The sequence below is a fragment of the Dermacentor variabilis genome, chromosome 2 (assembly GCF_050947875.1).
Source record: "Dermacentor variabilis isolate Ectoservices chromosome 2, ASM5094787v1, whole genome shotgun sequence".
Lineage (NCBI taxonomy): Eukaryota > Metazoa > Arthropoda > Arachnida > Ixodida > Ixodidae > Dermacentor > Dermacentor variabilis.
The window spans coordinates 204300413-204372501 of NC_134569.1; the positions used below are offsets into that span (position 1 = coordinate 204300413).

The window sequence follows — 72089 nt, forward strand, 5'->3', positions numbered from 1 at the left end:
ACACCCAGACACATTCACAGGCAGTCCCCTCAGTGCCTCGAAAGGGGTGCAGTGATCACTTATAAGGCCTTATGTCGTGGACACAAGCCTGCAGATGGAAAGGTCATTGAGTGAATACATCAATCGCATACGCAAAGAAGCGCACACACATCAGGACAAGGCAAGCCAGTGATGATGCACCTCTGCTGCAGAATTACTAGGATGCAGCTGAATATTGACGTAAGCACTCAATGTGACACACTGTCTTTTCAAACATCTCTGTGCAGTAGCTACAATACAAGATGCAGGCACAGGGGATAAAAAATGAGATGAAACTACACAGTCTTGTCAGATGACACTGTAAACTGCGTCATGTGTGCAGTAATCAATGAGAATAACCTTGTATAGCCGTCGGCTTCACAAATTGGGCCTCACAATTTACATCTTGTAAATAAGGGGGCTTACTGCGCTATAAACACACAGACAACAGAAGTAGAAGTGGACATGAATGATGATGAGAGGCTAACAATCTCCCTGTGAAATTGTGTGATTCTAAATGCAGCACTGTACTTGACTCAGTTGGATGTCGTGAGAGTCTAAATCCAACTTTTGAAGCATCGTTCAGTAAAGTGACCAGACGTGCCCATTTAGGCGAGACAGTCCCACTTTTGCAGCCATGGTCCCGTTGTCCCACCAAGGTGCTTGTGGGATGGCATTTTGTCCCGCTTTTCTTTCCCAAATGAAGCTTTAGTTGATAAATAGCTCTCAGGATCATCTCCTTTGAAACATGGGTGGTACGAGCAACACGAGCAAGTCTATTTTTCTCCTTTGTCTGTTTTCAAAATCGTACGTGTTCGAAACATCCTACGAAGAAATTTTGTGTCCATCACTAAAGCCAATGGCTTTATCCATCATAGCGTGGCAGCACCAGCTGTCCGTGGCCTACCCAAACTTGCGTCTGCTTGCACGACTGGCTGGATAGGCATGGATATGCTGGACAAGGATTGCTTCCGTGCTGCTTACGGCTCGAAGGCTTGCGTTGTTCAGTGAGCCGCAGCCACAATCAGAGTCAAACTTTTCGACTGCCTTTGTTAACGGCGCTTCAGGATGGCTTTGTTTTTGAATTTTAGGCTTGAAGTTTCGTCGTGTTGCCGGCCACAATGCCGAAACGCAAGTGCAAATTTACTGAACATCTGGGAAGAGAGTATGCGATCATCATGAAGAGTAAGTCAGAGAGGAATGTGCACTGTGATGAGTGTGGGGCAGGCTTTTCCATCGCTCACGACGGATGTTCGGACATAGCAAAGCACATTAGCTCTGTCAAGCACAAGCAGAGCGTGTCGGCTGCTACTAATTCCAGCGCAGTAACCTGGTTCTTCAGACAGGAATGTGCTGAGGAAAAGGAGATCACATGATCGCTCACAACTAGAGCTTCCGATCTATGGGCTGTACTTTAAAGCTTGCGCAGAAATTATTCAACGAAGAATTTTGCGCACAAAGACAGAAGCAATTGATTTGAACGTGCTTGCCCCATCTGCAGAGGAAGAATTGAAGACTGACCTGCAGGAGGCTAAACTTGCCTCAGTTTTCTGTGATGCGTCCAACCACAAGGATTTGAAGGTGCTGCCGGTAATGGAGCGCTACTTCACCGCTGCTGCAGGAGTGCAGACGAAGCTCTTTGGGATTGACACCTTGCCAGGTGAGACTTCAGCCATGATGAGCCACTATATCATGGATGCATTTGAAGCCAACCAAGTCACATTAAAGCTGGTTGCTTTCAGTGCTGACAATGCCAAATGCAGTTTTGGGGGTACTGTGCGAAACGTGAAGAACAACGTTTTCTTGAAGTTGAAAGATTCTATAGATCACAAGATCTTTGGAATTGGCTGTGCTGTACACATTGTACACAACACCATTCAGACTGCTGGCGACTGCCTACCATTGAATATTGAGGCTATGATTGTGAAAATCTACTCGTAGTTTTACATTTACACGGTCGAAGTGGAGTCTTTCAAAGAGCTTTGTGGTTTTGCATCAGTGGAACACCAGCTGCTTCTGGGCTACAAGACCGGGTGGTTGGAATTGATGCCAGGTGTTGAGAGGGTCCTAAAGCTCTTTCCTAAGGACACTGCTGGAGTATTGCATGTGCCTGCGAGGTACAAATGCACCGGTAGAGAGGGTGTTTTCTCTCATGAACAAGAAATGGACTGCAGAGAAGGCACAGCTTAAAGTAGCCACACTAAAAGCCATGCTTGTGCTGAAGGCGAATGTATGCATGATGTGCAAGCAATACTTTGGGCATCTTTGCAAAAAGGAAGATTTGCTGAAGAAGAAACATTCCAATTTGAAGTACCAGAAGTATTAAAGAAGGAGAATGTTTTGCATGGTTTTGTTCGACAAAACGAAAATAGCACTTGCATGTTTGAAATAAAAATGTACGACATTTAAATGGTCTCATTCCTGCCTACCTAACCCCCTCCCCCCCCGTCCCTGTCCCGCTTCGGTGTCTATAAAATATGGTCACATTATCTTTCAGTAACATACATTTATGTAAATTATTCAAAAAAGTAAATGCGTGCCGTAAAATGTGTGGACAGGATTTGCAGTATTGAGGTCAATGCTTATAAATATAGATAACCGATGGTGATAAAGCAAGCCATGAAAATGAATATATATATGTATACATATCTTTTTCTTTTCTTCTTTCAACAAGCATTTTTTACCCTGACAACAATGCCATCTGCTGAGGACATTGCTGATGGCTAGAACAAAAACAGGCCTTCTTTTTTTAGGGGGGGGGGGAGGCAAGTTTGCTGGGAGTTGTGCCTGTCCAGCTCACAGAGAAAGGGGCAAGATGTGGTAAATGCAACAATTGTGCACAAGCTCAAGCATGTGTCACATGGCGGCTTCAAAAAACACCTCTACAAAATGGAAAACAAAGAATGTGCGCAACAAAGAATAGAACAACAATCTCAGTCAATTAGTAGACAGCTGAGGAAGACTAGCTCACTAAAACACACATGCATCAATAGACTAAACCTAGCAAATACATAATTGGTGTAACAGTACACTATAGGCACACTGCAAGTAATCAACAAGGTTTTCAAAATTGAAAGGCGTGCAGTGGAGAAAATGTTGTACTTACACTAAACCTATCAGGAACTGGATTCACACATTTAAAATGTGGACAAATGCCCAGGTGGCTTTCTTAGTAAACAAAACAATAAAATTCTTTACTCAACACACAGCAATTGTAAAAACAAGGACATTAAAACCTTGCTACAGAACACAGTGCCTTTAGATATGAGTGAACAGTGGTAATGTGACGCGGATTAAATGCACGATCACAGTCACGTCATTCTGCAAAGAAGCTATAACGGAGATTGAAGACATCAACAATAGCAGGACTTCCACGAGGTCTTGGTAGTTTAACCTGTAGAATTATATTTACATTCCAAGGTCCGCGGCAGTGTTTTCATGTTCTCATTTGTAATCAATCTTGCACCTCTCCAACACTTCATCACCTTATGTATCTCGAATTATATATGTACACTACAATCCACTATTGAAGGGAGCACAAAATTAGTATTTTAGTACCGAGTGCAACTCAAGTGTTGACACGAAAGCCTTGGCACAGATCAAGCATGCTTTATTTAGGTCTACCTGGTGAAATCGTTTTAATACTAATCAGGTATTCCCTTTTACACTGCCACTGTACAAATGCCATGACATCACCAACATTGTTGCTGTTCACAGTATTGTCAAAAGAAGGAATGCATTCAGACGCGTCAACTGTATTGTGACTTGAACAAAGATGTGTTAATTGCACACAGCAACTGTAAGACAAATCTGTCAACTGCCCTGGAATTTATTTGAAAAAAGAACAATAAAAGGAATTCGAAATACCAACTAAATTTAGCTTTTCTGTCAGGAGTGGGCAAGTACTACAAGCGTATAATGAACTGCGACTTTTCAGGCAGTTGCGCAACTTGCCTGAAAATTCTTAACCTTGATGAATTCCATAATGCAGTAATACAAGCCTAGAAAGTAACCTACACAAGCACAGCTTCAAATGAAATAAAAAACACTGAGAAGTAAAGACAGCCAAATGCAAGTTTCTCCCCAAAGTGCACCTTTTCTTTCCGAAGCTGAAAGTTCACACCTGGGCTTGAATTGCCCTAACTGTCTGTCAGCGCACAACATATGAGGTCGCAGAATGCAACCAAGGCTGGCAAAAAAGGGACAGGAAAACGACCTTGTCTTTGTTTTCCTCCTTTGATTACCTTAATATGTCTCCAATTCCCTTAACGACGCTTCGCTAACTGCAGCTATGAGCCACACACCTGGAAAGCACTGAAACAACTTGAAACACCTGGATAATGCCTACCCCCTATGTGAACAAATTGTTTTCTTCAGTCAGCTGCACTATCGCACCAGCAATGTCAAGAGCCTGTGCTGTTTACCAATGCTTCTAAAGCACACAGCTGCTGATGCCAGTTCAAGGATGGTATTCTCACTTTCAGGCGTACTCTCACCTTCACAGGACTTCACACGACTAGCATTCCTGCCACTGTGCCAAGAATGCTGTCACTCATACACATTGATGTCTCTCACACTTGTATAACCTTGTGATAAGGTATCTCCAAAAATGAACATCCGAGAATAAAGCACAAGGTTTTGCCTGCCCTATAGCTTGCACGAAGCAGCAGATGCCTACTGTCTGTAGGACCACTACAGACAGCATGCAACATACAGGACATGCAAGACATGATCAGTTAGCGAGCATGAATATGTGCTCCAGAATATTAACTTTGGATACCATTAATTTCAGCACAAAATTAACCTTAGCGATTCTGGACATTTTCCAACATGGGAGAACTTAACAATAATATTATCTGTTCACAAGCACAATGTTCTCATGGAGTAAATATCTGAATGCTTGGCTCCAAGCTGCATGAGCACTCTTCTTAACCGAAGCACTATACGAATATGTAGTTTTTTAAATGCTATGCCCTGCCACACCTAAAAAGCCTGAAGACTGAAAAACAATGATCGGCTCAATTTCTAGCTCATAACTACTGTTTGGAAAAATTAAAATCTCATGTCCAAGGTTCTAAACCATGTACAGAAACGAAATGAGGTCTATGGATCCCTTCACAAACCACATACGTAGTCCAAAAGGCCTGCCTTAACTACTTCGGTTCTGGGCATCATTTTGAAAGTTCAAAAGCTTTAAATTTGTTATTTTTTCTGCTGCAAAAAAAAAAAGAAATTAATTTTACTGAGACCTGAAAGTTCTAGATAGGTGCTATTTACAGCACTGTAAAGCTTACGCATTAACAGTAGTTGCAATGGTTACACATGTGGCATGCATGAGCATTTAACGAGATGGCCGTTACAGCACTTCTGCTGCATGAAAATATATGCACCGGCTATAAAAGCTAACACAAAGCCTGCAACTTCTGAAAACAATGTGCGAGGAATTCCAAGCAGGACAAGTACATGAATGCTCTACTTAGTCCTCAGCAAGGCATCAAATTAAGGCATCAAAACATTGGCGCATGCATGTATGCATGTTAACCGACGGTGAATTAAATCGGCAGCAGTTGCAAAGAAAACAGACTGTTCAGTGACCCCAATGTAACCCTATAGTATATCTATAGGATTCTTCCGCCAGCTCAATGCAAATTGCTAGGTGCATGCTAGCTGAAACGTTCAGCCAAAACTTGTGAGTCAGGGCTGAATTTTTGTCAGCACACTGTCATTTATTATAGCTGACCAGTAACAATACAGAACGGTGGTTTGACTAAAATTTTCTTAATCTTCATGCTTTGGAGTACAGCACGAAGTGCAACACGATCTGTTTGTAAGGATTTCCACTAGGAAAATTGTGCATCCTCAAGCAATATCACTGCATTCATTTACCCCTTTAAAGGGGTTGAGACACCAAATTTTGAGGCTATAAAAAGCATGTTGTAGGCTGCTTCCGTATGCAAGGACACCCAGAACGAGGTATTGGACGCTGCAAACATTTCAAAATAATTTTAATTGAGCTCCAAAGAGTCATTAAAAACTCCTTCTCGTAGTCGAGACCCATCGCTAGCGCGGCAGTTACTACGTCACAGAGGAGGAACGAAAATATTGACGTCATAGCACACCAGCACAAAAACGTGACGTATGATGAGTAGCGATGAAATGCCGATTACGGAGCCTGCTGAGCCGAGCAACCGAGCATAGCCTCCACTACGACCGAGCTACAGGCATATAGAAATCCTTTCTTAATGCAAAGAAGGGGTAAGGCGTGCAGACACGGACACAAGAGGAGAGAAGTGGACAACACGAACGCAGCACGCCGGCCCGCGAACGGCAAACAGGGTATGCGGCGTTCGTGTTGTCTGCTTCTCTCCTCGCATAGTCGCGTAGTTCGGCAGCTCGGAGCGGACTCTCCTTCGCCTAGCCTTTCCACGTTACCGGCCCGTCCACGTTACCGGCACGGAAACTCGCCGCACGCCGTTTGCCGTTCGCGGGCCCCCGTGCGACGGCGGTTTTGCTCGCGAACGGCGAGATTTCCTTGCCGTAGAGAGGACGCGCCCGGGACCCATTTGTGCGGCAGCCGTACGACGAAGCGGCCAATCAGCGACCGAGGAGTGGTCGCTCTGGCATCGACGGCAGCTTCACCACCTCTGATCGTTTGGCGCCGCCGATATCGTCGCTAGGCCTTTTCCGGTTCACTTCAAAGCTAAAGCTTACGGCGCTTCGGAATGAATCACCGACTCTCACAAGCCGCAATATTTTCTTACCGTTGTTGTCGCTCTTCGCAATAATTATAATAATCGCCACATGCACTTCGAATCGCCAGTGGTTGACCTCTGCTGACAGAGCACGCGTATGCGCGAGCAGACGACGCAGCATAGTTTTACGTCACTATTTTTTGTGGGCCACGTGACCAAGCCATGTTGCGTTTCCTCCTCTGTGACGTCATAGCATCCCCCGGAGCCCAGAAACCGAAACCGAAATCGCTCGGTATAATAATGCTATTATTAAATTATTTATCGGATCTATATGAATCCCGCTGTGTGTATCGTGCTCCCTGAAGCATGACGCAACGTTTGAATCAACAAACGCATGAACGAAAATTTTGATGTCTCCACCCCTTTAAGGGCTCACATTAGAAAATTAAAAAAGAGAAAGAGAAATCTACTATAATGGCACACTTCTCTGATGTGAGGTACTTCAAAAAACATGGCTAAAACCCAGAAATATGTACGCAAATAGTGTCAGAAGTCTCGTTCAATAAAAGATGATGATAGAATATCGACCACTAGAGGATGGGCCTGTCATAAGCCAGAAAGGGACAATCACTTCCTGACAAGCCGAGGTTGTCAAGAATTCTGAAGAGGTTAAAAGGAAGAACATTTATAGGAGCAACAACTCGACTTGGGTGAGTTGGTTCATCTCGCGTAAAACTTGAAGCAGCGCAAAGACGATGAAGACAACAAACGGAAACACACAGCAGCTAAAATTAGTCAGATGATTTACAACAGCACTCGTCCTGTTGTGTGTTTTTGTTTGTTGTCTTCGTCTTCTTCGCGCTGCTTCACGTTTTAGTCAAGTATTTATAATGTCATAGAGGCACTCTACGATGAGTGCCTCTACAACAAAATAACCTTGATAACGAAGGATTCCACACATTCTCGCTGAATTCCTATCGATTGTATGCATTGTGAATGCCTCTACAGTCAATACCACTACAATGAAACACCACTACACCCCACTCTGGATTGCTGACAGATATGTCACAGATGAAAACGTCGTGTTGATCTGTTTGATACTGATATGAGTGACATGTCATGAACAGAAAACAGAGGAACAGAGGTGAAGGCAGCAGTGAAACAGTGTTAAGTTCAGCAATCTTCGCTTGCTCTTTGTAAAAATGTTTCCATGAGCTAGCAGTCCGGGAAGAAAAGGCCCAGCAGTGGTTTGAACCAAATATTATCTTCAATTTCAAGCCTGCAGAAAAACCATGAATTATGATGACAAGGGAGCCAATATAGCACCATCAAACTCTTTGTAGTTGTACCTTGCCTTTCTCCCTGATTTTGCCACAGGGCATGTCGTGAATCGAGATATCCTAAGGTGAACTGCCATCGAAGATACGGTTATACAAAGTGCACAAAAGAAAATTAGCGACTTGTTTCACTAAGTACCTCTTGAATTCGTATTAAAGTTTTCTTTCTCTGAATGTGCCTAGGATGCTTTACTGCAATTGGTATGGTGCGTGATCTTAATACCAAAGTGACTTGTACAACAAAAGATTTTTGAGACCCCCAAGTACTTTGTTGTAAACCATCTGGCTGTATTTCCAGCTGCTTTTCATTGTGACCTGATAAGCAAAGTGGTATGAGGAAAGCCTACATGGAGCAGATAGGCAGTGATGGAAACATAAAATTACATAGTTCGAGGAAATGCATCTTATGGTGCGTGCTGCTTTTCACTGATTCAAATCTCAAAAGAGTCTGAGCAAAATGAGTGAGTGTTGTGCGTGCAAAGCAAATTCCGGGGCAAGTGTCTTTACAGTGTCGAAAAACAAGACATCTAACAACAACAGTTAGTACATAAACAAGTACATGAGACACAAGAGCGCCAACTTCTAAGTACACTTCCTGTAACGCCCTTTTCTCTCAGGGCCCCTCAATTTCTTTTCAGGTATGAAAACCTAACGAAGTTTAAGCATATATAAAAAATTTTAGCAAAGGCATTCTGAAATTAAGAACAGTGTAGGTTAGAGTAAAAGGACTGAATGGCACTGTTAAAGTTGAATCTATGCTAAAAAGTCCATGAAGTGAACAGTCATCTCTGTCACGCTACAAGATCAGAGTAAAAAAAAGTAGAGAGAACTACAAGATTTAGTAGCCACGAATGTGTGTAGCGTGGCAAAATATACACAAGTTGTAAGCATCTAGTGCTTTATTTTAGTTCCATTTGCATGAATCTTAAAGAAGCACATACATGAAAATTTTCTAATTTCCTTTAAAATGGATAGCTGTTTTCCCAGCAATTGTGGCATGAAGCCAGAATTCAGCAAGTCTGCAGTTAGTAATTAATTGCCTCGCTTATCTTTTTGCAACCAGTTCAAAATCGTGCCAAAGGCAGTGTGGCTTTTGACACGATGCAGAAGCCAGGTTAAATCATACAAATAGGAGTCAGTAGTACAACACATCACAGACCAGTGCACCTACGTGGTTGTGCGGCTGGTATCAGAGTGCATGATGCAATAAGAGAGGAGACAAAGCGTGACAATATTCTAAAAATTAAGCTAATTGGTAGCTAGGACTCCGACTTAATTTGAACGCAAGTTTGCAAGGATATCTAGCAGAACAGCTGTGTACCAAAGAAAATGTCCCATGAACTACCAAATAGATGAGGCCACCACTTTGTCCATTATCGTTACAACATTTACTGGAAAGGCATCTACTACAGCTGTAGTTGGTACGTGCTAGCACTACAGCCACTTCTGTTTGACTAAACTGATCTACTTCCCGATCACCTGTACACTTGCTCCCTATACTTCCCTTGACATGGCCACTTTTTTCAGCAACAATTAAAATGAACATGTCTGTGTCATCAATCAGGTAACTGAGAAATCTGCAGAGCACAATCAACCTCTCTGTATGGCTTTTATAGATAATGAAAAGGCATTTGATTCAGTAGAGACACCAGCAGTCATGGACACACGGCGTAATCAAGGAGTAGAGGAGGCATATGTGAATAACTTCGGAAACATCTACAAAGATTTGCAAGCCACCTTGTTTCCTAACAAGAAAAGTAGAAAATTACCTATTAGGAAAGAAGTCAGGCAAGGAGACAATTTCTGGAATGCTATTCACTCTATGCTGATAAGTATTCAAGTTAATAAAATGGGAAGGCTTAGGAGTGAGGAGCAACAGCAAATATGTCAACAACCTACAGTTTGTAGGTGACACTGTCCTGTTCAGCAACACTGGGGATGAATTGCAACAAATGATTGAGGACATTACCAGAGAAAGTGTAAGATTGGGGTTGAAGATTAATATGCAGAAGACAAAATTAATGTTCAATAGCCTGGCAAGGGAACAGAAATTCATGAACTCCAGTCAGCCTCTAGAATCTGTGCAGGAGTACTTTTCTCTAGGTCAATTACTTACAAGGGACCCTAATCATGAGAAGGAAATTAACAGAAGAATAAAAATTGGTTGGAGTGCATATGGCAGGCATTATCAAATCCTTACTGGGAGTCTACCACTCCCATTGAAAAGAAAACTGCAAAGTCATTGCATTCTACTGGTGCTAACATATGGGGCAGAAACTTGGAAGTCAACAAGGACCCTAGAGACAAAGTTAAAGAACACGAAAAGAGCGATGTAACGAAAGATATTAGGTCTTAGGTGTAATTTTAAGTCAGAGGTAGGAAAGAGCGGTGTGGATCATAGGGCAAATGGAGATAGTTGATATTCGACATGTCAAGAGAAAAAAAATGGAGCAGAGCAGGCTATGTAGTGTGTAGGGCCGGCACATAACTGGTGGACCATTAAAGTTACAGAATGGGTAGCAAGGCAAAGAAAGCGCAGTCGATGATGGCACAAAGATTAGGTGGTATGATGAAATTGGGAAATGTGCAGGCGCAAGTTGAAATCAGCTAGTGCAAGACAGGTGTAATTGGAGATTGCTGGGAGAGGCCTTCATCCTGCAGTGGACATAAAAAGAGGCTGATAAAGAAGAATAGCGCTTCCGAAACTAAAGCAAAATAAATGACTAAACTGACTACAAGCAACGGGACTGGCCACTACTCCATCTTGTGTTGTAAGCCTTGTGTTTGGCTGCTCTACATCAATTTATACCTTCTGCCCACAACAGCTTTCACTACCAACACATTAATGTAGAGATCCTACTCGAAGTAAGGGAGGTACGATAAAGCTTGATGTAAGTTTGCTGGTCCTTTGAAAAGCAAGACTAATGGCATGTTTTTGACATTTGTAGGCATGTAATTCAAGTTAGTAACTATGTCATCCCTCTGAAGCTGTCTACCTATGCCTCATGTAGCCACAGTAGTCTACAAGCATACATCATCATGGAACAGTTTGACAAGCAGTAATAATATTGCTGACCCTTTGTGTTTGATAAGGCTGTTTCAAGAGACGGTAACTACAAGACAAGCATTTTAACCAAACACTGCGTAAATTACAGAGATGCTAGTGATGCTTGAATGCACAGGGCATGGCAGGAGGCAAAATATAATTTGTTTCTTACTGGCAGCACTTTCAGGCCTGATGCAGTCCTTCCATTGAGAAAAAAAGAAAATAGTGAACTAAGCCGAGCAGCCAAGAAAATAAAACCATGGTGTTGGCAATACCAAACAGAGCACGGCTGCTTGCGAGCCCCCAGCGCTTGGCTTCTACTCATATGCTAAAGCCACAAGCAAAGTAATTTACAACAGACAGCATTACCAACTACTACATTTCACAACAAATACCTATGTAACATATAACTCTTACACAATGGAAAACGAGGACCAGGAACACACGCCGTGCCGTAACATATATCAATGTGGACACAAAATAGTGCAAGAAAATGCAGGTTAAATATCTGCGGGTAACACAGTCCTAATGACAGTGACGCTAAACACGCATTAAATATAGTGAACCATGAGAGTACCAGGCATGAGTGAACATACTGTCACACGAACAAAACCAGTACAAACCGGGAACAGGGTAAAAAACCTAATCAACACCCGACCAACGTTATCCGCATTTACCGACTGGGGATAAGCTGCTTTCGCTTTAACTATCACATGTGAGGGGCACGCACTGATGCGTCGCTACCCACGTTGGTCAATCACTTACTAAACCGCGCGTAGTCTTGCGGTCAGTTTAGCATCGCCAGCGGCCTGCAGCCACCTGGTACGCGACTGCTACAAGGCCCCACACGAAAGCACACGGTTTGCGCGTAGCTGGCGAACCACCCGAACTCTGCACGCGGTCTTCCGAGGGCCCCGCATGCTGGCTTACCACGCAACTCGTGCCTGCCAAGGGCACTTGGACCACGCCTCGCTTGCCAGGCGTCCAGTATCCCGGGAGGAGCTCCGTGTCGGTCGCGCAGCGTTCCATGGTACGCGCGTAATACACGAGCGCGACGACGTGCGAGCACATCACGCTAGAACGGCACGACGGCTGCCGCTCCCCTCCGTTAACGTACACGTCGAGATCGGCCAGCCTCTCGACGATGCCGTAACCGCAGCGCTCGGCACTGCTCGTGTGGACGGCCTCAGACACGGCGGCCCTGCCGGGGCCGCTGAGGTGCGCCAGACCCAGCTTGGCGACGAACAGCGGCGCCGTCGGATCGAGCAGCGTGAGCCGGCCCAGCTTGTCAGAGTCGTCGAAGTAGCGCAACTCGTCCGCGACGAATCCGACGACGTGCGCGCCCACGCCGAATCCGAGCAGGTGGATCCGCGCGAGCTCGAATCCGTGGTCGTTGACCAGCCCGCTGAGAGTTCGCGCCACGGCACGCGCGACCAGGCGACTGTCACCGGCGGCTTGCTGGTACTGGACGCTGTCGGCCGGCGCGGCATGCGCCGGGCAGTAGTAGATGTCAGCGGCGCGGCTGCCGTCGGCGCTGTCATGACAATCTGCGTTCCACACGACTTCGAGAAGCGCGTCCGATGGTCTGTGCCGCCGATGCGCGGACACCAGCGCGTGGGCACCGGCCGCCAACCTCGGTGGCAGACCGTGGCACACGACTGTAAGATTCGCGTCGCCGAGTCGCTCTCCGGGCAAGTTACCGTCGTAGCCGGCAGGTAGAATGAGCGGTGCGAGCTCGTCACTTCCTGGAAGCCACCACCGAAATGTTACGTTCACGTCGCGCGCTGCACGAGGAACGAGGTATGACCACGAGCCGCTCACGTTAAACGCGCCGTAAGGTTCGCGCGTCACTTTTCCAAGCGCGAATTCCTCGCCGCCGAACGGCGCAGGTCGGAACACGGCATCTCCGGGACACATTCGCACTGCCGCACTGGCAAACGCGGCCGTCGTTGTTATGGCGACGAAGAGCGCGCGGACGGGATACATTTTGCCAATCTACTGCCGCTCCACCGGACGAGCCAATCCTCGTAGTAAACGAGGCAAGGCTTAGCACACCACCGCACGCCGGCAAATCTGACGCGTCTGTGGCTGGTAGACGGTATTCCCCACGTCGCTCTGGCGTCGGCTTGCGAACTCCCATTCGGCGTGGGAAACAGCACTGAAGGCGTTCCAATCGTCATTCAATACGAAACCACGCAGACACAACGAACGAAAGCTACGCGCGCACGGGAGCAGCTCGAATGCGCGACCGGCGCTCCGCTCCGCATACAACAGCAAGAGGAAACCACTAGACTAGAGCGTACAATAGCGGAACACGCCGAACAACGCTCTCCCACTGAGGCGCCGCGTGTGGAAAAATTGTGTGAGGGCGCTGCGAGCGAACTGGATCGCAACCAGTTCGAACGAACTGCGAGCGAACTGCGCTGCGAGTGAACAGCGCTGCGTGCGAACTGGATCGGGAACCTCAGAAGAGCATCGCCGTCGATAACAGAAAAAAGAGGAAAGCAAGAAAAAGAACTCGCCATGCAATAGGCTACATAAACATGCGGGGCGGCAGAAAAAGGGAAAAGTGGACAAAGATTGAGGAGCAGTTACATAGAGAACAAATAGGAGTGTATGCGGTTACAGAAACGCCCCTTAGAGACTCGGAAGAGCAGCCAGTTATTGAGAATTATGTTTGGGAAGGGTGCGACAGAACCAACAGAACTAAGTCGGAAAGAATTAAGGGAGGGGGAGTCGGAATGCTCATCCATCAGGCAGCCAAATGGAAAAAGAGTAAATTCACAATGTCAAGAGCATCTTGGGTTATCAGGTACAATGAGTGGGAAAAAAACTTGGCTTGGCATTACATATTTGTGGACCGGAAATAATTGCACAGAGAAGAATAAAGAGTTAGTGGAATGCATAAGTGCTGATATTAAGGGTTTCAGGAATAGTGCTGAAATTGTCCTATTAGGTGACATGAATGCCCACATACAGGACGTGGGAAGTGGGAAACCGGCAATCGACCATTGATTACTGTCTGATGACAGAAGTAATTCATGACAAGTTGAGAGAAATGGTCATTGATGAGGAAGGGCATAGCAGCATAGGGAGTGACCATAAACGCATCATTTTGAAAATGGGATATGTAGTTGGGAAAGAGAGCAACATAGAGTTTCTAAATAAGTACCCTAGAGGGAAATGTGGCGCTAGTGTCTATCGGGGCTCTCATGAGCGTTGCCTCAACCTACATGGGAATGATGGGAAGTACAGGCTTCGGATTCACTTCGATCTTTAGACTAAGTGCTGTTTGCTTGCGGCGCAGTAAACAAAGTTATACTCAAATATTATCGCGTAAAATCTCATTTTATTTCTGCAGTATGTTATATAATGTACAACACGCTACATAAACTTTGTATGACTTTGAGATGAAAGAATGGTTTACTATGGTTTATCACCAGGAAACACCAGGTATGTATTCTTGTGCGTACAGTGTACCAGACTAGTACACTGTACTTGTGCGATTCTGTTTCCGATTTAACGCCAGAGAATAATTATTTATTTATTTTTGCAACAGCAATAAAAACCGCGCATGTACTTATATAAAATACTCATGAAATATTTATGGAAATAATTCTTTCTTTTGTGAGAAAGTGTTGCGCCCTTGAGCGAAATGCTACAAGTGTCGTCTGCTACGACACTTGTAGACTTTCCTCTCAAATGACAGGCACTTCGAACTCTCTCGCTCTTTCGAAAGGCTGCGTCGGCTATCACGATTGCTGAACGTCTTGAAGTATTTTAAGCACATCTGCTGCAGTGCTAGCTTGGACGTTAGTGGCCTCCTACGAGTATGCTTCGTCATATTTTATATTGACGTACCGCTTCCGAAGCGTTATGGCGTGGCTTTGCACTTACCCTTTTTGCGACACTAGACTACAGCCAGGAAGCAGCAACCTTTCCTACCACAAGTTTGCGTTCTCAAAGTCCTAAAACACGCATTTCAATGAGCGCATAAACGAGCAATGCATAATGAAGCCCTCAATAAAATTTGATTGTCAAGCCACTACAAGTACAACTGTGTATGTCTTGTATCAGTAGTGCCTTATTTTTACTATTCTGAAGTTTCCTAAAGCACATAACGCTACAGCGCCAACCTAACACACTTAAACCAAGGTCCAAACGCTCAAAACATGTTCTTTTAACGTTTACGATGCCGTCGCTTTCTGTTCAGGGCTTCGATACCACACCGCGACACAAACATCGTCCCAGTCGCTGGCCCAGCGCGCTATCGCCACTTCGAGCAACATAACAAAGATAGAGAGCTTTGCGTTTCACAGTCCCACTGCAGGTTATAGCAATTGCGCACGGAGCGAAACCAACACTGCAAAAAAAGATTTGTAGACTAGTTCGCCAGTCAATATAATGCCAATGCAAAGCCTATACTTCCCATCATTCCCATGATGGTTGAACGATCACTGCGCCAAATTTCCCTTTAGGTATACTAATATGAAACTCTATGGAGAGCAAGGAGCGCAATATGGTCAGTCCAAATTTGAACGCTGAACGAATATCAAATATAGTCACTAGAATCGAGGAAGACCTTGGCAAATGGCCAAGAGTGGGAATATGGTGAGCTTCTAAGTGTAATAACGACAGAAATACGTAAAGAGAAACGACATGTTGATTGGAAAGGAAGAAAGAAACCGAAAAGCTGGTGGAACAAGGAGATACGAGAAGCTATCGCCGAACGACAGAAAGCATCTCGAGAGCACAGGCACGCAAAGAAGGCGCAGTTGCCGCAGGATGAAGTAACCAGTAAATGGGAAACATACCGGGAGAAAAAGTCTATGGTTCAAATACTGGTGCAAGCAAAATTAACAGGTGAAAGTGAACGTTGGTCGTCAGAAATACGTGAGAAAAAAAAGGCCGCGCCTAGAATATTTTGGAACCACATAAAACTATTAGGCAGGAAGTCAACAACAATACAACATATTCTAGACGAAGATGAAAACAGACTGGAAGGAGAAGCGGCAATAAATTACATCCGCAAAATAACAGCCGAATTTTTCTAAGCCAATGAAGAGGTTGTATTTGAAGAAAAAAAAGAGCATGAAAGAGACCCAAGTGGAAAAGGAGATGGTGCTGACAAATTTCAACTGGAAGAAAGCGGAAGAGAAAATTTTTAAGTGCACAGCCACGGGGCTGGACGAGGTTCCCGTTAGGCTGATTAATGAACTAGGACCAAAAAGTAAGGAAGCTCTGAAAGCAGTGGAAAAAACTTTAAAAGGTAGACGAATACCAGACAGTTGGCGACAAAGTAGAATGAATTAATTTATAAAGGTAAGGGGGGAGAAAGATAGAATTCACTCGTATAGACCGTTGACTATTACATCGGTAATATAGAGGGTAGCAACGCTGGCAATCAAATTAAAGCTTCAAGCATGGGCAGAAAATAATGGCATTTTGGGAGAACTTCAGAATGGCTTCAGAATAGGTAGGCGTTTAGATGATAAATTATTTGTACTTACTTAGTGTATTGAAATATCAAAAGTAGAACGCAGACCGTTATATGTGGCCTCTTTAGACATTACAGGAGCCTATGACAACGTAGACGGCAACATTTCGTGGGATATTCTGGAAGGCGAAGGCTTAGGTGACGATTGTCCACAGCTTTTGAGAGAGATTTACCTAGAAAATACCGCTTGCGTTGAATGGGAAGGGATGAGGAGCGAGGAGAAAGTTCATATGAACAAGGGACTGAGGCAGGGGCGCCCTTTATCCCCGCTGCTGTTTATGATGTACATGGTAAGGATGGAAAGGGCGCTAGATGGAAGTAATATCGGGTTTAATCTCTCATATAAACAGGCGGGTACAGTAGTAGAGCCACAGCTCCCAGGTTTATTTTATGCGGATGACATTGTGTTGCTATCTTACAAGCAAAGTGATTAGCAACGTAACGTCTGCCTAATATCTGTGTACAGGAAGGCAAAAATTTAGGTTTTAAATTTAGTGTTAGAAAATCAGGTGTTATGGTATTTGATGAAAACAGTGAAGAGACAATGGAGATACAGGGCCACGAAATACCTCGGGTAACAGAATATAAATACCTCAGTATATGGATAAACGAAGGCAATGGATATATGGAAACACAGGAAAAAACCATAACAGTAAAGGGGAAGAGAAATGCAGCCATAATGAAGCACAGAGCGCTATGGGGATACAATAGGTACGAGGTCCTCCGAGGTATGTGGAAAGGTGTAATGGTTCCAGGGCTTACTTTTGGAAATGTGGTTGTTTGCTATAAATCAGGGGTACAATCAGGACTCGACGGGAACCAAAGGTCAGTGGCTCGCCTCGCATTGGGCGCTCACGGGAAGACTACACATGAACCTGTGCAGGGTGATATGGGCTGGACTAGTTTTGAAGTGAGGGAAGCTCGCAGTAAAATTGAGTATGAAGAACGTCTGAGGAATATGGAAGAAAGTAAATGGGCTGGGAGAGTGTTCAGGTATCTGTACAGGAAAAAAAAATGATTCACAGTGGAGGAAAATAACTAGGAAGCTTACCAGCAAGTACGCGGCCTGTAGGCTGGGCAACACAGCAACAAAGAAGGTCAAGCGGAAAGTCAGAGAGGCTGAAATAATCTCATGGGTGGCGGCAATGGAAAAGAAACCTGCCATGAGTAACTACTTCAGAGGAAAAAACGAAATCGGGAAAGAAACCATTTATGATAACTCAAAGGGAAACTGATTACTTTTCGAAGCGAGATCAGGATGCCTTAGAACACGCACCTATAAAGCGAGACATAAGAAGGAAGAAGAAGCATGTGCTTGCTGCTGTAAAGCTAGGGAAACTGCGGATCATGTTTTATTGGAATGTGAAGACGTCTACCCAGCGGTCGATTTAGGCGCCACTGGCCTCCTTGAAGCCCTTGGGTTCAGAGGGAGCAGTAGTAAAGCAAACATGTCCTCAATAGGCATTAGTAAGAGGCGATTGGAGGATTGGTGGAAGTACGGAAACGACAAAAGACGGAGACGTACAAAAGCACAGTTCGCAATAGGGGATCAGAAAATTTGGGCGTGGTAGTTCATAGTGTTTTTTTTTCATTGTTTAACCTAGGTAGGACATTAGGCAGTATAATAGCAAGAGCTTGGTGGCGCAACCCACCGCCCCGTTCCAAAGGGGACGCTCATAACACACACACACACACACACACACACACACACACACACACACACACACACACACACACACACACACACACACACACACACACACACACACACACACACACACACACACACACACACACACACACACACACACACACACACACACACACACACACACACACACACACACACACACACACACACACACACACACACACACACACACACACACACACACGCACGCACGCACGCACGCACATCCATCCATCCATCTATTTCGCTACGTAGGCATATTTCCGGCATGGGTTATGCCGCCGCTTGCTGCTTCGACGTTGCTGTCGTCAAGTTTGTCATCTGCTAGCGAGAGCGCGTCCGTGGCGTGGACACTGGCGCACGGCCAGTTTTTCTCTGCTAAAGTCTGTGCAGTACAACTTTTAATGATTTTACTTGCTTTGGGGTGCCCGCGATTCTTGTCGATCGGTATCAATAGTAATTTTAGCCAGGTGACCTGCTATTTTACAGCGAAGCTGTATACCGTCCAAGGAAATTTTTGTGTCGTTGTAGTAAGCAAAAAACTCTCTTACGTGGCCCGATCCCGAAGATAGTGCAATGCCGCCTCGGCCCGACCCGCGGCGGAGGTGAAGCAGGCGTTAAAGGGCTCCTGAAACGGTTCGGACAAATTTTGTCTACGCGTAGGGTACAGCTAAAGTTAATCATTCGCACCACAATTTGTGTGAAGCGTGTGATATTAAGAGAGCTGCGGACGATTACAAGTTACCCTCCTCCATAGTCATGCATTTTCTCCTCAACTCGTTCGCCGAGTGATCGGGGTTAAGCTCCGCCTTCACTGGCTCTGCGTCATGATGGCACGTAGTGTCGTCGACTTGCGGTTCTCTAGGAGCAGGCGCGCGAAGCATGGCTAGAGTGAAGAAGTTTTGTAGTGGCGCAAGCGGCTCCCTGGCAGCGGGCCTTTCAGCGTGGAACGATGCGGCGGCGCTGGCGTCGACCATTCTTGACCTATTGGTGGTGACTCAAATGAGGAGGTGCAAAAGAGCCATAATGGAGCGTGGAAGGGGTGATAAGCGGGTAGCAGTCGGGGCGTTCCCAGGCAGTACAATGGACGCAGTACAGAGACAAACAAAAAGCGAGCTTTCTAAGAATGTTGCAGAGCGCAATTTGGTAGTGGCAGCGGCGGGTCTAAATGATGTCCTGAATGGTGAAGCCGCAAAAGTAGTGGAAAGATTAGCGGAGGGAGCTGACGATTTAAGGGCGATAGCACAGCAAGTCCAGATCGTGATATGCACAGTGCCGGAGGTGCAAGGACGGAACGGAGAAATTTCCAAGGACCTTGTGGCTGTTAATCGAAAGGTAAGAAAGCTAAGCCAGGAGAAAGGCTTTGAAGTGGCAGACATAAACTGAGTAGTGCATAGAGCAGACTTTGGCGGAGGCTTTACACGAAATGGCATCCACTTTAATGGAAGGCTAGGAGCCGAGATCGGCTGGTGCCTGGTAGGCCAGGCAGTAGCCTTTTAGGGGGTCCACTGTGGCTCAGGGCGTAGGGGTAGGTAGAAACAATGTAGAAAGTGCAACAATAGAGGCTGACGCCAATTAAATGGCCACTAGGAGGTCCAGGACGAAAACTACAAAAAAGAAATTTAACACCAGGATCAGGTACATAAACATGCAAAGCGGTAGAAAGAGAGCGAATTGGTTAGAAATAGAACAACAGTTAAAGGACGAAGAAGTAGGTGTATACGCGCTATGCGAAACACATCTCAGGGATCTAGAAGACCCACCGTTTATTGAAGGCAACGTCTGGGAAGGGAGCAACAGAACAACAACGGAGAGGAAGGGAGGAGGAGTAGGTATGCTGATACCTCAAGGAACTAATTGGCAAAGAATAAAGTCAACTTGCAAAGAACATGTCTGGGTATCAGGTACAATTGCCGATAAAAAGAGATGGCTAGGAGTAGCTTATTTAGGGACTGGGGACAAATGCAGGCAAGAGAACAAAGATCTATAGTGAAGTGTCTCAATGATAATATAAAGCAGTTTGGAGAAGGTGCCGATATCTGGTCTGCGGGGTGACATGAATGGCCGCATCGAGGGATCTGAATGGACACACAGATTGTAACGGGAAGTTGATGCTAGGCTTCTGTGAGCGACACAACCTAGTTATAGTAAATAGAGAAATTAAGTGTGAGGGACAAATCACGTGGGAATCCAGTAACAGGCAAACGACCATTGACTACTGCTTAATGTCGCAGGGAATATATAGCAAGCTCGCAATAATAGAAATAAACGTAGAGGGGAAGTACAGCCTCGGAAGTTATCATAAGCGTATTAGTATACAGTTGGGAGCCCTGCTTAAAAGAGAAATGCAGGGAAGTCAAAAAAGTACGCAAAATTAAATGACGAACAAATAGCGCAAATAGCGGCCGGCATAGAGGAAGCAATAGATAAACATCCCATGGAAAAGTGGGATTATAATCAGTTAGAACTACTCCTTAGTATAAATATAAAGGAAGTGAAATGAGTAAACCGCAGGATAGGAAAGGGGAAGCCACGAAATTGGTGAAATAAGGAAATTAGGGAGTCCATCGAACAAAGAAGGTTGGCATCACGGGAACACAGAGAAGCAAATGGGGCGCAGTTATCTGAAGAGGAAATAGGCCGAAAATGGGAATCTTATCGGCAAAAGAAACGACAAGTGCAGGTCCTCGTCCAGGCTAAAACAAAGAAGTCCTCTGATCGTTGGCTGGCTGAAGTTCGCGATGCAACTAAAGGGGGGTCAAGAAAATTCTGGAACCACATAAGCTGGCTGGGTAAAGTGAATCACAGAAAACAGGAACAGATTCACGATGCTGAGGGAAATTGTTTAGAGGGAGATGAAGCTGTGAATTACATTGGTTCAGTTATGGCTGAGTCATTTAGGAAAGACGATAGGGTAATTGCCCCAAACGAGGGAGCAACACAGGATAGCACAATAGAAAACATCTTAAACCTGACCAACCTTAAATGGAAAAAGGCGGAAGCAAATGTTCCAAAATGCACTTCCGCAGGGATAGACGAAATTCCAATCATGTTAATTAATGTACTTGGCCCAAGAAGCAAGGAAACGCTGATGAAAGCGTTGGAGGCAGTCATAACAAATATTCAAATTCCGCACAGCTGAAAACAGAGTAAAATGAATTTGATTTATAAAGGGACAGGCGATAGGACGAACATAAAATCCTTCCGACTAATTACGATAACATCAGTGATATATATGCTGGCAATGCAGGCGGTGAAATTAAAGATGCAGTCATGGGTAGAAGGTAATAGAATACTCGGAGAACTTCAGAACGGATTCAGAAGTGGTAGGCGCTTAGATGATAGCGTGTTCGTGCTTACCCAATGCATAGCAATAGCTAAGGTGGAAAATAGATTATTTAGAAAATAGGAATAGATAAACAGGGAATTTATTTTCTTCAGGAAATATATCGAGAAAGTAATGTTGAAATAACATGGGAAGGAATTAAGAGTACGACAACTGTCGAGGTACACGAAGGATTAATTGAACGTTGTCGTCTATCACCGCTGCTGTTCATGCTTTATACGACAAGTATGGAAAGAAGGCTACAAGGAAGCAATCTAAGGTATAATCTGTCGTACAGATAAGGCGGAAAGGTTGTTGAGCAACGACTACAGGGTTTAATGTATGCGGACGATATTGTGCTGTTAGCAGATAGCCAGGAAGATTTGCAAACTCTGGTTAATTACTGTGGAGACGAAGGAGACAGTCTAGATTTGAGTTTTAGTGCAGCTAAGTCCGGTGTGATGTTTTTCAACGATTATTTATTTATTTATTTATTTATTTATTTATTTATTTCCTCAAAGGTCTCAGTTGAGACATTACATGAGGGAGTGGGGAGTTAGTGACAAAGATAGATAATACAAATTACAAAGGGATATTTCCGATGAGTTGCTTGAATGCAAGTGGATCGATGATAGTGGCAACTTCGGCGGGCAGGCCATTCCAGTCTTGTGTTGTGCACAGAAAAAATGATTGCTGAAAAGTAACGGTATGGGTTTGTGGGGGATATACTGTCTTAGAGTGACTGGTGCGGGCAATGCGATGTGCTCTTTTTATGTACGGGTTGTCAAAAGGCAAAGAATGAAAAAAAATTATGATAAAGGTTAAGACGTGCTATTCTACGGCGTGAGGCTAGAGAGGGTAGGTTTATTTGGGCTTTTAGTGCTGAGATGCTTGAATTGTACGAAAAAGTTTACAGGGCGCTGATCAGCAGCTTACTGATCAGGAGCTTACAATACAACGCCATGAAATACCCGAAGTGGCCGAATAGAAATATATCGGGGTATGGATAAACAAAGGGCAGAGGTACACTGAAAAGCACGAACAGTCTCTCATAGCAAAAGGGCGAAGAGATGCCGGGATAATGAAACACAGGGCATTGTGGGGGTACAACAGGTATGAGGTACTGAGAGGTATTTGGAAGGGAGTAATGGTGCCGTGGTTAACTTTCGGGAATGCGGTCCTGTGCTGAAGGGCAGAAGTTCAGTCGAGACTAGAAGTAAATCAGAGAGCTGTTGGAAGATTAGCACTAGGCGCCCACGGGAAAACCACAAACGAAGCAGAACAGGAGGATATGGGCTGGTCATGGTCCGAAGCACGGGAAGCTTAGACTAAAATCCTATACGAAAAACGCCTGAGGAAATTGGACGATAACAGGTGGGCAGCTAAGGTATTTAAATACCTATGCAGAAAGAGTGTTGACTCAAAATGGCCGAAAAGAACTATATAGGAAGCTAACCAGTGAGTATGCCAGACACGAGGACGGAGAAAGACAGAGCATTAAACGACAGGTTAAAAACGCGGAAGGTAAAAATTGGATAAATTCAATGGAAAAGGAGCATAGTGTCGAACTATATCGATACTGGAAACAACAGATCAGGAAGGAAGCGTTTTATGATAACTCAGGAAGCAGCGCCCTACTCTTTGAAGCCAGGTCAGGATGTCTTATAACGCGCAGCTATAAAAAGAAATTTAACGAAGAAGAAGACACATGTACTGTGTGGTAAATCTGTAGAAACAATAGAACATCTCATACTAAAATTTGATGGTATCCGTCCCCATGTTGATGCGGGCACAGTCACGCTTCCTGAGGCCCTAAGGTTCAGAGATAACAATTGTCATGTAAATAAATATGCAGTGGAAATTAGCAAAAAGTGATTGGAAGATTGGTGGCTCAAAAGCTGAGAGGTGGCATAAAATTAAAAGCGTAGGAAAACGTATTTAAAGAAAATGGTGAATTAAAAAAAAAACTGACAACACAGTTAAACGAAAATAAAAAGCTGAGCATGGTGGCAACTGCCATCAAAGGGGACGCTCCTACCTCCCATCCATCCATCCAAGTGCCACCGGCCGCACTGCAGCCTGCTGCGGCGCAGCATTGTACTGAACGAAGTTTCTTAACAGAAACTTGCTCTCCGGTACTTCGGATGGAAACAAAAAGCATCCATACACGCGCACAGAACGAAGAAATTTTGACCCATCCTGTGCACAAGTACGAAGCTAGGAACAAATACGGGGCGCGTTGGTTTAACGAGTTCACTGTACTTCAGCTATAGTTGTTAGTTCGTTAGGAAAGCGCATCCGCACGGATGCGTTCGTTAAGGGGACGTGCCTGAAGTTTATTTAAAACAGCTTGGCTGATTACTTCAGTGCTATATATGCGCAAATGGAGCTGTTATATTCACCGGCGCCGCTTCCTTCTTGTGAGTATGCTCGGAGGCGCGTCACGTATGTATGGGTGGTCATTGCCGTACACCTATCCCATTCTATCATATTTCCTTACACCCATTCTTTTCCAATATGACTGAATTAATACGTGCACACTGTACCATCCCTTTATTTCAGCAATTCCGTGCACGCAACTAGCCGGGCTGCCCAGATGTGACAACCTGTCGCAGACGCGCCAAGATAGAATAGCTTTGAATACATTATTGCTTTTGCCGATACGCTACTAGAATGCTTTGGGAGCTCACTCTACCTTGGGTTTGCGGGTGGCATTGATGAAATACAACACTCTGGTGTACACATCTTTTTTTTCCATTTGCTCCAGCTTGCGGTAATCACACGTGGGAACAAAAGCACATGTTATTTATTCACATTGTTCAAAAACTGCTTATTTGCACATTCATTCAAAAATTAACACAGTATATTCGAATATAAACAAGAATGACAGCATACACTTATGAATTTATGACACTGCCGCTATCTATAAGCGACTTCAGGTGCTGCCGTACATTTCTTCGTTTCTCATCACAATACCTTTGACGTAGAAATGGATTCGTGTGACGAGGTAAACGCCGATCAACTTCCCGGTTAATATCTTCCAATGTTCATCACAACAAACACCACCAATGTTGCTCCTATTGATGACTGCCAAAAAACCCATAATGCTGTCTCGATGTAGCCCACTCTTGCTAAAACAGCCAGTGAAAATGTCTTCGAGTTCACTGACAAACACGAAAAGCTTCAGTGAAGGGTAGAGAAGACCAACGAAGCCGGAAGATTTCGTGAAAACGGCAGCATTTAAGCACTCTCCATCTGAAGCAGACAGGATGGAAGGAGAAGCCTACGTAGGACAGCGGGAGTAACGCCTGTATCAAACGAGAAACTTGAGCTTGCCTCGCCAGCTTCAACGCCGCCTGCAGCAGTTGTAGCGCTCGTATCTACAAGCAGTTGGGGAGAAATAGTGCCTGTCCGACGTCGTTTCCTCTTGTCATTCTCAGCCGGCACGCTCTGACGCCGCCTTGTTCGGGGCCGCGGAGCCGGACTTTTTCGATCTAAATATGCAGGCAGGTTGGGCAAAATCGTCGGAACTGCATTGGGGGCAAGCGTTGGCGTTCCTCTTGGTATTCGAACTTCATCACCATTGATGATATGCAGGTAGTCTCTCACAATAAAAGGAGGTTCAAAGTGCAACTCGCACACAGCGCAATTGGCGTCAAGCGGCTTGTTAAGCCGACGGAGGTTCCGTTCCCAAAGAAGTTGTCATTCATCGTTTTTCGGGGCTTTAAAGATAGATAACTTACAAGATTTTTGTACACGCGCATATTCAGTTGTGCAAACTGGTGCGTAACAATGGCTTAGGCGCTGATTTTTAGCCATTTCACAACAATAAACAAGCAGACGGCGCAGAAAAGTTATGCCGGCCATGCAGCAGAGCAAACTAAATGGGAAGAGTGGGCGATGACAGCGCCGCCGCTACTTTCGCCACAAGCGGGGACAGGAGCAGGTAAGGGAAGCACGCTTTGGTCGGGTCACTAGAAACCTAGTTCCCTATACGCCTCGTGCACCTCCTATAGAGGCGCCACTGAAAGCCACCTAGCGGACGCTTTCAACAGTACACGCGGGATTAGTAGCAGACGACAACCCTTTGCAGCAAGGATGGCTGAAGTTCGCGGCTGCGATTTCTCCTTCGTTCGGGTGCCAGGCTGCTGCTTCTGCGGTGACAGCTGTAGGGAAGATGCTGACCTCTGTGCGAGCGTGTATGAACACGATGTTACAGGTGTTTGCGACAACATGGTCCACATACGTGCAAGGTGTGTCCCGCAGACAAACGCCATGAAGCCCATTAACATGATGTGGAGCTCATGTTCACTAGCCGATAAATTTTGTTGAGTGATGCGATCTCTCGATGGTTTTTTTTTTTATTTTACCCTTGCCGCAATGCTGCTTCTGTACCTAAATAATAAGCACGCGTCGTTAGCGCAGACTTATATCAAACAATTCCGCACGGTGCAATCTCTGCATATGCCGTTGTGATTTTTCTGCCGATGAATGCATGTGACATCGCCGAATAAGTGCAGTCGAAGTCGCCTCTAGAAGAGTAATTGCCACTTTACTGATGAAAACGCGTACACTAGCCAACGAAGTCGCCAAACACACGGGTTAATAAAAGCGCGTGTTAGCGCGGTACCGCCGATGCAATTCTGCCGCATACGCCGATGAACTACCGTTCCCGCTGCAGTTAGTGCAATTTTAAATTGCCCAAGGGAGCTGCTTGGAAATGTTGTTCCAAACACCGATAACATCGTGTTCATACCCGCTCGCACAGAGGTCAGCATCTTCCCTATAGCTGTCACCGCAGAAGAAGCAGCCTGGCACCCGAACAAACGAGAAATCGCAGCCGCGAACTTCAGCCATCCTTGCTGCAAAGGGTTGTCGTCTGCTACTGCTCCCGCGTGTACTGTTGGAAGCGTCCGCTAGGTGGCTTTCAGCGGCGCCTCAATAGGTGGTGCAGGAGGCATGGCGCTACAGTAGCGAGAAGCCTCTCCAAACTCCCCGTCAGCAGTGTTGACAAATTGCCAAATTGGGCTACAGACAAAAAATTTGGCGTCGATTTGGGCGAGTTGGCTAGGGGGCCTTATTTGGGCTACTGAAGATCTGTGACCTGGCTTTCTTAAGCTATAAGGGGCGCCCTAATCCAGGATGTATGAATAATCCAGGGTGTATGACTGCAACATGCTACTCTTGGTAACTGACGGTACTCTTGAACGCAGAGCAGACCCTTAGGTTGTGAGGTGTGCAGTAGTGTGAAAGCCTTCACAATAATTTTTGCGAGCAGTTGATTTGTTGTTTTGCATGTTGTGTAAATTGGTAATAATGGTGTCCTTGAGTCATACCTATGACGTTATAGACCAACGTTTTTAGATCTAAAAACGTTGGTTATAGGCAGCAGCACAACGGAACAATGACTAAGCAACCATACCAGTGTACACATACAGTGAAGTTGACATCACTTTAAATTTTGAGAGGAAGTTATCGAAACGCTAGAAACTGCGATGCCTCCTAGAGTTTAGTGTTTTTTTTTTCGCAGATGAAAAACATTTTATCTCGAGTGAGGTATCCTATGAATAAAAAAAAATAAATTATGGGGTTTTACGTGCCAAAAGCACTTTCTGATTCTGAGGCACGCCGTAGTGGAGGACTCTGGAAAATTCGACCACCTGGGGTTCTTTAACGTGCACCTAAATCTAAGCACACGGGTATTTTCGCCCCCATCGAAATGCGGCCGTCGTGGCCGGGTTTCGATCCCGCGACCTCGTGTTCAGCAGCCCAACACCACAGCGACTGAGTAACCACGGCGGGTATATCCTATGAATAAATATTATTATCTGGCTTGTAGACATAATACACAGATCAAAGGGGCGAAGAGGTTTACTAGAAATGTGTCACGGTGTGACATTCTAATTTTTCACCAGTCAATCATATTGCGTTGTCGAAGTATTGTTTGTTAGGTAGTGCACAATATTATAGTTCAAAGTAGCAGTGAATAAGGAGAATTAGAATGAAATTCTGTTACGAGGCATAAAGGAAATCTAATTATGAATCATGCTGTAGTGGAAGATTCTAGAATAATTTTTACTACCTGGTGATCTTTAATGTGAACAAGAGCATTTTGCATTCTGCTGCCATCAGAATGTAACCGCTGTGTAAGTCCTACAAAACTTTTTTTAGGAAACTATGAGTGAGACCAGTGAGCGCGCGCTGTCGCGCGTCTTTGTGGATGCAAACCGCCATTACTCGCGAGGTGCGACAGGCGCCAGGCGCGCGGACGCGAGCTTACGCGTGTCCGCAAGCGTACGTGTGGTCTCGGCTTTACAGTGAAGTGTCGGCCGTCGGGGTTTTCTGCAGCATCGAGGAAGCGTGCGTCGGTTTCCCTGCCGCACGATCGGAAGATGGCTTTGGCTCTTGCTAGTCTGCGACGTTTTGTTGAAGTCCGGGCGGACTTCAACAGTCCGGGTGGACTTCAACAGTCCGGGTGGACTTCAACAAACAACGATGGCTGCAACGTGTATGGTTTCTCGGATTTCCTAGGGTATTTGCGCTTTGTGTTCGTGTTGGTTGTGATATGTGATGCCCAGTCGGTCGAGGATTTATGGGCCCGTGCCGGTCTTTATGAGTCTTTCGAGCTGAGCTATGCGTTGTGTTTCGGCGATCTCCCTGAGAGCGTGTTGTGCAATCCTAGCTCGAGGAGGAGCTCCACACTGGAGGAGTCTGGGAGGCCGAGGGCAACCTTGAACGTTCCGATTCCCATTGTACACACGGTGGCGTTTTAAAGACTTGCACCTACCTTCGGCTCCCGTATTACTGGCCTGGCTTGTACAAGTGCTTTGTGTGATAGCGCGAGCGCCTAGCGAGCCGATGTTGTGATAGTCATTCCGCGCTCCTGATAAGCCGTGCACGGCACGCTTGCAGTAGGCTATAAGAACACGATGGTCTGTGAAATAAACAGCTTATTTTCTGCGGGACCTTCGTTGTTGCTCGTCGTAGTTACCACATTGGCGTCGAGGGTGGGATACGTCAGGACTGGCCTGCCAAGCGTGTCTGGGCAAGATAGGACGACGCACATCGGAAGCCACTTTGGACCACAAGCATAGAGAAAGGAATACAACAAAAGCGGACACTGCCATAGAGCCCAGCGGCCCAATTGACTGCAGCGCACCAAGCCGTCGGCGTTAATACCTCAACCACACTTACGGTGTCGGTTTTGTGCGCGCGCGTTCTGAATACTAGCTGGTACGCGTCACGCCGGCTCCGTTGCTTTTTTTCTTCTACAGCTCAACCGCGCGATATCGTTTTATTATTAAGTAAAATTGATTGCGAACGATCTTCACAAGCCGCCGTTGAATATGTGCCACATGCGATTTCACAAAGACGCAAGACGCCTTGTGTAATGAGGAAATGTTTATTTTATTCTTTATAAATGCTCGTTGCGGGCTTTTTGCGCATTCATCCAACGTTGTGGCACCAGGTAAGCAGCAGTAGTTTCCGAAGGAAGCTCCATCAGATGACGTCAGCTGAAAAAATTAAATTACAAGCAAGTATTATTTTTGCATTAACATGTAATAATGCCTGTAGAGGCAAAGCGTGCGACAGTGGTGAATGGGCGGCATTACAAACAAAAGCAGTGTATATTTACACACACGGCGTAGAATGTACCCGACTCATCCCCAACAGTACCGTACATACCACGAAAACATTCTATTTCCAAGCATTCCCTTCCTCCCGGGTCTTATTTCCTGCAATTTAATGGCACGAATACACGGGCTACAGCGCATTTCCAGAACTTGGCTAGAACCGACGCTATATAGTACGCTACGAATACACTGAGGCGGCCACAACAAAGGTTCTCAGCCAAGCCATGCTGTGCGCTCCCCTTGACAATCACTCTTGACAGTTGCTCGTCGCGTTTTCGACAAGCGTGAGTCCGAAAGAAGGCTTAAATTGTTGCGGGGCCATAATTGTCACAAATTTGCCGCAGTAAGATTCAGTACGCACCAAACTTTGTCACCACCGCCTAGCTACTTTTCGCTGCGTCACGACAGGCGTGGTGTGCGTGCCTCATAAGTAACAAAGTACCGAAAACAATTTTCAACAATGTTGGGCGTCAGAGAAAGCGCCAGGAACTTGTCTAGTCAGTGCATTTCATGCACTGACTAGACATGCGTGCGAGACAGTCCGACCAGCAGCGTGCATGAATTGTCAGTGTCAGTGCATTTCATGCACTGACACTGACAATTCATGCACGCTGCTGGTCGGACTGTAGCGTCGCTTTGAGCTGGATTAAGAGCTCCGCACTTAAGTGGAAACCATTTGTGAGCGACAGACTACAGGAGGTACAAGCACTAACTGATCCTGCCGTTTGGAAACATTCCCCGGGAAGAGAAAATCCAACAGATCTGCTGACACGGGGCATACTGCCCTCCGCTTTGGTTGTCAGCAAGAGCTGGTGGATGGGACCTAAATGGCTAAAAGGTTTTCAAACTTACGACACGATGCCTTCACACATCCCTGCAGTTGAATGCTGCACCGAAGCGCTCCGGAAAGTTCAGGTGCTGAACACCGTGACGCTGGTAGACCAAACACCTGTCATGGATCTTGAGCACGAGAAGTCAATGACACGGGTGCTCCGTGTCACCATCTAGGTTATGCGCTTTCTTCATAACGCACGGAACGCGGCAGAGAAGCGAAAGGGAAGCCTGTCAGAGGAAGTGTTAGCACAGGCCGAGAATTACTGGCTGAAAGTGTCACATACAGAAACCTTTGGAAATGACATCCATTCTCTAATCACTTCCGGGACACTTAATCGTAAGTCCACCATCGCGGGTCTAAATCCGTTCATTGAAAGCGGCGGCCTACTGATAGTTGGAGGCATGCTACTGAATAGCGCGCATAAAGAATAGACGTGGCACCCAGTCATTTAGTACGATGTGCATCCGTTTACACGCTTATTGGAAGCCTGGGAGCATAGGCGGCTTTTACACGTGAGAGTAAGGGACACTCTGATTCAACTTCGTGAAAGATATTGGATCCTGCGAGTAAGACAGGCCGTGAAAAAAATAATTCGTCACTGTGTTCCGTGTCAAAGACAAATTAGCCGCCCCGCGGATGAGCTGTTTGCACCGCTACGATACGACCATATGCGCAAAGCAGAGCCATTTGAAATTACTGGAGTAGACATCTCAGGGCCGATATTTTATAGCGAGCTTGGAAAATCCTACAAGGCCTTGTAGGCCCTGTATTCCTACAAGGCCCTGTTCACATGTGTCACCACGCGAGCTGGAAGGGACGGCCGAGTTCTAGCGTGCAAGATTTCTCTGCCAGACCGAAAGCTGCTGAGACGACCGGTCCAAGCCCTCTACCGGCTTGAACTATAGGGGAGGAATGAGCCAACGCGCATTGCGGTGGATGTTGTTTAGAACTGCTAGCGACCACCGCACGTTTCTTGGAACCGGGTTTGGGGGCCCGGCGACGCACCAAGAAGGAGACAGTTAACGGACGAGGGGCGCCCCGCTGTGCTGGCGCCGGTCGGGACGCCAGCACAGCGCCCTGATCCGTGCCCTGTGTTATCGGTGAACTTCCTGCTGCTGCTCCTGCTGGGTGCGAATCGCCGGCGTCTCCGAGAAGGACGAAGGCGTCGGTGTGAGCAACGGAGAACTTGGATTTTGTTTTTTCTTTTCACTTCCTTTTCTCTCCCCGCGATGTCTTTTGTAAAATAAACATTCAGTCTTGAAGCGAACCCCGACGAGTGAGTAGCGTTCCTTCGAAGCTCCTGCGTGCGCGGCCGCTATTCCGCCGGAAAGAGTCTCACGCAGTTGTAGTCGCACTCGCGAGGTGACCTCCAGAGTGTTGGTCTTAGCTTTTATTCCCCAGAAACGACTTGAAACATTGTAGACATGAGAAAAATTCCGATTTTCCGAAAATTTATTGCTGACCACGCGACATCCCCGATGTGTTTCAGTGGTCGCGGGATACACCTTCCGTTGGGGCGTTCGTTCACCGACCGAAATCTCACCGATCTCTAAGGGCTCATGCGCTTGACGTGTCGCAACACAGACAGATAAGCAGTGAGTTGATGAGGATGATAAGAAGCGGTGAGGAGTTACGTCGGTGTCATTACGGTTGAAAATTAAATGGTTCGAGGCGGATGGATAAGGTGCTAAAGAGCGCTAAGGGCTTATAATGGTCGGAACAATTCTGATAAGTTTTGTACTGACCGATAAGGATTTATAAAGATCAGATCGAATGTAGTAAGGTTGATAACAACCGATAGGGTTGATAATGTGCGGAACTAGTGCGATAAGGTTGATAACGACCGATAACGACTGATAAGGGTTTATACTGGTGGGATCAAGTTTGACAAGATTGATAATAACACCGGGCTGCATGGAGAAGAGCAAGTGCCACAATGCTTACGCATACTTAGACAACTCCAGTGGAGTTTGTGCAGTAATTCTTTTCCTTTGTTAAAAAAGTTCAGAGAACAAAGCAACCATCAGCATCAGCAAAGCAAACACATCTTCATTTGTTGGTTCTGTTAATGTGGTTTCTTTTCTATGTTTTAGTAATGCCTGACTACAAGGACTTATAGGGACGAACGCGTTACATAGCTCTCTTTGCCATCACATCTTTCGCCATTCGTTTCTTCAGATGGAACATTTTTCTCGAAAAGGAGACAAGTGCGTGCGTTAATCGTTTGGAAAGGTTACTAGAAAAATACAGTACTTTACGCCACCAGAAAGCAAATCACCCGATGTTTCCTGTCTCTGCCAGACCAAAAACCCCTGATTTCTCCCCTGTATTGCTATTTAAGTATAACTCCCAATTTTCGCCCTCCGAATTAAAAAGAAATATATATTATACGTATCTATATAAAACACAAAAGTGCAGGACCCTAATTATATAGAATAGATTCTTTGACCTACTTGATTTTTTTTATTTATTCATTAGGTACGTGTAGAGATGTAGGCGATTGAAAAAAACAACATTGAAAATTTCGAAAAGTTCTTGTTCGCTTTTTTCGACCAGGACAAAATTAAAAAAAAGAACAGAGCTTCCTGCAGAGTTCTTCGGTTGCGATGTGACTCCGTTTGACGTATCTAAAAGTTTGCTGTAAAAAAGGGAGTTTGGGAGCCTGCGAAGCACCTGGATCCATCCACGTGGTAGCAAGGACTTGCCATCAACCAGCCCTTGAGCCCCCTCGTCTGTCGCATACAACAGATTTCGCCTCCTTCAGTGGCATGTGAAATAAACTGGTCCGAGTTTGCAAATGTGCATACAAAGCTACGCCACAGGCTCGCAGAGGATCGCGTGCAGGAACTCGTGCGCAAGCATTCGAACGCCTATGTCTGGTAGGCTTCGTCTACTGAACAGTGAAGCGTTGAGACGTCAAACGACAAATGCCGGTCTTGATGCTTTGATATGACATCAGTGCCTTGATGTGAAATCGCGCCTAGATTTTGAACCCGGAAGCTCTGCTGGCACTTCTGTAAGGCAATAATGTAACAGTTCAGTTCTTTTCAGAGTTATAGAAATAAATGCGTCGGGTTTTTAATAGCTCTGTGCGCAGTAATTCTTTCTTTTTCCTTTTCCATATATATCAGAAAAAAAACATGACAAAAATAAGTTTTTTCTCGCTTCTTAAAAGTTCATGAAATTTTACATCTCTAGGCATCTGCCACCGCCGTGGGTGTGTGCACGTTCTTCGTCAATCCTCCATAATATGTATGTGCCACGGTGACTAACGATGTACAGAATCCTTAAATGTAGCAACATATCTGCCTGTTCTTCTCTGCGCATACACTTGCTATTATCATTATTCCCTGGACAAGCGCCACATCGCCTTCGGCCTCGTAACGCTGTCTTTTAGACGTCTCCGGTACATGAAGTACAAGGTACTCGATAAATATATCTAAGATACTAAATACTAGCAAATATTTACTCAACAGAGCACTAAATACCCGAATTTTGAAGGTACCTCAGTAGAGTACAAAATACCCATAAAAGTGTTGCGTTACTTTCAAGGTATCTTCGAAATAGCACACATTGCACAAACAAAAGAAAGTTGGGACTCACAGAAGCTTTATTTCGTCAAACAAAGCAAGCGGCCGATTTACCAAACGATTAGCTCGCCCCTTGAAGAAAGCTGCTTTTAAGAACTTACGTTGACAGCTTGCCTCCTTCGTTTTGGAGATATCACCGCCTAAATCAATGAGCCACTCTACAGGACAGAAGCGTTTTAAGCAAAAGCGCCGTATGGAAGGAGCGCTTCAATACCCCTGTCACATTTTGGTCTCCACTGTCGTACTAAAGCTAGGGGAATATTTGTTGTACTACATTTGCATTTTAGGTCTTGTCCATTGATGACGAGTTGCGGAAGGAAAAGCACTCATCTTCTGCCAGGTGTCGTTGCATTTTTTTGCTTTAGTGCAGAGCAAGTCAGCTGCAAAGCAAACCTTGAGCCTTCGCCCAAGAGACGGTAACGTGTAGCGGCGCGGCGATAGAGCTGCGCACCACCCCGGCAGCCATAAACAACTCCGCGGGGCGTCCTGCGGGCCTCCCGTAAGCGGACCTTCGCGAGTGTTGGACACCAGGCACACGGACACGTGATCCGACTCACTGTGCCGAACGTCGTGCGCGAGCTCCCTTTTCTTATAACTTTGTTTACTGCTTTCCTTTCGCACTAGGTCCGCGCACCGCACTTCTCTATGCTCTTTTTCCCTCTTTTCTCCTCTCTCTCTCTCTAAAGCCGTCTCGTTTACCACGGCTCTACAAACGAAACGCAGTCGCACACAGCCGTCATAATGATAAACGATGACCGGCCTGTTTTTTCTCTTTCTTTCCTTTTTTCTTGCATGCCGGTTTGTGGCATCTGTCAGAAACTTGGCGCACGATGACATCGGATTGATGGCTGTGAAAATGCCAGTGGACACTTCGAGTCGAAGTACCGAGCCAATGCATTCCTGCATCTGCAACTAGTCAACTCCGTTTGAACTATCTTGAAGAGTATATCTTAAACAAAGAACGTAAGTTAACGCCGAAACGTATTGAAGTTACGCTAAATAAAGCTTTACAAAACTATTTCTCAAGTACCAAAAACACTCACAGGAGTATTTAAAAAAACAGTATCTTGTGTAGAGTACATTAAGTACGTACAGGTCTGTGTCTTTTACGCTGCGTTCACCTGATTTGACCTCTTACATTTTTTTTTTCATTTCGGCACAGCTTGTGGGCGGCGCAGTTCCAAAACATAGACATTACATAACATTTATGTTACGATGTTTCCGTTGGATAAAAATGAGCGTTGTAAGAGGTTGCCTGCTGCGGATAGGATGAAAGCGAAGAAGTTTGTACGCAACACCGTAGGTTACGCAAACAGGATTTAACACACACCGCTGAACTGAAGCTTCGCTTTTTATGGATTCCAACAGATGCGATGGATCTGCACTTTCTTTCACGTTTTCATTCGTCCTACCTGGAGCGCCAAGCCCTCGCAACAATGAAGCGCCGCGCATCATAGCGGACCCAGGTGCTAACATCACGGCACCGAGTAACCAAAATCTTGTGAGCACGGTGTTCGTACGTCACAACGCCGCCCTCCTCCCCAGTGTGCCCATCGATCGAGTTTTCAGTGTTGCTGCTGGTTCCCTCGCAAGAAAACGAGATGGCCCGACCAACGAAAATTTTCAAAAGCAACGTGTCAAGAGGTGCAAAGGACACACTAAAAGAGCCTTTCTATCTATAGCGTTTGTGCAATGTTACTAAAGGTTGGGACAAAGTGACGTAAATGTAATCCATTACTTTTAGTAATCGCTCAAGTACTTGTGTGGGGCACGTAATTAGCGACAGCAATCAATTCTATTTTAGAAAAAAAAATATGTCTCTGGAATTTTGGTCAGTTACTTTTTTCTTTAGCGTGTACACGTCTGCGTATAGGTAAGCCTAACACAGCAACACAAGTACCCTTTTTTTTTTTTTTCAGCGCGACAGCTTTTATCGGCTTCTCCCTTCACTTGCTGCCTGTCCGTTTTCCAGCGCCGTGTGGCCAAATTGGATACTAGATGTCACTCTTTGTCACGAGAAATAAAATAAATAAAAGTGTCCGATGATTGGTTTCGAAGCCATACGTGGCCCGCGCGCCGTAACTTGGAGTTAATCGGCGGTGGGTGAAACAGCGTAAGAGCGAGCCGAGATGTTTGATGACTTCACTCATGCTGTCATTCCGCGCGCTCTGTATCGCGTAATCCAAGCTTTGGAGACACTGTGAAGCGAGCGCCAGTATATGAAGCGTTCGCTCGCCGCTGCCGACGCTTCTAATCTGAATCGGATTTTATTAATATACACAAGGTTGTTTTTACGAAATGAAACATATGTCACACCTGCATTGTGACAGCGAGTGGTCACGGTCACCAAGTGAGATCTGTTTATGCTGGCAAGTGTGAGTATCAGATCACGCTTTTTAATTTACGTGATTAGCGAATGTTTACTGAAATTTAAACGGCCGATAGAAGTACGAACAAGCTGCTTCGTGTATTTGTCGAATACCTTGCTTTCGCTGTCAATGCATCGCCTTCGGAGCAAAACTGCACCAGACATTTAACATTATGCCATGTTGTGCATTGAAGCAGCGAAGTAAATGGAGCGTCAAAGTATTTTTTGTCTTTTTTGGGGAACACAGATTTCAAAACTGCCCGTGCCACCCTCAATATACGTTCCAAGTGAATGTGGCTTGAGGACTCACTGCCTACAAGTCGTAAATTACAGGATGTTGCAGGGTAATCAGCAGGATTCCAGCAATTAGGCGATTACAAATTTCGATTTCTCGTGCCAAAAAAGAAAAACGACTGCTCATACAATCTCGACCGGTTAAGGTGGGTCTTCACCACAGCCATCAGGAAACGAAGTCGAAGCCGCGCGTCGTGATGATGAAAAAAAAGTAGGAAATATTGTATTCACTTCATTGGTGCATGGTTGCGGCACTTATCCAACTCTCGAGCGGTTCTGATTAACACGGAGGCCAGGGCGGCCTTAATTATAACCCATTGCGGTCTTGTGGTCGTCACTGTCTTCTTAGGGGGCCTGTCCAAGTATTAGTGCGTTCGTCAGGCTCTATCGCCGACGACCTCCTGCTTTTCGGGTTTCCTTCTCGTCGTCCTTCCCTTTGTGCGAGCTCGGGGATAAAAGGGGTGATGCTGTTTCGGAGAACAGGGCAATTATGTCGATACAGGGACGCCTGCTTGAATGCTTCTCACACTTGAAAGGTCGATGTGCATGCTTATCGGAACGGCCTTTTCTGGGGCGAGGCAAATCATCTTGTCATGGGAACGTACGCCTGAATGTCCCTCACACTTCACAGGTTGATCATAACAGCCCGTCCGCCGCCTCAGGAGGTCTAGAAGGGGTTGCAGTATCCAAGCACCTCGAAGAGACTTCGCGCCTCTGCTTCGTTTCGTCGATCGTTCCAAGGCCTGCTTGGTGACACCTGGCAATAAAGCACGCCAAGCCCAAAGCACAACAAAGAGAAAGTACCCAACTAACCACGAGAACTGCCAAGTTCGCACGTTCTTCACATAAAACTCTACAAGAATCGTACTTGCGGCCCTCGTTCGAGATTTCTGAAACCTAACAAAGCAGAAAACCAGACTTCAGTGCGTATTTCAACCAGCCTAACGGAAGAAGCTAACGTAAGGTACATAAGAAGCCGATCAATGAGTTAGCGGTAAGAGGGAAAATAGAGGAATTCCAGATCAAGCTACAGAACAGGTATTCGGCTTTAACTCAGGAAGAGGACCTTAGTGTTGAAGCAATGAACGACAATCTTGTGGGCATCATTAAGGAGTGTGCAATGGAAGTCGGTGGTAACTCCGCTAGGAAGGATACCAGTAAACTGTCGCAGGAGACGAAAGATGTGATCAAGAAACGCCAACACATGAAAGCCTCTAACCCTACAGCTAGAATAGAACTGGCAGAACTGTCGAAGTTAATCAACAAGCGTAAGACAGCTGGCATAAGGAACTATAATATGGATAGAATTGAACATGCTCTCAGGAACGGAGGAAGCCTAAAAGCAGTGAAGAAGAAACTAGGAATAGGCAAGAATCAGATGTGTGCGTTAAGAGACAAAGCCAGCAATATCGTTACTAATATGGATGAGATAGTTCAAGTGGCTGAGGAGTTCTATAGAGATTTATACAGTACCAGTGGCACCCACGACGATAATGGAAGAGAAAATAGTCTAGAGGAATTCGAAATCCCGAAGGTAACGCCGGAAGAAGTAAAGAAAGCCTTAGGAGCTATGCAAAGGGGGAAGGCAGCTGGGGTGGATCAGGTAACTGCAGATTTGTTGAAGGATGGTGGACAGATTGTTCTAGGGAAACTGGCCACCCTGTATACGCAATGCCTCATGACCTCGAGCGTACCGGAATCTTGGAAGAACGCTAACATAATCCTAATCCATAAGAAAGGGGACGCCAAAGACTTGAAAAATTATAGACCGATCAGCTTACTGTCAGTTGCCTACAAACTATTTACTAAGGTAATCGCAAATAGAATCAGGAACACCTTAGACTTCTGTCAAGCAAAGGACCAGGCAGTATTCCGTAAAGGCTACTCAACAATAAACCATATTCACACTATCAATCAGGTGATAGAGAAATGTGCGGAATATAACCAACCCCTATATATAGCTTTCATTGATTACGAGAAAGCGTTTGATTCTGTCGCAACCTCAGCAGTCATGGAGGCATTGCGGAACCAGGGTGTAGACGAGCCATATGTAAAAATATTGAAAGATATCTATACCGGCTCCACAGCCACCGTAGTCCTCCATAGAGAAAGCAAAGGCGTCAGGCAGGGAGATACGATCTCTCCAATGCTATTCACAGCGTGTTTACAGGAGGTATTCTGAGACCTGGATTGGGAAGAATTGGGGATAAAAGTTAATGGAGAATACCTTAGTAACTTGCGATTCGCTGATGATATTGCCTTGCTTAGTAACTCAGGGGACCAATTGCAATGCATGCTCACTGACCTGGAGAGGCAAAGCAGAAGAGTGGGTCTGAAAATTAATCTGCAGAAAACTAAAGTAATGTTTAACGGTCTCGGAAGAGAACAGCAATTTACAATAGGTAGCGAGGTACTGGAAGTGGTGAGGGAATACATTCACTTAGGGCAGGTTGCGACGGCGGATCCGGATCATGAGACGAAAATAATCAGAAGAATAAGAATGGGCTGGGGGTGCGTTTGGCAGGCATTCTCAGATCATGAACAGCAGGTTGCCATTATCCCTCAAGAGAAAAGTGTATAATAGCTGTGTCTTACCAGTACTCACCCACAGACCAGAAACCTGGAGGCTTACGAAAAGGGTTCTACTCAAATTGAGGACGACGCAACGAGCTATGGAAAGAAGAATGATAGGTGTAACGTTAAGGGATAAGAAAAGAGCTGATTGGCTGAGGGAACAAATGCGAGTTAATGACATCTTATATGAAATCAAGAAAAAGAAATGGGGCATGGGCAGGACATGTAATGAGGAGGGGAGATAACTTATGGTCATTAAGGGTTATGGACTGGATTCCAAGGGAAGGGAAGCGTAGCAGGGGGCGGCAGAAAGTTATGTGCGCGGATGAGATTAAGAAGCTTGCAGGGACGACATGGCCAGAATTAGTACATGACCGGGGTTGTAGAAGTATGGGAGAGGCCTTTGCCCTGCAGTGGGCGTAACCAGGCTGATGATGATGATGTTGCAGAGCTATAATATGCGTCACAAACTTGTCTCACTAAAATTCAGTACACGCAAAACTAGCTCACTATGGCCGGCTTGCTTTTTTGCTAACAGCTTCACAACCCCAGGCGCGTCGAGTATGCCTCAAGATATCCCAAAATGTTACTAAATGAATTAAAATACATTTTCGGGTCAGAAAACGGGTCACAAACTTCTACCACTAAGATTCAGTACACGCGAAACTAACTGCGGCACACAGCCGAGCTTCTTTTCGCTAACTGCGCTACTACGCCGAGCGCGGCCACTGTGCTTGAAAAGTACCTCAGAAGATGGCGAAATTAGTTACAATAATGTCTGGGGCCAGAGAAAGCGCCAAATCTTGTCGCGGTAAGATTCGGTACACGCGAAACTGCGTCACACGGCCAAGGTGCTTTTCGTCACAAAACCAGGTGCGGCGAGCGTGCCCAAAAACTACCTAAATAAGTTTTAATTACGTTTGGGCTCATAGAAAGCGTTGCAAACATCTCCCAGCACGAATAATTAACTCAAATTAACTAGGCTTGGACGGCGGAGCTGTTTTTCGACAACTGCGTCACTATATAGGTTCAGTTTTGTGCAGTAAGCCTAAATGTGCTTGAAGTGCGTCGCAGACTGTCAAACAAAATTCCTCACCTTGCTGTACTCCAGAAGTGCAGCGGTGCCGTGTCGAAATGGAGACGGAACAAAAGAAAACGCCGGGAGCCCAAAAAACGGGCTACATACAAGAGAGACGGGTCGCCGAGCACGCGAGCTTCACATGCGCAGCCGGCCTCGCCCCCTCCTGCGGGTTACCTGGCGCATGACGTACGCACGCGCGTCTGGCGTGCCGCTAGCTTGTTTGACGTAGTAGTTCTGCGGAAACCCGCAAGGTGGAGAGAATTAATGAATAAAGGGAAAATTAGACATGCACTCGTTCGTAGCAATTGCTACGAACGGGTGCATGTCTGATTTTCCCTTTATCCATTACTTCTCTCCACCTTGCGGGTTTCCGCAGAACTACTACGTCAAACACTTGCCTTTGCTCCGTGTTGTCGACAAATTCGACTTCGCCCTGCCATCTGCTAGCCGCCTGGTTAGCTCAGTTGGTAGAGTGGCTGCCCGGAAAGGCGGTCGTCCCGGGTTCGAGTCCAGGACCAGGACGAATTTTTCTTCAACTATATATGAGGCTTTTCTTTCGAGGAACCCGTATGGGTTTCCTTTGTAGCAATTGCTACGAACGGGTGGATGTCTGATTTTCCCTTTATTCGCTAGCTTGTTGCTAGGTAACGCAACAAAAATAAGTCGCAAAGTAGACGTTCATTTACACGCAAAACTTTTCCACTTTTAGTGGGAAAGAATAAAAAAATAAAACGTTCTCTGTAAGTTTATTTCACACTCTTTTTTTCTGATGCTTGCGTCAACTAACGGATGGTGTTGAAATTAGGCGTGATGTGCTTCCTGTTGCTAGTTCTTGAAGAGTGTCCCCTCTTGTTGAATTTCTTTCTCTATGCTGGAGTCTTCACTGCCAACCAACGACGACGTTGTGGGGCCTCCACGCCGTATCCGGCGTATGCGTCGGCCACCCGATTGGTTCAGGCTATCAGACTTCAAGAAATGTCTGTATAATGTTGTTTGAAGGAGGATGAGATGTGATAGGGTGAGTGTCTAGTGAGCCGCTGTTGTGACAGTCATTCCGCGCTCCTGATAAGCAGCGCGCGGCACGCTAGCAGTAGGCCATAAGAACACGATGCTGTGAGAAATAAACAGCTTATTTTCTGCTTGACCTTCGTTGTTGCTCGTCCTAGTTATCACATTTTGCAAGTACGTCCACCGCTGCCTCGACTGCCAGTGCCGAAAGTTGGATGATACACTGTCGCACCATTACAGCCGATTTGTTGTCCCTCCGGTCCTTGCTATCCTGTCGGAATCGAAAGTTTCCTTGTACCGGTGCTGGAAACAGCTGGATTATCGTTGCAGTGGTTCATCTCACACCTTATGCAGAAACCGCTGCACTCCCATCTTCAACTACTCAAGACGTTGCATGATTCGTACTGCGACATTTTGTTCTTCGTCACGGAGCCCACTCGGGCACCTAGGGTGCGATCTTATACGCGTTCCAAAATAGAACGGAGGCGGTTCGTTCCACCGAGCCAAATACGATTCGTCAATTTGAACCATGCCGAACGCCATGACGTCAATTGTGACGTGATATCTGCTGTCAATCATTCCGTGTCTTCTGCTATCCGACGAACGGAACGGAACATACCGCCTATTTCATGACGTAAAGAACGAACCGCTTCCGTTCTATTTTGGAACGCGTACAAGATCGCACCTTTAGTGATCAAACCCGCGCTCTTCTGTCTGAAGTCGTGACGTCTCTTCCGAAGGAGTGTCACATGATCCATCGGACCACTAGAGCGCACCATCCGCAGACAAACGGGCTGACGGAGTGTTTCAATCGTACTCTAGCGACATGCTCGCCTTGTAGGTCGCGTCCGACTATTCCAACTGGGACACTGTGCTTCCGTTCGTCACGTTCTTCTCCAACACTGCCACTCAAGCCACGACTGTCTTTTTTTTCGTTTTTCTTAGTGAAAGGCCACGAAACAATTCGACACAATTCTACCCTACCAGACTGATTCAGCGGAATGTGTTCCTTCTCGCCGCGGCACTAAAGCATCCATCAAGAGCACACAAAGAATATTTTTCCGGAGACAACAAGCATGCTAAACAACGACGTGTATGTGGATGACTTGGACACAGGTGCCGATACTCTAGAGGACGCTATGCGCATATGCAAAGAAGCCGAACATGTTCTTCAGATGGCAGGCATGAATCTGAGAAAATGGAAGTCCAATGACCCAAACCTTGCAGCAGAATGGTCAGGAGCGCTAGGAGACGAACAAGGACTTTCAGCACAGATCGCAACTAAGATCCTTGGCGTTTAGTGGAGACCGACTACAGATGAATTCACGTTGGAAATGATTTCCCTGATTGACTTTTTAAAACAGCGTCAGGACACAAAAAGATCCCTTCTACAAGCGGCGGCTTGCATATTTGACCCATTTGGATTACTTGTGCCCATCACTATCACGACTAAGGTTATGTTTCAGAGCCTATGGGAACAGGTGCTCAATGGGATGACCCACTTCCGTCAGACATTCTCGAAACGTGGAACAAGTGGTGTCAACAGCTTCCTGACTTAAGAAAAGTTTCGGTTCCTAGAAAATTGGGGCAGGGCATGAAGAACGACAGCGCAGAACCGGAATTACGTCTGTCCTGCGATGCGAGTCCAAAAGCTTACGGTGCCGTTGCCTATATTAAGCGAGGACGAATCAGGGAATGCCGATTGTTTTGCTGATGGATAGATGAAGAGTGGCCCCAATGAAACGTTTGTTACTACCACGGCTGGAGCTCATGAGTGTTTTGATCGGCGCATGCCGCGCCCACTACGTGATTGAATGGCTAGGCATAGCAACAATTCATGCACGCAGCTGGTCGGACTGTAGCGTCGCTTTGAGCTGGATTAAGAGCTCCGCACTTAAGAGGAAGCTTTAGCTCGAGTGCTCCTATCTAAATACATGTAAAAGGAGAATTCGTTTTTCTCGGCATCCACTGCACCAAATTTGACGAGGTTTGTTGCATTTGAAAAGAAAAACTTAAAATCTAGTGACTGTTGGTTTCGAATTTTTGAGTTAGGTCATCAATCTATTATTAAAAATCGGCGAAAATCAAAAATTTTCAAAAAACGAAACTATCAAGTTTACAACTCTGTAACTCAACCACTCAAGATTATAATACAATTCTGTGAATTGCATCTAAAAGTACATCCATAGCAGACAAAATTGATATGTTACACATGAATATAAAAAAATTTAGTCATAGGGAAATACAACTTTTGTAAAACCGTTGTAACCAACGTAACAAATTCATGTAAGATGTAAAATGACATATTGAATTTGTCCGCTTTGAATGATCTAATGGATGCCGTTTGCAGAACCGCGATATCAGTTCTTGATGCATAGCTATCAATTTATAAACTTCGTGCTTCTATTTTTTTCAAACGGTCAAATATTTGAAAATCGTTTTAGGAAAATTCAAGCCCGAAATCGAAATTCCGCTTCCAACAGTCACTAGAATTTAACTTTCTCTTTCAAATGCAACAAATTTCATCAAAATCGGTCCAGGAGTTATCTCATAAAAACGTTTTTGCGTTTTACATGTATTTGAATAGGCCGCGTCGGAGTTGGGCCCGAGCTAAAGCTTCCTCTTAAGTGGAAACCATTTGTGAGCGACAGGCTACAGGAGGTACAAGCACTAACTGATCCTGCCGTTTGGAAACATTGCCCGGGAAGAGAAAATCCAACAGATCTGCTGACATGGGGCATACTGCCCTCCGCTTTGGTTGTCAGCAAGAGTTGGTGGATGGGACCTAAATGGCTAAAAGGTTTTCAAACTTACAACACGATGCCTTCACACATCCCTGCAGTTGAATGCTCCACCGAAGAGCTCCGGACAGTTCAGGTGCTGAACACCGTGACGCTGGTAGACCAAACACCTGTCATGGATCTTGAGCACGAGAACTCAATGACACGGGTGCTCCGTGTCACCATCTAGGTTATGCGCTTTCTTCATAACGCACGGAACGCGGCAGAGAAGCCAAAGGGAAGCCTGTCAGAGGAAGTGTTAGCACAGGCCGGGAATTACTGGCTGAAAGTGTCACATACAGAAACCTTTGGAAATGACATCCATTCTCTAATCACTTCCGGGACACTTAATCTTAAGTCCGCCATCGCTTGTCTAAATCCGTTCATTGAAAGCGGCGGCCTACTGACAGTTGGAGGCAGGCTACTGAATAGCGCGCATAAAGAATAGACGCGGCACCCAGTCATTTAGTACGATGTGCATCCGTTTACACGCTTATTGGAAGCCTGGGAGCATAGGCGGCTTTTACACGTGAGAGTAAGGGACACTCTGATTCAACTTCGCGAAAGATATTGGATCCTGCGAGTAAGACAGACCGTGAAAAAAATAATTCGTCATTGTGTTCCGTGTGAAAGACAAAGTAGCCGCCCCGCGGATGAGCTGTTTGCACCGCTACCATACGACCATATCCGCAAAGCAGAGCCATTTGAAATTACTGGAGTAGACTTCTCAGGGCCGATATTTTATAGCGAGCTTGGAAATTCCTACAAGGCCTTGTAGGCCCTGTATTCCTACAAGGCCCTGTTCACATGTGCCACCACGCGAGCTTTGCATCTGAGACTCGTCAAGGACTTGACAACACAATCTTTCCTGATGTCTTTGAAGAGGTTCGTGTCCCGGCGGGGATTGCCAAGGAAAATTTATTCCGACAGCGCTCTAACGTTCAAGCGAGCGTCGATAGACCTGGAAAAGCCCTTCTACATACAAAGGGAGGCGAGATGCAGGCTTACTTGGGCGACGACCGCATCTCCCGGAAGTTCATCGCTGAAAGGTCACCGTAGTGGGGCGGTTTTTGGGAACGCATGGTGCGAACGGTTAAGACAGGGTTGCGAAAGGTCCTCGGAAGAAATTCCTTACATTATGACAGCTTGACCACTGTGCTCACTCAGATCGAGGTGGTCGTGAACTCCCGCCCGCTTAAGTTCCTTCACTTGGACGCGGGGGAGCTTCTGCCTCTAACGCCATCGCATTTTTTAATAAGGTGCCGAATAACCAGTTTACCTAACACTGGGAGAAACGGTCTCCACCGAATCTACGAAGGCTGCGCTCAAAAGACGCTGGCAACACCGTAGGACACTTATGGATTCATTCTGGAGAAGATGGAGGCAGGAATAACCTACTAGTACTTCGCTCTGCTCATGTTACCACTTAGCGCAAAGAGAGAAGCATAAGGGAAGGGGACATTGTCCTAGTCGGGGAGGAGAAGGTTCTGCGACAGATTTGGAAACTGTGCCGGGTTGTTTAAACGTTTCCTGGAAGGGACGGCCGAGTTCTAGCATGCAAGATTTCTCTGCCGGACCGACAGCTGCTGAGACGACCGGTCCAAGCCCTCTACCGGCTTGAACTATAGGGGAGGAATGAGCCAACGCGCATTGCGGGGGATGTTGTTGAGAACTGCTAGCGACCACCGCACGTTTCTTGGAACCGGGTTTGGGGGCCCGGCGACGCACCAAGAAGGAGACAGTTAACGGACGAGGGGCGCCCCGCTGTACTGGCGCCGGTCGGGACGCCAGCACAGCGCCCTGATCCGGAGGACGCTAGGTGGCGTCGACCAGTCAAGACGCCTTCGCATCGAGCTCCGACAATCTCATACGTTTCATCGTTTTTTCCTGCTACCAGCCTATCGACGACATTATCATCGGACAGGGCTTCGCTCAAGGCACGGCTGGATGTCCTGCCCTCCACAAGTGAGCCCATCTTTTGGATTTTACGAGGGTTTTTTATCCGACCACGTCGCTACGCCAAACGCCAGAGCTGAGACGCAATCCTGGAACCTACCCCCACTCCCGTCGACGCCAGCCTCGCGCCACCGCGCGCGGTTGCGTGCCACGAGGTGTCGGGTGCCGTAGACGCCAACGTGCAATCGGAGACGCCTCGCTCACTTATAATGGACCTTACCCCGCCTGCCGCCGCAACCGAGCCAGCCAATGTAATGGACACTCAGCAAACCGAGGACGCTGCTGAAGACGGCTGGACAACAGTTCAATACAAGAAGAATAATCTTACCGCCCCCCTGCACCCTGCTGCGCTCCACACAGTCGTAATTCGGCCTCAGAGTGATGTGCAGCTCCCTCAGCACAAATTGCACCACATCTCACAAGCCGTGCGGCAACAAGCCCCCCTCAGTCCACACGAAGCCCTGGATCTCTCACTGCATATTAAGCCACGAAGCAATATAATTGTTATCAAGACCCCAAGTTCAATAGCAGCGGAGAAAATCGCTGCCATGTCTCAACTCGCACTTGGACCAACCACGCACACTGTCACAGCATACATAACCGCGCCGGCCAACTCCTGCAGAGGGGTTATCCATGGAGTTGACGCCGGCATATCTTCGGAGCACCTGATGCAGAACTTGGACACTTTTGGGCCCACCATACTAGCCTCCCGGATGATGGGCCGTTCAGAGACTGCTATTATTACATTTGAAGGAAGCATTGTCCCCAGGAAAGTCCTCTATCATCGAGCTATGTTCCGATGTCTGCCACACCACCCCAAAGCAGAGTTCTGTTCCTTATGCCTGATGTATGATCATCGTGCTGACAACTGCCCCACCAAATCAACTATTTTCAGGTGTCCTGACTGCACGAGACAACTCAAGCAGGCAGGAGAGGAACACCAATGCTTTCTCCTCTGCCTGCACTGCGGTGGCGATCATAGAACCAACGACCCCAGCTGCCAAATTAAAAGGCAAAAAGACCATAACAAGACAGAACGAGCCTACTTGCAACGCATCAAACTGCGCAACGAGCAACAGCCTACGCTTGGTTCCAGCGCCCCCAACACCGCAACCTCAACTGATTACCATCGCGAATACCCTGCATTATTATCGCACAGACAGCAACAGCAAACAACGCAGACGCAACAGCCCCAGAAGAAGCAACAAGACATGCTACCTAACACACCGCTGTCACAGCCGACGACTTCGGCAAGCGCTACACCGAACGTGCAACGACCGGCCTCGAGCAAAAGCCCTGCGCGCACCCCACAGTCTGGGAAAACCATCATACCCAAGGCGCCTGGTAAGCCAAGCACTCCTATCATCCCGCAATCCCCATCCTTCAAGACCCTAACATCACAAGCACAGTCCCCTACTCCAATTTACGAAGCACCACAATATCAGCAACACGTCCTACACGCGCATTCCCACAAGACACCTTCAACGTTGGAGTCTCGTCTAAACAAATCAGAGACCCTGTTAGAACGCTTCCAAAGCATAGAAAAGAAACTCGACCGCCTCACTGATATTGTCGAAAAACTTGCCTCAGCCTACGAACGTCACGAAACACGCCTAACCGTGCTGGAACAACGAGTAGACCGCATGCTTAAGCGCTTTCTTCCAGATGAAGATCTTAGCTCCGAAAACATGGACCACATGTCTCATTCGCAAAAGAGACAACTTCCTGATGACCCAATCGACATCTCCAACACCCAGTCTAATGACCGCAAAGGTCGCTAATCCATGGCAGAAGTAAGGGACGGAAACTTTTGCGTTTGGCAGTGGAACTGCCGCGGTCTCAGTAACAAAAAAGCAATAATGAGGCAATACTTCCTAAAATTGAAAAACCCACCACATGTGTTACTTCTGCAAGAAACATACAAAGAACAGAACATCCCAGGATACACAGCTACACATTCAGCGCACAATGAATACGACCTACCATTAATTTCGACGTACGTAAAACATAACATTAAACACTACACGGAAACAGCACCAGACTGTTTAGCAAAGTATGTCTTAATAACCACAATATACCCGGACAACTCACAACGACCTGCCAAGCTGTACAACGTCTACAATCCACCAAAATCCACGTACAACCTTAGTCAGATCTTCAAGCACGATAAAAAAGATGAGAAGACTCATGACATTTACATCATGGGAGATTTCAATGCGCCCAACACATCATGGGGATACAAGGCGAACACGAAAACGGGCAGGTTGCTGGAAGACAACATAAACAAATTTCAGTACACAGTTCTCAACACTCCGGGGGTAACAACTCGCGCAGGGGCGCAAAATCAAGTTCCTACTACACCGGACCTCGCGTTGCACAAAGGTGAATATGCTACGAGCTGGGAGAACACCCATGAAAACCTAACTAGCGACCACGACATACTAAACATCATTATACACATGACGCCTCGAAAGCGCCGCGCTACAGTCACCTTCACAAATTGGGACAAATTCCGGAAACTGAGGCAGAATAACACTAACACAGGGCATGACTTGGACACGTGGGCTAAAGGCCTCCTAGAAACTAAGACAGCGGTTACAGACACGCACACAACTTCAGCGCCGGTAGACCGGCCCGACCCGCACCTCACACGCGTCTGGAAAAAACGCAAAAAACTATTGAGAGTCTTATCCCAGCAACCGCATAACAATCAGCTTCGTGAAAAGGTAGATGATGTAACTATTCAAGCGATCAATCATGCCCGGACGCTCGAACAGACAGAATGGAACCATATTTGCGATAGCATCCAGAATACGTTAGACAAAAAACACACGTGGCATCTTTTGCGTGCCCTGCTCGGCACAAAGAAACAAGTGATCCCTACCATAGAGAAACACGCCAGTACACAAGGTATAAACAAAACATTTGATGAACTCCGGACCCTTTACATACCTGCGGCACATCAGTCACTGTACACAGACTATACGGGCCCCCCAAACGACAACATCGGTGGTGACTTCACTATGGCAGAACTAAACATAGCATTGATGCAAAACAATAGGGCGACGGCGCCGGGTCCTGACGGCATCACATATACTCTTCTGCGTAATCTGCCCGACGAAGATAAAGAAACGCTTCTCTCGCACATAAATGAGCATTGGAACACGGGCACCCTCCCAGACGAATGGAGAACATCACACATTACCATGATCCCAAAACCAGGGAAAAAAGCCACGCTTTGCAACCTTAGACCCATATCCTTAACATCATGTATGGGCAAAACAATGGAACGGCTTGCACTGAACAGACTAGAAGAACATTTGGATAACACGAAACATTTTCCGCACCAGCTCATAGGCTATCGCAAGAACATTTCCACACAGGACTTATTTCTCATACTACAGAACACGCTTCTGCAGCCAAAGACAGCACAGACCCAAGCCCTTCTGGCAATAGATATAAAAAAGGCATTCGATAACGTCACACATGATCATGTACTCAAATCGGTTCACGACAGTGGATGCGGCGCCAACATGTACAATTACATACGCAGTTTCCTCAAAGGCAGGACAGCACGCTTCAAGGCAGCGCAGTCTCTTTCCTCCCCCATCAATATTTCCCGTGGAACACCTCAAGGATCGATTATATCTCCCACCCTCTTTAATCTTTGCATGACAGCGCTATCAAGGCAGCTATCCACAATCCCTAACCTTCACCACACTTTCTACGCCGACGATATTACCCTATGGTGCGAAACCGGATCTCCAGGGAACGTCGAAACGACCCTCCAGAAAGGCGTCGAGACCATAGTTAACCACTTACATAAAGCCGGACTCGAACCTTCAGCAGAAAAGTCGGAACTTCTCCTCATGAATCGAACACATTACCAAAAGAAAACAAACGCCCTGATACAACTCACCTTATTAGGCAAGCAGATACCAAAGGTTACATCGTGCCGAGTACTCGGCTTTATCATAAATCACAACAACAATGCTAATTCTAACGTTATACAATATCAAAAAGACTGTCGAAATCTCACGCACCTAATGCGAAGAATCATTAGCAAAAAACACGGACTGAGAGAAGAACAAGCAACACAGCTCGTGACTGCGCTCGTGTATAGTAGGCTTCTGTACACCGCCCCATTCCTAACACTGACACAAACACAAACTCGAAAACTCGAATCTTCACTCAACACCCTTCACAAGGCCGCCCTGGGCCTACCGATATACACCTCAAATGAGCGCCTTCAACAAACGGGCCTCTTTCACACTTTCGCAGAACTAACACAACAACACCGAGACCGACAAGTAGCGCGATTGTCTTGTACGGAGCAAGGATGCGACATCTTGAAACGAGCAGGGATCGCCCCTATCCAGTTGACACCAGTTAACCAAAGCCCTCCGCTACCACGCAACATTGCATTTACAAACATACCAAAAAATATGACGCCACACCTACATGACGGTCGACGTCAAGCGCAAGCAAAACATCACCACATAGACAGGAAATGCATCACGATATACACGGACGCCACACGCTCTGACATGGGATCATACGCGTATGCAATATATACACCTGGACAGACAGCACCGATCATCCAAACAGCTGGGCCATTTTCCAACCCTCCCAACATAGCCACTCTGGAGACTCACGCGATAATATATGCCATACAAGAAGCCTCTCTACTCACTAAGCACCACTCCAGTAACATCAACCTTTATACCGACTCCAGCAAAGCCATTCGCAACATACAACAACGACTGTTGGAAACACACCTACATGACATCTTAACAGAATCCTGTAACCGCAAACCGAGCATTACAATCACCCTGCGTTGGGTGCCTGGTCATGCTGGGATCGAGGGAAATGAGTTGGTTCATCAACGTGCCCGCGAAATTAACCTCCGGGCGCCCTCGATTCCCTGGCCAATTCCAACGACAGTGGAAGACGCTGCCACGTACAAAGCGCAAATAGCTGATTACTACAAGAACATCAAGGAAAACCGTACTATTTTGCCCCAACCTCACTCCTCACTCAACACGGAACAAGCACATGTCCTTCGTAAAGTTCAAACGAACACTCTTCTCACGCCACTAATGCTCTACAACTTCGGTTGGCGTAGCACAGCTCACTGCCCCAACTGTCCGGAGATAAGGGCAGGTGCAGAACACATTCTGTACTCATGTAACACTGCCATTACCTCTCCTCATTTTCCTTACCCTCCCCCTCCTTCCTGGAGTGCTTGGCTTCACTCGGACTCGGAGGATGAACAACGAGCCTTAGCGGGGCAGGCGCTCTACTTCACTGGGCCTTAATGTTGGCCTTAAATAAAGTTTTTTTCCTTCCTTCCTTCCCTGATCCGTGCCCTGTGTTATCAGTGGACTTCCTGCTGCTGCTCCTGCTGGGGGCGAATCGCCGGCGTCTCCGAGAAGGACGAAGGCGTCGGTGTGAGCAACGGAGAACTTGGATTTTGTTTTTTCTTTTCACTTCCTTTTCTCTCCCCGCGATGTCTTTTGTAAAATAAACATTCAGTCTCGAAGCGAACCCCGACGAGTGAGAAGCGTTCCTTCGAAGCTCCTGCATGCGCGGCCGCTATTCCGCCGGAAAGAGTCTCACGCAGTTGTAGTCGCACTCGCGAGGTGACCTCCAGATTGTTGGTCTTAGCTTTTATTCCCCAGAAACGACTTGAAACATTGTAGACATGAGAAAAATTCCGATTTTTCGAAAATTTATTGTTGAGCACGCGACATCCTCGATGTGTTTCAGTGGTCGCGGGATACACCTTCCGTTGGGGCGTTCGTTCACCGACCGAAATGTCACCGATCTCTAAGGGCTCATGCGCTTGACGTGTCGCAACACAGACAGATAAGCAGTGAGTTGATAAGGATGATAAGAAGCGGTGAGGAGTTACGTCGGTGTCATCACGGTTGAAAATGAAATGGTTCGAGGCGGATGGATAAGGTGCTAAAGAGCGCTAAGGGCTTATAATGGAAGGAACAATTCTGATAAGGTTTGTACTGACCGATAAGGATTTATAAAGATCAGATCGAATGTAGTAAGGTTGATAACAACCGATAGGGTTGACAATGTGCGGAACTAGTGCGATAAGGTTGATAACGACCGATAACGACTGATAAGGGTTTATACTGGTGGGATCAAGTTTGACAAGATTGATAATAACACCGGGCTGCATGGAGAAGAGCAAGTGCCACAATGCTTACGCATACTTAGACAACTCCAGTGGAGCTTGTGCAGTAATTCTTTTCCTTTGTTAAAAAAGTTCAGAGAACGAAGCAACCATCAGCATCAGCAAAGCAAACACATCTTCATTTGTTGGTTCTGTTAATGTGGTTTCTTTTCAATGTTTTAGTAATGCCTGACTACAAGGACTTATAGGGACGAATGCGTTACATCGCTCTCTTTGCCATCACATCTTTCGCCATTCGTTTCTTCAGATGGAATATTTTTCTCGAAAAGGAGACAAGTGCGTGCGTTAATCGTTTGGAAAGGTTACTAGAAAAATACAGAACTTTACGCCACCAGAAAGCAAATCACCCGATGTTTCCTGTCTCTGCCAGACCCAAAACCTCTGATTTCTCCCCTGTATTGCTATTAAGTATAACTCCCAATTTTCGCCCTCCGAATTAAAAAGAAATATATATTATACGTATCTATATAAAACACAAAAGTGCAGGACCCTAATTTTATAGAATAGATTCTTCGACCTACTTGATTTTTTTTATTTATTCATTAGGTACGTGTAGAGATGTAAGCGATTGAAAAAAACAACATTGAATATTGCGAAAAGTTCTTGTTCGTTTTTTTCGACCAGGACAAAATTAAAAAAAAAAGAACAGAGCTTCCTGCAGACTTCTTTGGTTGCCATGCGACTCCGTTCGACGTATCTAAAAGTTTGCTGTAAAAAAAGGAGTTTGGGAGCCTGCGAAGCACCTGGATCCATCCACGTGGTAGCAAGGACTTTCCATCAACCAGCCCTTGAGCCCCCTCGTCTGTCGCATACAACAGATTTCGCCTCCTTCAGTGGCATGTGAAATAAACTGGTCCGAGTTTGCAAATGTGCATACAAAGCTACGCCACAGGCTCGCAGAGGATCGCGTGCAGGAACTCGTGCGCAAGCATTCGAACCCCTATGTCTGGTAGGCTTCGTCTACTGGACAGTGAAGCGTTGAGACGTCAAACGACAAATGCCGGTCTTGATGCTTTGATATGACATCAGTGCCTTGATGTGAAATCGCGCCTAGATTTTGAACCCGGAAGCTCTGCTGGCACTTCTGTAAGGCAATAATGTAACAGTTCAGTTCTTTTCAGAGTTATAGAAATAAATGCGTCGGGTTTTTAATAGCTCTGTGCGCAGTAATTCTTTCTTTTTCCTTTTCCATATATATCAGAAAAAAAAAACATGACAAAAATAAGTTTTTTCTCGCTTCTTCAAAGTTCATGAAATTTTACATCTCTAGGCATCTGCCACCGCCGTGGGTGTGTGCACGTTCTTCGTCAATCCTCCATAATATGTATGTGCCACGGTGACTAACGATGTACAGAATCCTTAAATGTAGCAACATATCTGCCTGTTCTTCTCTGCGCATACACTTGCTATTATCATTATTCCCTGGACAAGCGCCACATCGCCTTCGGCCTCGTAACGCTGTCTTTTAGACGTCTCCGGTACATGAAGTACAAGGTACTCGATAAATATATCTAAGATACTAAATACTAGCAAATATTTACTCAACAGAGCACTAAATACCCGAATTTTGACGGTGCCTCAGTAGAGTACAAAATACCCATGCAAGTGTTGAGTTACTTTCGAGGTATCTTCAAAATAGCACACATTGCACAAACAAAAGAAAGTTGGCACTCACAGAAGTTTTATTTCGTTAAACAAAGCAAGCGGCCGATTTACCAAACGATTAGCTCGCCCCTTGAAGAAAGCTGCTTTTAAGAACTTACGTTGACAGCTTGCCTCCTTTGTTTTGGAGATATCACCGCCTAAATCAATGAGCCACTCTACAGGACAGAAGCGTTTTAAGCAAAAGCGCCGAATGGAAGGAGCGCTTCAATACCCCTGTTACGTCTTGGTCTCCACTGTTGTACTAAAGCTAGGGGAATATTTGTTGTACTACATTTGAATTTTAGGTCTTGTCCATAGATAAAGAGTTGCGGAAGGAAAAGCACTCATCATCTGCCCGGTGTCGTTGCATTTTTTTGCTTTAGTGCAGAGCAAGTCCGCTGCAAAGCAAACCTTGAGCCCTCGCCCAAGAGACGGTAACGAAACGCAGTCGCACACAGCCGTCATAATGATAAACGATGACCGGCCTGTTTTTTCTCTTTCTTTCCTTTTTTCTTGCATGCCGATTTGTGGCATCTGTCAGAAACTTGGCGCACGATGACATCGGAGTGATGGCTGTGAAAATGCCAGTGGACACTTCGAGTCGAAGTACCGAGCCAATGCATTCCTGCATCTGCAACTAGTCAACTCCGTTTGAACTATCTTGAAGAGTATATCTTAAACAAAGAGCGTAAGTTAACGCCGAAAAGTATTTAAGTTACGCTAAATAAAGCTTTACAAAACTATTTCTCAAGTACCAAAAACACTCACAGGAGTATTAAAAAAAACAGTATATTGTGTAGAGTACATTAAGTACGTACAGGTACGCTGCGTTCACCTGATTTGACCTCTTACTTTTTTTTTTTCATTTCGGCACAGCTTGTGGGCGGCGCAGTTCAAAAACATAGACATCACATGAAATTTATGTTACGATGTTTGCGTTGGATAAAAATGAGCGTTGTATGAGGTTGCCTGCTGCGGATAGGATGAAAGCGAAGAAGTTTGTACGCAACACCGTAGGTTGCGCAAACAGGATTTAACACACACCGCTTAACTGAAGCTTCGCTTCTTATGGATTCCAACAGATGCGATGGATCTGCACTTTCTTTCACCTTTTCATCGTACTACCTGGAGCGCCAAGCCCTCGCAACAATGAAGCGCCGCGCATCACAGCGGACCCAGGTGCTAGCATCGCGGCACCGAGTAACCAAAATCTTGTGCGCACGGTGTTCGTACGTCACAAGGCCGCCCTCCTCCCCAGTGTGCCCATCGATCGAGTTTTCAGTGTTGCTGCTGGTTCCCTCGCATGGAAACGAGATGGCCCGACCGACGAAAATATTCAAAAGCAACGTGTGAACAGCTGCAAAGGACGCACTAAAAGAGCCCTTCTATCTATAGCGTTTGTGAAATGTTACTAAAGGTTGGGACAAAGTGACGTAAATGTAATCCATTACATTTTAGTAATTGCTCAAGTATTTGTGTGGGGCATGTAATTAGCGACAGCAATCAATTTTATTTTCGAAAAAAAGAAAGCATGTCCCTGGAATTTTGGTCAGTTACTTTTTTCTTTAGCGTGTGCACGTCTGCGTATAGGTAACCCTAACACAGCAACACAAGTGCTCTTTTTTTTTTCAGCGCGACAACTTTTATCGGCTTCTCCCTTCACTTGCTGCCTGTCCGTTTTCCAGCGCCGTGTGGCCAAATTGGATACTAGATGTCACTATTTGTCACGAGAAATAAAATAAATAAAAGTGTCCGATGATTGGTTTCGAAGCCATACGTGGCCCGCGCGCCGTAACTTGGAGTTAATCGGCGGTGGGTGAAACAGCGTAAGAGCGAGCCGAGATGTTTGATGACTTCACTCATGCTGTCATTCCGCGCGCTCTGTATCGCGTAATCCAAGCTTTGGAGACACTGTGAAGCGAGCGCCAGTATATGAAGCGTTCGCTCGCCGCTGCCGACGCTTCTAATCTGAATCGGATTTTATTAATATACACAAGGTTGTTTTTACGAAATGAAATATATGTCACACCTGCATTGTGACAGCGAGTGGTCAAGGTCACCAAGTGAGATCTGTTTATGCTGGCAAGTGTGAGTATCACATCACGCTTTTTAATTTACGTGATTAGCGAATGCTTACTGAAATTTAAACGGCCGATAGAAGTACGAACACTGCTTCGTGTATTTGTCGAATACCTTGCTTTCGCTGTCAATGCATCGCCTTCGGAGCAAAACTGCACCAGACATTTAACATTATGCCATGTTGTGCATTGAAGCAGCGAAGTAAATGGAGCGTCAAAGTATTTTTTGTCTTTTTTGGGGAACACAGATTTCAAAACTGCCCGTGCCACCCTCAATATACGTTCCAAGTGAATGTGGCTTGAGGACTCACTGCCTACAAGTCGTAAATTACAGGATGTTGCAGGGTAATCAGCAGGATTCCAGCAATTAGGCGATTACAAATTTCGATTTCTCGTGCCAAAAAAGAAAAACGACTGCTCATACGATCTCGACCGGTTAAGGTGGGTCTTCACCACAGCCATCAGGAAACGACGTCGAAGCCGCGCATCGTGATGATGAAAAAAAAGTAGAAAAGATTGTATTCACTTCATTGGTACATGGTCGCGGCACTTATCCAACTCTCGAGTGGTTCTGATTAACACGGGGGCCAGAGCGGCCTTAAATATAACCCATTGCGGTCTTGTGGTCGTCACTGTCTTCTTAGGGAGCCTGTGAAAGTATTAGTGCGTTCGTCAGGCTCTGCCGTCGACGACCTCCTGCTTTTCGGGTTTCCTTCTCTTCGTCCTTCCCTTTGTGCCAGCTCGGGGATAAAAGGGGTGATACTGTTTCGGAGAACAGGGCAATTATGTCGATACGGGGACGCCTGCTTGAATGCTTCTTACACTTGACAGGTCGATGTCCATGCTTATCGGAACGGCCTTTTCTGGGACGAGGCAAATCATCTTGTCATGGGAACGTACGCCTGAATGTTTCTCACACTTCACAGGTTGATCATAACAGCCCGTCCGCCGCCTCAGGAGGTCTAGAAGGGGTTGCAGTATCCAAGCACCTCGAAGAGACTTCGCGCCTCTGCTTCGTTTCGTCGATCGTTCCAAGGCCTGCTTGGTGACACCTGGCAATAAACCACGCCAAGCCCAAGGCACAACAAACAGAAAGTACCCAACTAACCACGAGAACTGCCAAGTTCGCACGTTCTTCACATAAAACTCTACAAGAATCGTACTTGCGGCCCTCGTTCGAGATTTCTGAAACCTAACAAAGCAGAAACCCAGACTTCAGTGCGTATTTCAACCAGCCTAACGGAAGAAGCTAACGTAAGGTACATAAGAAGCCGATCAATGAGTTAGCGGTAAGAGGGAAAATAGAGAAATTCCAGATCAAGCTACAGAACAGGTATTCGGCTTTAACTCAGGAAGAGGACCTTAGTGTTGAAGCAATGAACGACAATCTTGTGGGCATCATTAAGGAGTGTGCAATGGAAGTCGGTGGTAACTCCGCTAGGAAGGATACCAGTAAACTGTCGCAGGAGACGAAAGATGTGATCAAGAAACGCCAACGCATGAAAGCCTCTAACCCTACAGCTAGAATAGAACTGGCAGAACTGTCGAAGTTAATCAACAAGCGTAAGACAGCTGGCATAAGGAACTATAATATGGATAGAATTGAACATGCTCTCAGGAACGGAGGAAGCCTAAAAGCAGTGAAGAAGAAACTAGGAACAGGCAACAATCAGATGTATGCGTTAGGAGACAAAGTCGGCAATATCATTACTAATATGAATGAGATAGTTCAAGTGGCTGAGGAGTTCTATAGAGATTTATACAGTACCAGTGGCACCCACGACGATAGTGGAAGAGAGAATAGCCTAGAGGAATTCGAAATCCCACAGGTAACGCCAGAAGAAGTAAAGAAAGCCTTAGGAGCTATGCAAAGGGGGAAGGCAGCTGGGGAGGATCAGGCAACAGCAGATTTGTTGAAGGATGGTGGTCAGATTGTTCTAGGGAAACTGGCCACCCTGTATACGCAATGCCTCATGACCTCGAGCGTACCGGAATCTTGGAAGAACGCTAACATAATCCTAATCCATAAGAAAGGGGACGCCAAAGACTTGAAAAATTATAGACCGATCAGCTTACTGTCAGTTGCCTACAAACTATTTACTAAGGTAATCGCAAATAGAATCAGGAACACCTTAGACTTCTGTCAAGCAAAGGACCAGGCAGTATTCCGTAAAGGCTACTCAACAATAAACCATATTCACACTATCAATCAGGTGATAGAGAAATGTGCGGAATATAACCAACCCTTATATATAGCTCTCATTGATTACGAGAAAGCGTTTGATTCTGTCGCAACCTCAGCAGTCATGGAGGCATTACGGAACCAGAGTGTAGACGAGCCATATGTAAAAATATTGAAAGATATCTATAGCGGCTCCACAGCCACCGTAGTCCTCCATAAAGCAAGCAACAAAATCCCAACAAAGAAAGGCGTCAGGCAGGGCGATACGATATCTCCAATGCTATTCACAGCGTGTTTACAGGAGGTATTCAGAGACCTGGATTGGGAAGAATTGGGGATAAAAGTTGATGGAGAATACCTTAGCAACTTGCGATTCGCTGATGATATTGCCTTGCTTAGTAACTCAGGAGACCAATTGCAATGCATGCTCACTGACCTGGAGAGGCAAAGCAGAAGGGTGGGTCTAAAAATTAATCTGCAGAAAACTAAAGTAGTGCTTAACAGTCTCGGGAGAGAACAGCAATTTACAATAGGCAGCGAGGCACTGGAAGTCGTAAGGGAATACATTCACTTAGGGCAGGTAGCGACGGCGGATCCGGATCATGAGACGGAAATAATCAGAAGAATAAGAATGGGCTGGGGGTGCGTTTGGCAGGCATTCTCAGATCATGAACAGCAGGTTGCCATTATCCCTCAAGAGAAAAGTATATAATAGCTGTGTCTTACCAGTACTCACCTACGGGGCAGAAACCTGGAGGCTTACGAAAAGAGTTCTTAAATTGAGGACGACGCAACGAGCTATGGAAAGAAGAATGATAGGTGTAACGTTAAGGGATAAGAAAAGAGCTGATTGGGTGAGCGAACAAATGCGAGTTAATGACATCTTATATGAAATCAAGAAAAAGAAATGGGGCATGGGCAGGACATGTAATGAGGAGGGAAGATAAGCGGTGGTCATTAAGGGTTATGGACTGGATTCCAAGGGAAGGGAAGCGTAGCAGGGGGCGGCAGAAAGTTCGGTGCGCGGATGAGATTAAGAAGCTTGCAGGGACGACATGGCCACAATTAGTACATGACCGGGGTTGTTGAAGTATGGGAGAGGCCTTTGCCCTGCAGTGGGCGTAACCAGGCTGATGATGATGATGTTGCAGAGCTATAATATGCGTCAGAAACTGGTCTCACTAAAATTCAGTACACGCAAAACTAACTCACTATGGCCGGCTTGCTTTTTTGCTAACAGCTTCACAACCCCAGGCGCGTCGAGTATGCCTCAAGATATCCCAAAATGTTACTAAATGAATTAAAATACATTTTCGGGTCAGAAAACGGGTCACAAACTTCTACCACTAAGATTCAGTACACGCGAAACTAACTGCGGCAGACAGCCGAGCTTCTTTTCGCTAACTGCGCTACTACGCCGAGCGCGGCCACTGTGCTTGAAAAGTACCTCAGAAAGTGGCGAAATTAGTTACAATAATGTCTGGCGTCAGAGAAAGCGCCAAATCTTGTCCCGGTAAGATTCGGTACACGCGAAACTGCGTCACACGGTCAAGGTGCTTTTCGTCACAAAACCAGGTGCGGCGAGCGTGCCCTAAAACTACCTAAATAAGATTTAATTACGTTTGGGCTCATAGAAAGCGTTGCAAACATCTCCCAGTACGAATAATTAACTCAAATTAACTAGGCTTGGACGGCGGAGCTATTTCTCGACAATTGCGTCACTATATAGGTTCAGTTTTGTGCAGTAAGCCTAAATGTGCTTGAAGTGCGTCGCAGACTGTCAAACAAAATCCCTCACCTTGCTGTAGTCCAGAAGTGCAGCGGTGCCGTGTCGAAATGCAGACGGAACAAAAGAAAACGCCGGGAGCCCAAAAAACGGGCTACATACAAGAGAGACGGGTCGCCGAGCACGCGAGCTTCACATGCGCAGCCGGCCTCGCCCCCTCCTGCGGGTTACCTGGCGCATGACGTACGCACGCGCGTCTGGCGTGCCGCTAGCTTGTTTGACGTAGTAGTTCTGCGGAAACCCGCAAGGTGGAGAGAATTAATGAATAAAGGGAAAATTAGACATCCACTCGTTCGTAGCAATTGCTACGAACGGGTGCATGTCTGATTTTCCCTTTATCCATTATTTCTCTCCACCTTGCGGGTTTCCGCAGAACTACTACGTCAAACACTTGCCTTTGCTCCGTGTTGTCGACAAATTCGACTTCGCCCTGCCATCTGCTAGCCGCCTGGTTAGCTCAGTTGGTAGAGTGGCTGCCCCGGAAAGGCGGTCGTCCCGGGTTCGAGTCCAGGACCAGGACGAATTTTTCTTCAACTATGAGGCTTTTCTTTCGAGGAACCCGTATGGGTTTCCTTTGTAGCAATTGCTACGAACGGGTGGATGTCTGATTTTCCCTTTATTCGCTAGCTTGTTGCTAGGTAACGCAACAAAAATAAGTCGCAAAGTAGACGTTCATTTACACGCAAAACTTTTCCACTTTTAGTGGGAAAGAATAAAAAAATAAAACGTTCTCTGTAAGTTTATTTCACACTCTTTTTTTCTGATGCTTGCGTCAACTAACGGATGGTGTTGAAATTAGGCGTGATGTGCTTCCTGTTGCTAGTTCTTGAAGAGTGTCCCCTCTTGTTGAATTTCTTTCTCTATGCTGGAGTCTTCACTGCCAACCAACGACGACGTTGTGGGGCCTCCACGCCGTATCCGGCGTATGCGTCGGCCACCCGATTGGTTCAGGCTATCAGACTTCAAGAAATGTCTGTATAATGTTGTTTGAAGGAGGATGAGATGTGATAGGGTGAGTGTCTAGTGAGCCGCTGTTGTGACAGTCATTCCGCGCTCCTGATAAGCAGCGCGCGGCACGCTAGCAGTAGGCCATAAGAACACGATGCTGTGAGAAATAAACAGCTTATTTTCTGCTTGACCTTCGTTGTTGCTCGTCCTAGTTATCACATTTTGCAAGTACGTCCACCGCTGCCTCGACTGCCAGTGCCGAAAGTTGGATGATACACTGTCGCACCATTACAGCCGATTTGTTGTCCCTCCGGTCCTTGCTATCCTGTCGGAATCGAAAGTTTCCTTGTACCGGTGCTGGAAACAGCTGGATTATCGTTGCAGTGGTTCATCTCACACCTTATGCAGAAACCGCTGCACTCCCATCTTCAACTACTCAAGACGTTGCATGATTCGTACTGCGACATTTTGTTCTTCGTCACGGAGCCCACTCGGGCACCTAGGGTGCGATCTTATACGCGTTCCAAAATAGAACGGAGGCGGTTCGTTCCACCGAGCCAAATACGATTCGTCAATTTGAACCATGCCGAACGCCATGACGTCAATTGTGACGTGATATCTGCTGTCAATCATTCCGTGTCTTCTGCTATCCGACGAACGGAACGGAACATACCGCCTATTTCATGACGTAAAGAACGAACCGCTTCCGTTCTATTTTGGAACGCGTACAAGATCGCACCTTTAGTGATCAAACCCGCGCTCTTCTGTCTGAAGTCGTGACGTCTCTTCCGAAGGAGTGTCACATGATCCATCGGACCACTAGAGCGCACCATCCGCAGACAAACGGGCTGACGGAGTGTTTCAATCGTACTCTAGCGACATGCTCGCCTTGTAGGTCGCGTCCGACTATTCCAACTGGGACACTGTGCTTCCGTTCGTCACGTTCTTCTCCAACACTGCCACTCAAGCCACGACTGTCTTTTTTTTCGTTTTTCTTAGTGAAAGGCCACGAAACAATTCGACACAATTCTACCCTACCAGACTGATTCAGCGGAATGTGTTCCTTCTCGCCGCGGCACTAAAGCATCCATCAAGAGCACACAAAGAATATTTTTCCGGAGACAACAAGCATGCTAAACAACGACGTGTATGTGGATGACTTGGACACAGGTGCCGATACTCTAGAGGACGCTATGCGCATATGCAAAGAAGCCGAACATGTTCTTCAGATGGCAGGCATGAATCTGAGAAAATGGAAGTCCAATGACCCAAACCTTGCAGCAGAATGGTCAGGAGCGCTAGGAGACGAACAAGGACTTTCAGCACAGATCGCAACTAAGATCCTTGGCGTTTAGTGGAGACCGACTACAGATGAATTCACGTTGGAAATGATTTCCCTGATTGACTTTTTAAAACAGCGTCAGGACACAAAAAGATCCCTTCTACAAGCGGCGGCTTGCATATTTGACCCATTTGGATTACTTGTGCCCATCACTATCACGACTAAGGTTATGTTTCAGAGCCTATGGGAACAGGTGCTCAATGGGATGACCCACTTCCGTCAGACATTCTCGAAACGTGGAACAAGTGGTGTCAACAGCTTCCTGACTTAAGAAAAGTTTCGGTTCCTAGAAAATTGGGGCAGGGCATGAAGAACGACAGCGCAGAACCGGAATTACGTCTGTCCTGCGATGCGAGTCCAAAAGCTTACGGTGCCGTTGCCTATATTAAGCGAGGACGAATCAGGGAATGCCGATTGTTTTGCTGATGGATAGATGAAGAGTGGCCCCAATGAAACGTTTGTTACTACCACGGCTGGAGCTCATGAGTGTTTTGATCGGCGCATGCCGCGCCCACTACGTGATTGAATGGCTAGGCATAGCAACAATTCATGCACGCAGCTGGTCGGACTGTAGCGTCGCTTTGAGCTGGATTAAGAGCTCCGCACTTAAGAGGAAGCTTTAGCTCGAGTGCTCCTATCTAAATACATGTAAAAGGAGAATTCGTTTTTCTCGGCATCCACTGCACCAAATTTGACGAGGTTTGTTGCATTTGAAAAGAAAAACTTAAAATCTAGTGACTGTTGGTTTCGAATTTTTGAGTTAGGTCATCAATCTATTATTAAAAATCGGCGAAAATCAAAAATTTTCAAAAAACGAAACTATCAAGTTTACAACTCTGTAACTCAACCACTCAAGATTATAATACAATTCTGTGAATTGCATCTAAAAGTACATCCATAGCAGACAAAATTGATATGTTACACATGAATATAAAAAAATTTAGTCATAGGGAAATACAACTTTTGTAAAACCGTTGTAACCAACGTAACAAATTCATGTAAGATGTAAAATGACATATTGAATTTGTCCGCTTTGAATGATCTAATGGATGCCGTTTGCAGAACCGCGATATCAGTTCTTGATGCATAGCTATCAATTTATAAACTTCGTGCTTCTATTTTTTTCAAACGGTCAAATATTTGAAAATCGTTTTAGGAAAATTCAAGCCCTAAATCGAAATTCCGCTTCCAACAGTCACTAGAATTTAACTTTCTCTTTCAAATGCAACAAATTTCATCAAAATCGGTCCAGGAGTTATCTCATAAAAACGTTTTTGCGTTTTACATGTATTTGAATAGGCCGCGTCGGAGTTGGGCCCGAGCTAAAGCTTCCTCTTAAGTGGAAACCATTTGTGAGCGACAGGCTACAGGAGGTACAAGCACTAACTGATCCTGCCGTTTGGAAACATTGCCCGGGAAGAGAAAATCCAACAGATCTGCTGACATGGGGCATACTGCCCTCCGCTTTGGTTGTCAGCAAGAGTTGGTGGATGGGACCTAAATGGCTAAAAGGTTTTCAAACTTACAACACGATGCCTTCACACATCCCTGCAGTTGAATGCTCCACCGAAGAGCTCCGGACAGTTCAGGTGCTGAACACCGTGACGCTGGTAGACCAAACACCTGTCATGGATCTTGAGCACGAGAACTCAATGACACGGGTGCTCCGTGTCACCATCTAGGTTATGCGCTTTCTTCATAACGCACGGAACGCGGCAGAGAAGCCAAAGGGAAGCCTGTCAGAGGAAGTGTTAGCACAGGCCGGGAATTACTGGCTGAAAGTGTCACATACAGAAACCTTTGGAAATGACATCCATTCTCTAATCACTTCCGGGACACTTAATCTTAAGTCCGCCATCGCTTGTCTAAATCCGTTCATTGAAAGCGGCGGCCTACTGACAGTTGGAGGCATGCTACTGAATAGCGCGCATAAAGAATAGACGCGGCACCCAGTCATTTAGTACGATGTGCATCCGTTTACACGCTTATTGGAAGCCTGGGAGCATAGGCGGCTTTTACACGTGAGAGTAAGGGACACTCTGATTCAACTTCGCGAAAGATATTGGATCCTGCGAGTAAGACAGACCGTGAAAAAAATAATTCGTCATTGTGTTCCGTGTGAAAGACAAAGTAGCCGCCCCGCGGATGAGCTGTTTGCACCGCTACCATACGACCATATCCGCAAAGCAGAGCCATTTGAAATTACTGGAGTAGACTTCTCAGGGCCGATATTTTATAGCGAGCTTGGAAATTCCTACAAGGCCTTGTAGGCCCTGTATTCCTACAAGGCCCTGTTCACATGTGCCACCACGCGAGCTTTGCATCTGAGACTCGTCAAGGACTTGACAACACAATCTTTCCTGATGTCTTTGAAGAGGTTCGTGTCCCGGCGGGGAATGCCAAGGAAAATTTATTCCGACAGCGCTCTAACGTTCAAGCGAGCGTCGATAGACCTGGAAAAGCCCTTCTACATACAAAGGGAGGCGAGATGCAGGCTTACTTGGGCGACGACCGCATCTCCCGGAAGTTCATCGCTGAAAGGTCACCGTAGTGGGGCGGTTTTTGGGAACGCATGGTGCGAACGGTTAAGACAGGGTTGCGAAAGGTCCTCGGAAGAAATTCCTTACATTATGACAGCTTGACCACTGTGCTCACTCAGATCGAGGTGGTCGTGAACTCCCGCCCGCTTAAGTTCCTTCACTTGGACGCGGGGGAGCTTCTGCCTCTAACGCCATCGCATTTTTTAATAAGGTGCCGAATAACCAGTTTACCTAACACTGGGAGAAACGGTCTCCACCGAATCTACGAAGGCTGCGCTCAAAAGACGCTGGCAACACCGTAGGACACTTATGGATTCATTCTGGAGAAGATGGAGGCAGGAATAACCTACTAGTACTTCGCTCTGCTCATGTTACCGCTTAGCGCAAAGAGAGAAGCATAAGGGAAGGGGACATTGTCCTAGTCGGGGAGGAGAAGGTTCTGCGACAGATTTGGAAACTGTGCCGGGTTGTTTAAACGTTTCCTGGAAGGGACGGCCGAGTTCTAGCATGCAAGATTTCTCTGCCGGACCGACAGCTGCTGAGACGACCGGTCCAAGCCCTCTACCGGCTTGAACTATAGGGGAGGAATGAGCCAACGCGCATTGCGGGGGATGTTGTTGAGAACTGCTAGCGACCACCGCACGTTTCTTGGAACCGGGTTTGGGGGCCCGGCGACGCACCAAGAAGGAGACAGTTAACGGACGAGGGGCGCCCCGCTGTACTGGCGCCGGTCGGGACGCCAGCACAGCGCCCTGATCCGGAGGACGCTAGGTGGCGTCGACCAGTCAAGACGCCTTCGCATCGAGCTCCGACAATCTCATACGTTTCATCGTTTTTTCCTGCTACCAGCCTATCGACGACATTATCATCGGACAGGGCTTCGCTCAAGGCACGGCTGGATGTCCTGCCCTCCACAAGTGAGCCCATCTTTTGGATTTTACGAGGGTTTTTTATCCGACCACGTCGCTACGCCAAACGCCAGAGCTGAGACGCAATCCTGGAACCTACCCCCACTCCCGTCGACGCCAGCCTCGCGCCACCGCGCGCGGTTGCGTGCCACGAGGTGTCGGGTGCCGTAGACGCCAACGTGCAATCGGAGACGCCTCGCTCACTTATAATGGACCTTACCCCGCCTGCCGCCGCAACCGAGCCAGCCAATGTAATGGACACTCAGCAAACCGAGGACGCTGCTGAAGACGGCTGGACAACAGTTCAATACAAGAAGAATAATCTTACCGCCCCCCTGCACCCTGCTGCGCTCCACACAGTCGTAATTCGGCCTCAGAGTGATGTGCAGCTCCCTCAGCACAAATTGCACCACATCTCACAAGCCGTGCGGCAACAAGCCCCCCTCAGTCCACACGAAGCCCTGGATCTCTCACTGCATATTAAGCCACGAAGCAATATAATTGTTATCAAGACCCCAAGTTCAATAGCAGCGGAGAAAATCGCTGCCATGTCTCAACTCGCACTTGGACCAACCACGCACACTGTCACAGCATACATAACCGCGCCGGCCAACTCCTGCAGAGGGGTTATCCATGGAGTTGACGCCGGCATATCTTCGGAGCACCTGATGCAGAACTTGGACACTTTTGGGCCCACCATACTAGCCTCCCGGATGATGGGCCGTTCAGAGACTGCTATTATTACATTTGAAGGAAGCATTGTCCCCAGGAAAGTCCTCTATCATCGAGCTATGTTCCGATGTCTGCCACACCACCCCAAAGCAGAGTTCTGTTCCTTATGCCTGATGTATGATCATCGTGCTGACAACTGCCCCACCAAATCAACTATTTTCAGGTGTCCTGACTGCACGAGACAACTCAAGCAGGCAGGAGAGGAACACCAATGCTTTCTCCTCTGCCTGCACTGCGGTGGCGATCATAGAACCAACGACCCCAGCTGCCAAATTAAAAGGCAAAAAGACCATAACAAGACAGAACGAGCCTACTTGCAACGCATCAAACTGCGCAACGAGCAACAGCCTACGCTTGGTTCCAGCGCCCCCAACACCGCAACCTCAACTGATTACCATCGCGAATACCCTGCATTATTATCGCACAGACAGCAACAGCAAACAACGCAGACGCAACAGCCCCAGAAGAAGCAACAAGACATGCTACCTAACACACCGCTGTCACAGCCGACGACTTCGGCAAGCGCTACACCGAACGTGCAACGACCGGCCTCGAGCAAAAGCCCTGCGCGCACCCCACAGTCTGGGAAAACCATCATACCCAAGGCGCCTGGTAAGCCAAGCACTCCTATCATCCCGCAATCCCCATCCTTCAAGACCCTAACATCACAAGCACAGTCCCCTACTCCAATTTACGAAGCACCACAATATCAGCAACACGTCCTACACGCGCATTCCCACAAGACACCTTCAACGTTGGAGTCTCGTCTAAACAAATCAGAGACCCTGTTAGAACGCTTCCAAAGCATAGAAAAGAAACTCGACCGCCTCACTGATATTGTCGAAAAACTTGCCTCAGCCTACGAACGTCACGAAACACGCCTAACCGTGCTGGAACAACGAGTAGACCGCATGCTTAAGCGCTTTCTTCCAGATGAAGATCTTAGCTCCGAAAACATGGACCACATGTCTCATTCGCAAAAGAGACAACTTCCTGATGACCCAATCGACATCTCCAACACCCAGTCTAATGACCGCAAAGGTCGCTAATCCATGGCAGAAGTAAGGGACGGAAACTTTTGCGTTTGGCAGTGGAACTGCCGCGGTCTCAGTAACAAAAAAGCAATAATGAGGCAATACTTCCTAAAATTGAAAAACCCACCACATGTGTTACTTCTGCAAGAAACATACAAAGAACAGAACATCCCAGGATACACAGCTACACATTCAGCGCACAATGAATACGACCTACCATTAATTTCGACGTACGTAAAACATAACATTAAACACTACACGGAAACAGCACCAGACTGTTTAGCAAAGTATGTCTTAATAACCACAATATACCCGGACAACTCACAACGACCTGCCAAGCTGTACAACGTCTACAATCCACCAAAATCCACGTACAACCTTAGTCAGATCTTCAAGCACGATAAAAAAGATGAGAAGACTCATGACATTTACATCATGGGAGATTTCAATGCGCCCAACACATCATGGGGATACAAGGCGAACACGAAAACGGGCAGGTTGCTGGAAGACAACATAAACAAATTTCAGTACACAGTTCTCAACACTCCGGGGGTAACAACTCGCGCAGGGGCGCAAAATCAAGTTCCTACTACACCGGACCTCGCGTTGCACAAAGGTGAATATGCTACGAGCTGGGAGAACACCCATGAAAACCTAACTAGCGACCACGACATACTAAACATCATTATACACATGACGCCTCGAAAGCGCCGCGCTACAGTCACCTTCACAAATTGGGACAAATTCCGGAAACTGAGGCAGAATAACACTAACACAGGGCATGACTTGGACACGTGGGCTAAAGGCCTCCTAGAAACTAAGACAGCGGTTACAGACACGCACACAACTTCAGCGCCGGTAGACCGGCCCGACCCGCACCTCACACGCGTCTGGAAAAAACGCAAAAAACTATTGAGAGTCTTATCCCAGCAACCGCATAACAATCAGCTTCGTGAAAAGGTAGATGATGTAACTATTCAAGCGATCAATCATGCCCGGACGCTCGAACAGACAGAATGGAACCATATTTGCGATAGCATCCAGAATACGTTAGACAAAAAACACACGTGGCATCTTTTGCGTGCCCTGCTCGGCACAAAGAAACAAGTGATCCCTACCATAGAGAAACACGCCAGTACACAAGGTATAAACAAAACATTTGATGAACTCCGGACCCTTTACATACCTGCGGCACATCAGTCACTGTACACAGACTATACGGGCCCCCCAAACGACAACATCGGTGGTGACTTCACTATGGCAGAACTAAACATAGCATTGATGCAAAACAATAGGGCGACGGCGCCGGGTCCTGACGGCATCACATATACTCTTCTGCGTAATCTGCCCGACGAAGATAAAGAAACGCTTCTCTCGCACATAAATGAGCATTGGAACACGGGCACCCTCCCAGACGAATGGAGAACATCACACATTACCATGATCCCAAAACCAGGGAAAAAAGCCACGCTTTGCAACCTTAGACCCATATCCTTAACATCATGTATGGGCAAAACAATGGAACGGCTTGCACTGAACAGACTAGAAGAACATTTGGATAACACGAAACATTTTCCGCACCAGCTCATAGGCTATCGCAAGAACATTTCCACACAGGACTTATTTCTCATACTACAGAACACGCTTCTGCAGCCAAAGACAGCACAGACCCAAGCCCTTCTGGCAATAGATATAAAAAAGGCATTCGATAACGTCACACATGATCATGTACTCAAATCGGTTCACGACAGTGGATGCGGCGCCAACATGTACAATTACATACGCAGTTTCCTCAAAGGCAGGACAGCACGCTTCAAGGCAGCGCAGTCTCTTTCCTCCCCCATCAATATTTCCCGTGGAACACCTCAAGGATCGATTATATCTCCCACCCTCTTTAATCTTTGCATGACAGCGCTATCAAGGCAGCTATCCACAATCCCTAACCTTCACCACACTTTCTACGCCGACGATATTACCCTATGGTGCGAAACCGGATCTCCAGGGAACGTCGAAACGACCCTCCAGAAAGGCGTCGAGACCATAGTTAACCACTTACATAAAGCCGGACTCGAACCTTCAGCAGAAAAGTCGGAACTTCTCCTCATGAATCGAACACATTACCAAAAGAAAACAAACGCCCTGATACAACTCACCTTATTAGGCAAGCAGATACCAAAGGTTACATCGTGCCGAGTACTCGGCTTTATCATAAATCACAACAACAATGCTAATTCTAACGTTATACAATATCAAAAAGACTGTCGAAATCTCACGCACCTAATGCGAAGAATCATTAGCAAAAAACACGGACTGAGAGAAGAACAAGCAACACAGCTCGTGACTGCGCTCGTGTATAGTAGGCTTCTGTACACCGCCCCATTCCTAACACTGACACAAACACAAACTCGAAAACTCGAATCTTCACTCAACACCCTTCACAAGGCCGCCCTGGGCCTACCGATATACACCTCAAATGAGCGCCTTCAACAAACGGGCCTCTTTCACACTTTCGCAGAACTAACACAACAACACCGAGACCGACAAGTAGCGCGATTGTCTTGTACGGAGCAAGGATGCGACATCTTGAAACGAGCAGGGATCGCCCCTATCCAGTTGACACCAGTTAACCAAAGCCCTCCGCTACCACGCAACATTGCATTTACAAACATACCAAAAAATATGACGCCACACCTACATGACGGTCGACGTCAAGCGCAAGCAAAACATCACCACATAGACAGGAAATGCATCACGATATACACGGACGCCACACGCTCTGACATGGGATCATACGCGTATGCAATATATACACCTGGACAGACAGCACCGATCATCCAAACAGCTGGGCCATTTTCCAACCCTCCCAACATAGCCACTCTGGAGACTCACGCGATAATATATGCCATACAAGAAGCCTCTCTACTCACTAAGCACCACTCCAGTAACATCAACCTTTATACCGACTCCAGCAAAGCCATTCGCAACATACAACAACGACTGTTGGAAACACACCTACATGACATCTTAACAGAATCCTGTAACCGCAAACCGAGCATTACAATCACCCTGCGTTGGGTGCCTGGTCATGCTGGGATCGAGGGAAATGAGTTGGTTCATCAACGTGCCCGCGAAATTAACCTCCGGGCGCCCTCGATTCCCTGGCCAATTCCAACGACAGTGGAAGACGCTGCCACGTACAAAGCGCAAATAGCTGATTACTACAAGAACATCAAGGAAAACCGTACTATTTTGCCCCAACCTCACTCCTCACTCAACACGGAACAAGCACATGTCCTTCGTAAAGTTCAAACGAACACTCTTCTCACGCCACTAATGCTCTACAACTTCGGTTGGCGTAGCACAGCTCACTGCCCCAACTGTCCGGAGATAAGGGCAGGTGCAGAACACATTCTGTACTCATGTAACACTGCCATTACCTCTCCTCATTTTCCTTACCCTCCCCCTCCTTCCTGGAGTGCTTGGCTTCACTCGGACTCGGAGGATGAACAACGAGCCTTAGCGGGGCAGGCGCTCTACTTCACTGGGCCTTAATGTTGGCCTTAAATAAAGTTTTTTTCCTTCCTTCCTTCCCTGATCCGTGCCCTGTGTTATCAGTGGACTTCCTGCTGCTGCTCCTGCTGGGGGCGAATCGCCGGCGTCTCCGAGAAGGACGAAGGCGTCGGTGTGAGCAACGGAGAACTTGGATTTTGTTTTTTCTTTTCACTTCCTTTTCTCTCCCCGCGATGTCTTTTGTAAAATAAACATTCAGTCTCGAAGCGAACCCCGACGAGTGAGAAGCGTTCCTTCGAAGCTCCTGCATGCGCGGCCGCTATTCCGCCGGAAAGAGTCTCACGCAGTTGTAGTCGCACTCGCGAGGTGACCTCCAGATTGTTGGTCTTAGCTTTTATTCCCCAGAAACGACTTGAAACATTGTAGACATGAGAAAAATTCCGATTTTTCGAAAATTTATTGTTGAGCACGCGACATCCTCGATGTGTTTCAGTGGTCGCGGGATACACCTTCCGTTGGGGCGTTCGTTCACCGACCGAAATGTCACCGATCTCTAAGGGCTCATGCGCTTGACGTGTCGCAACACAGACAGATAAGCAGTGAGTTGATAAGGATGATAAGAAGCGGTGAGGAGTTACGTCGGTGTCATCACGGTTGAAAATGAAATGGTTCGAGGCGGATGGATAAGGTGCTAAAGAGCGCTAAGGGCTTATAATGGAAGGAACAATTCTGATAAGGTTTGTACTGACCGATAAGGATTTATAAAGATCAGATCGAATGTAGTAAGGTTGATAACAACCGATAGGGTTGACAATGTGCGGAACTAGTGCGATAAGGTTGATAACGACCGATAACGACTGATAAGGGTTTATACTGGTGGGATCAAGTTTGACAAGATTGATAATAACACCGGGCTGCATGGAGAAGAGCAAGTGCCACAATGCTTACGCATACTTAGACAACTCCAGTGGAGCTTGTGCAGTAATTCTTTTCCTTTGTTAAAAAAGTTCAGAGAACGAAGCAACCATCAGCATCAGCAAAGCAAACACATCTTCATTTGTTGGTTCTGTTAATGTGGTTTCTTTTCAATGTTTTAGTAATGCCTGACTACAAGGACTTATAGGGACGAATGCGTTACATCGCTCTCTTTGCCATCACATCTTTCGCCATTCGTTTCTTCAGATGGAATATTTTTCTCGAAAAGGAGACAAGTGCGTGCGTTAATCGTTTGGAAAGGTTACTAGAAAAATACAGAACTTTACGCCACCAGAAAGCAAATCACCCGATGTTTCCTGTCTCTGCCAGACCCAAAACCTCTGATTTCTCCCCTGTATTGCTATTAAGTATAACTCCCAATTTTCGCCCTCCGAATTAAAAAGAAATATATATTATACGTATCTATATAAAACACAAAAGTGCAGGACCCTAATTTTATAGAATAGATTCTTC

General features: G+C 46.4%; 1 protein-coding gene and 1 pseudogene across 1 annotated transcript; one reads left to right on the plus strand and one right to left on the minus strand.

Moving 5' to 3' along the window:
• The first annotated feature begins 502 nt into the window (after window positions 1-502).
• On the plus strand, window positions 503-1667 carry LOC142570635 (uncharacterized; annotated as a pseudogene).
• A 9496-nt stretch (window positions 1668-11163) lies between these two features.
• LOC142573051 (uncharacterized) lies at window positions 11164-13357 on the minus strand. Its single transcript, XM_075682554.1, has one exon. It carries the CDS (start codon window positions 13077-13079, stop codon window positions 11886-11888), a length of 1194 nt encoding a protein of 397 aa, XP_075538669.1. The 5' UTR covers window positions 13080-13357; the 3' UTR covers window positions 11164-11885.
• Between the last annotated feature and the right edge of the window lie 58732 nt (window positions 13358-72089).

What these genes read in the sequence shown, in the direction of transcription:
- LOC142573051 (XM_075682554.1), bottom strand. Translation starts at nt 13,079, where the DNA reads ATGTATCCCGTCCGCGCGCTCTTCGTCGCCATAACAACGACGGCCGCG.